At 50.1% G+C, this 60,948-nt stretch overlaps 3 protein-coding genes across 4 annotated transcripts in view; 1 reads left to right on the forward strand and 2 right to left on the reverse strand.

The window, feature by feature from the left end:
- LOC118724856 (cytochrome P450 4X1) overlaps positions 1-8,414 on the forward strand; it is a 30,079-nt gene extending 21,665 nt beyond the window's left edge. Inside the window, exons 9-13 of the mRNA XM_036448536.2 lie at positions 398-588; positions 3,254-3,387; positions 5,322-5,386; positions 6,772-6,854; positions 7,666-8,414. Coding sequence (XP_036304429.1) covers positions 398-588; positions 3,254-3,387; positions 5,322-5,386; positions 6,772-6,854; positions 7,666-7,834 — 642 coding nt within the window. The 3' untranslated portion in view covers positions 7,835-8,414. The remainder of the gene's footprint in view (positions 1-397; positions 589-3,253; positions 3,388-5,321; positions 5,387-6,771; positions 6,855-7,665) is intronic.
- A 10,494-nt stretch (positions 8,415-18,908) lies between these two features.
- On the reverse strand, positions 18,909-24,094 carry PDZK1IP1 (PDZK1 interacting protein 1). The gene is made up of 4 exons (XM_036448543.2): positions 23,828-24,094; positions 21,333-21,441; positions 19,879-19,974; positions 18,909-19,324 (listed from the first exon to the last, which is right to left on the reverse strand). The coding sequence occupies exons 1-4, from the start codon at positions 24,060-24,062 to the stop codon at positions 19,252-19,254; spliced, it is 513 nt and encodes a 170-aa protein (XP_036304436.1). The 5' UTR covers positions 24,063-24,094; the 3' UTR covers positions 18,909-19,251.
- Positions 24,095-41,626: 17,532 nt separating this feature from the next.
- TAL1 (TAL bHLH transcription factor 1, erythroid differentiation factor) lies at positions 41,627-57,890 on the reverse strand. Of its 2 annotated transcripts, XM_045584574.1 has the most exons (5): positions 57,804-57,890; positions 50,802-51,251; positions 49,322-49,416; positions 46,053-46,178; positions 41,627-45,123 (listed from the first exon to the last, which is right to left on the reverse strand). In XM_045584574.1, the coding sequence occupies exons 2-5, from the start codon at positions 51,248-51,250 to the stop codon at positions 44,669-44,671; spliced, it is 1,125 nt and encodes a 374-aa protein (XP_045440530.1). In that variant the 5' UTR covers position 51,251; positions 57,804-57,890; the 3' UTR covers positions 41,627-44,668. The 2 variants fall into 2 exon arrangements, with proteins under 2 accessions (XP_045440530.1, XP_045440531.1); XM_045584575.1 differs by lacking the exons at positions 46,053-46,178; positions 57,804-57,890 and adding an exon at positions 54,913-55,512.
- Positions 57,891-60,948: the final 3,058 nt, after the last annotated feature.

Raw genomic sequence — 60,948 nt, forward strand, 5'->3', positions numbered from 1 at the left:
AAGAATTGTATAGCTTTGTCATTAGAGTAAGTCAGATTGGACTACATTTTTTGCTGATTTGACAGGATTTGGTTACTATAATAAAAATACATATTAGTTCAGGGAAACAAGGAAATGGGTCACAGGTAAGCCGATAAAATGTTGATGATAAGTTGCTGGATAAGTCTGACAGGATGCTTGAATGAACTCTTTGCAAGGCCTACTGTCCTTTTCCAGCTTTGGCCTCCTTTATGTTCTGGGCAAAGTATGACTTGAAGTATATATTTGTTGAACTGAGTTAAAATTGAAACTTGTGTTGGAAATGGTAATTTTATTCTTTTAAATCCATTATTTTGATTGGTGCTCCAAGCATCTATAAACTGAAGTTGCATAAACATACCTCTATTATACTTTCTAGGCTGAGCATGACAACAGCTTCTCAGATACTGACCTGCATGCTGAGGTGAACACATTCATGGTGGCAGGGCAAGACACCGTAGCAGGAACCCTTTCCTGGCTCCTCTACAACCTGGCTCAGAACCCTGAGCATCAGGAGAGATGCCGGGAGGAGATCAGGGGTATCCTGGGGGATGAATCTTCCATCACCTGGTAAGATTCTGCATCCCTAAACAATTTATCCTGTTTTCCTCCTGGAATTTTGCTTTCTTCTTTCTTCTTCTGGCACCTTGGTGACTAGTGCTTCAAAAGATGTGTATGCAAAACCAGATGAGGGAGGCTACCATTCTGCTCTTTCTCTAGAAGGCCCAAAGCTATCCCTTTGCCTTTTGAAAAAGAGCTTCGTGTATCCATAAATTACATGTTTCATTGTTTTTTCTAAGTAGTAGTGTATGAAATATCTTATTTATTTCTTTCATCCAGTTTCCAGTGCATTGGAAATGGGGACTTGATCAGTAGACTTGCATTTAGAGCTTGAGTGGTAGGGCTCAAGAGGGGCTCCTCTTCTGAGAGACCTGAATGAACATCTGTGTCATTGAAGTCTCTCCTGCCTCCTTGTTTACTCCTCAGGATTGGCTTTGGACTTTGAGCATAGTACTAAATGGTGCACACTGAAGCTGAGTTTAGCAAATATGGACAGAGGACATTTTAAATACTGAGGCACTAAAACTACATGCAAGATTTGGTATGGGTCCTACCCTCAATGAGCTCCCCCACCCCCTTCCATACAGATAATTGCAGAATAGCATGATATGGCTGAGAGATATGTGTTAGCAACCACTTATACAGGGGTCCTCAAACTTTTTAAAGTGGGGGCCAGACCACGGTCCCTCAGAGAGCTGGAGGGCCGGACTATATGAACTACTAATTCCTACTGTAACACCTGGGCTGCGCTCACTGCCCAAAAAACCTGGCGGGCCGGATCAGACTCCTCTGCGGGCCGCATGTGGCCCGCGGGCCGTAGTTTGAAGATGCCTGATAGAAGATAGGTGCCTAAGCTGGCATGGGGGTCTCAATGATACTTTCTGGAAGATCTGATGCTTAAGGTACTTCTTAAAGGATGGGTAGGAGTTAGTCAGATGGAAAATTTCATTTTGCTAGAGTTTAAGCATATCTTGCTGTTAACGAAGCATAGCTTATGAATTTTCCCCTTAAACATGCTGTTTGCAAAGAACACTCTCTTCATTCTAGCTAGGTATTTCACATATTGTTGTTTTGCTGGTCAAGGGGCAGAAAAATAGAAATGTTAAGGGTAATGCAGCCCCATGGTTAGAGGGAAATCATCATATTTCAAATACAAAGGTCAGCTCAACTAGAACATTTGTAAAGGTATTTGAATTTAATGGGTATAACAGAGATCTCACTTTTTATAAAAAATAATAATAATAGCCGAAACCGGTTTGGCTCAGTGGTAGAGTGTCGGTCTGTGGACTGAAAGGTCCCGGGTTCGATTCCGGTCAAGGCCATGTACATTGGTTGCGGGCATATCCCCGGTGAGGGGTGTGCAAGAGGCAGCTGGTCTATGTTTCTCTCTCGTCGACGTTTCTAGCTGTCTATCTCTCTCCCTTCCTCTCTGTAAAAACTCAATAAAATATATTTAAAAATAATAATAATAAGCCAAAACCAGTTTGGCTCAGTGGATAGAACATTGGCCTGCGGACTGAAAGGTCCTGGGTTCGATTCCGGTCAAGGGCATGTACCTTGGTTGCAGGCACATTGCCAGTGGGGGGTTTGCAAGAGGCAGCTGATCGATGACTCTCTCTCATCGATGTTTCTAACTCTCTATCCCTCTCTCTTTCTCTCTGTAAAAAAATCAATAAAATATATTTTTTAAAAACAAAAATCTTAAATTTTCTATCCACTTGGAGCATCACTTCCTACCCAGCTCAGTACTACTTCTTTGGGTCTGGAAGCCAGTGGTGGGTAAGGGGCTTATGGACAACTTCCTCTTATTCACCAGCTCTTCCCCTATGCTGCTGTTTCTGACCCTTCCATAAATGGGCCCAGGCAGGAGAGAGGATAAGTAGAAAGTGGCTGGTACTATTGTAACCTTGCCCTCTGAACTTGGTGGATATTCAAATGCTTCCTTTTATTCTCAATAGTTACCCCTATGGGTTTCTTGGAGATTCCCTCACAGGGACTTTGCAAGGGTGAAGCAAGGGAATTCTTGTCCTTAGAATTTCCCCCACGCTGGTTCCAGAGCTCTGCCTCTGACCAGTTCAAATCAATGGCCCACAGGACACATGGGAGCATTCTTGCTTTGTCCCTGTTGCTCTCCATTGCCTCTCTCTGTCTGTTCAGAGTCATGGCTTTTTCTATCTATCATGTGCTTCCCAAACTCCAGGGAGCACACATCAGATCACCTGACTCTTAAAGCCCCTTTTACTTAACATGGAAGGAACCTTCCTCCATTCTCTCCGTGGCAAATTTGGCATTCCAACACTTCTCTTGAAAGCATTTTTTTTTTTTTTCCATCAACACTCTCAAGCCTCTTTTCTTCAGTCCTTAGCCATTCCTTATACAGTCTGGATTTGTATGAGCTAAGGTTTGTAAAACTGGTTTTCAGAAATCTACTTAACAAATCCTTTTCCAGTACTTTAGCACCTCACTTTGTAATGGGGATATTTGGCATCTGTTTGGTTCTTCATCCACTGGGAAGAAGTTCCATTTTAAAATGCTGTTGCATAAACAATTGGAAAAATAGCTCTAATACGAGGATGATATTTACCAGGAACAAATATCAAGTAGGAAAAAAATCAATATTTGCAAACTAGATGTGGAGTCTGAGTTCCTTTCCTTTCTTCCCTTGTATTCACAGGGACCATCTGAGCAAGATGACATACACTACAATGTGTATCAAGGAGACTTTGCGATTGTACCCTACAATCGTATCCATTTCCAGACAACTCAGCAAGCCCATTACCTTCCCCGATGGACGCTCCTTGCCTGCAGGTCTTTGCCCTCATTTCTTAAGCAGCTAGATATTGTGGGACCCTAAGGACCACAGTAAAAGACCAGTAGGTTTCTCAACTCTTGAAGAAGTCAAAAGATAATCCTAAAGATACTGGGCTTAAGGTGGGGCACAGGAGGCATTCTCTTGATCAGATGTGATTTCAGCAACTTTCCCAAAGGCACATCACCATTTGCAACAAAATTATGTCCATAACCTGTGTCATAAGATTCCGAACCCAGGTTTTCTTCCATTGTTGGAACATTGTTTTAAAGGTAATCCTTGTTTGGCTGAGTCTGAGACCCAGACGAGACTTCATGGGAAATGAACGCCATTATCTTTATCTAGAAGACCCAAGGAAAGCTTTCAACTTCTTTGTCATCACAATATCACCCTAATAAGAGAGCAGCACTTACTATTTTACATAAAGCCTTCAAACATTTTATCTCATTTTTCTCTTGGAACATGATCTTAGCAAACAATTCTATACTGCGTTGCAATTTAAAAGCCCTTTCAAATACTTTTGGTGTCACCAAAAAACCCCCTGGGGGACTCCAGTGTGCAGCCAGAAGAGCTAGAGCTCATGCAGCAGTCCCATACCCAGAGCCCAGGGCTCTTCAGAACAACACACGTTTCTGAGCAGAGTGGGTGGGAGGCAGGGGGTTCACATGAGACATCGAGTATCTGCTTCATTGTTCTATTTATTCTTGCCGTTAGTAACAAGCTGACAACCTGTTAGTTACCTTGACATTGTTGACAGACAAAGAATTAATTTTGGTAATCAAATAATCCTAAATCCTCTCTCTTATGTGGCTTGTTTTTTAATCCCAAACTACATAGGTATTTGTCAAAATTCCCCACCCTGTATATAAGAACAGCACCAACAGAAACTTGACATTGGATTTGTATTATAGAATTACAGCTCTGTTCTTATGTCTTCAAACTATCCTCAATTTGTGCTTTAAAGTCCATTAATAGATATACAGTAGTGCCTGTTTATCCATGCTTTCATTTCCATGTCACCTGGGGTCTGAAACCCTATTTTACTTAACAATGGCCCCAAAGCACAAGAGTAGTGATGCCAGCAATTCAGATATTCCAAGGAGCAACTATAAGTGCTTTTGTAAAGAGAAAAGGTGGAAGTTCTTATATGCTGAGTTTGCTATACTCCTACCATAAAAACTAATTTTCTATTTGTGAAATTGTGAAGAAGGGAAAAGAAATTTGTGCTAGTTTTATTGTTGCAGCTCAAACTGCAAAACTTATGGTCACCGTGTGTGATACACGCTGAGTGAAGATAGAAAAGGCATTAAGTTTGTGGGTGGAAGACATGAACAGAAATCGTGTTCTGCTCAATGGCAATGTGTTGCTAGAAACATTGAGCCTTACAAAGACTTCAGCAAAGGGTCCACTAAAACAAGTGACACCCAGCCATTTACGGCCACTAAGGGATGTTTACACAGATTCAGGAATAGGTTTGGCATTTTGTCATCTCACATCATCACAAGACATGTGAGTGCAGTACAATAAGATTTTTGAAAGAGAGATGGCAGTCACATAATTTTCATTGCAATATGTTATTGGTATCACCCCCAGTTTCACGTGGGTTCTTAGAACGTGTCCCCATGGATAAGGAGGGATCACTGCATAAGTGATTTCCAGAGACAGCAGAAAGCATAAGCATATTTTGACGTGATACCAATTGCTCTTTAAGATAGAGTCATGTGTTAAGTAGATCATTGCTTTGAAAACTCAGGTGCCACCAAGCGTCATCTTCCCACAGGACATTCACTCTGTGCATCAGCTGCAGTGCCCACAGCTCTGCCAGGAACTAGCTCTTGTCCTTGTAGAAGAAAAGTCATACTTGAAGAGTGGTAGAGCAGTAGCCCACTGCTTACTCTTTCTTTTGCATTCTGTTATCTCTTCCCTTTTTCAGGAATGACTGTGGTTCTCAGTATTTGGGGTCTTCACCACAACCCTGCCATCTGGGAAAACCCCAAGGTATGACTATCTTCCGCATAAATACTTCATAGAACCAATGCCATCCAAATCACTTTCTTTTGGCTCTGCATGGAAGTGGAAAACGATTCAGCAAACAAAAATAAACATAAAAACCAAAAAAAATGTAAAACTTTCCCACTAAAGAAAAATGGTCCTATCCCTTTATTCCTACTTTATCTTTGCTTTGAATGAGCAAATGGGCCAATGTCACATGGGCTGCTCTAGTTGCTGTGGCCATTTACTCAGTAGGCTCTGCCACGCACTTACCTAGATATCTGCAGAGTGCCCATGGTCAGCAGAGACCCCTTTTCCTGGATTTCACAATCAGGATTCTGGAAGGAAATCAAGTATCCCTCAAGTTGGGCAATTTGAGAAGAGTTCTATGAAAGAACTTTTGGTAAAGGTATGAGTTAGGGTTTAAGAAAAGCAAAATGGAGCAAATAACTGCCAAAGGGCATGCCACTTCTTGGCCTGGTTAGTCACAGGAGAGAGTGATGAGCCTGGAGAGAGAGAGAGAGCTTTTGGAAAAGGCCATCAGATAGGAGCTGTGACTGTCAGTCGAGCATGTAGCCCACCTTAGACAACCTGGCATGTAGGGGCCCAGGAAGTAAATACCCTGAATGCTCTCTCCTCCCACCCTTCAGGCCTCCTATCAATGTCTTTTCTTGGCCAAACCAAACAGAACAACATTTGGCTCAGCTTTTTAGAGCCCAGAACAGGGAGGAGAAAAAATCTAGAGAGACAAAAAGAAAAGGTGTAGCATACCTGAGTTCCTTGATTCGATGTTCTTAAACACGTATTTGATGCTTCCTTTTATAAAAGCTGCTAGGATTAAAGATCGGCTACATGTAATGGGAAGTTGGCCTGCATAGCCCAGTAACAATGATCATACAATCATTTTGACTTGACTTGTGGGTAGGTGCTCTCTTACCTCCAAAGTGAAAATCATACCACTAGCATAGCATTTCTGCTTTCCCCTTACTTAGTCTGGGTAGCAGATTAGTCACTTGGGAAGTCAGACAAGGTCATAGGTCTAGAGTTGCACTGTCCAGCATGGTAGCCATTAGCACATGTGGCTATTGAACCCTTGAAATGTGGTTGGTCAAAATTGATGTGCTGGAAAAAATTCACACTGGATTTTGAACATGTACCCAAAAATATCAACTATTTCCTTAATAATTATTTATATTGGATAGATGTTAGAATGATAATATTTTCTGTTAAATAAATTCCATGATTAAAATTCATTACATCCTTTAAAAACGTGACTACTAGCACATTTGAATTTATTTATGTGGTTCACAGTATATTTTGGTTGATTCTTAAGTTATTAAGTAGTAGCTTAAGAATGTGTTAATGGTGTTGGGGGTGACCTCTCATTTCAGGTCTTTGACCCCTTGAGGTTCTCTCCAGAAAATCTTGAAAAGAGACACAACTACTCCTTCCTACCATTCTCAGCTGGACCAAGGTGAGGACAAGTTGAAGCTGCTGAAAATATACAAAAATGTTAACTTGGAGATAGCATTTTTCCTTTAGTCCCTCAGCTCTGTAAATTCTTCCATGGAGCTCAATCTTCTCACCTGGCCATGAGGACATCTTGGTGCCTTGTTGAACCTCTGAGAGGGCCAGTTAGTTTCACAAAGGACAACACCCCTCTCTATCACATCCTAGGTAGTCACACCTCAGAAAGCTATCTCATGAGCAAGCTGTTGCTTAGAGGCTCAATGCAGTCCACCCCCAACGCAAGTAGGCTGCATTTATTTTTTTCTAATAATAGAAAAAGGTGTTGTTTTTTTATTTTAGCCTTATGGATGTATACCTAACATATAAAATTCCAAGACCTTTAAAGTGTACATCATGATGATTTCATATACATCTTCACTGTGAAAAGATTCCTCCCCATCCTTCACCTCATGTATTTGTATGTGTGTGTGAAATATACACCATTGTGTAATTGTCACTAACTTTCTTAGCACATCACAATTATAAAATACAGTGTTGTGAACGACAGTCACCATGTTTTCTATCAGATCCTCACAGCAGAAACAACTCTGAGCAATGCCAAGTACCACCTTGGTTAGGAAAACCTTTGCATTGGGGCCTCCCAGCTCACATTCTCACAGGAGACCATGTAAACCCAAAGTACAAAAGTTTGTATGGCGTTTTTATGAACACGTTGCTTTATTGGGAACATCAGACTTACTATTCTAGGATCGTTTTGCAGAGACAGGAGAAACACTTTTGTTTGAATATCTCTGCTTTTCTCTCTGTGTCTGCAGAAACTGTATCGGGCAGAACTTTGCCATGACTGAGTTAAAGATGGCCATTGCCATGATTCTGCTTCGCTTCAAGATGATGCTCGACCCTACCAGGCCACTTATCCTTGTACCCAGGATTATCCTCAAACCCAAGAATGGGTTTTACTTGTCCTTGAAAAAAATTTCCTAATGTTTAGAGCCCAAGGCTAGAATGATTATAAAATTTGATTTAAAATTAAATTACTATTAATGGTTCAAAAACATGTAGAGGAATCAAAGTATGGTGCGAAGGTCATGGGTAGGTGCAATAGGGATCTCTGTGGAGCTGCATTTTTTCCAAAAACATTCCTAGATGATATAGGGTATCGCCTTGATCTGTTTCTAAATGATTTGGGGAGATTTTCCTACCTTTTCTGTTTGATTTTGGCTACAATTAATGCTATATACCAAGGAGTGTGCTAAGAGGCTTTCATATATCTTCTATTGTTTTATAAAATAGTTTTCAGAATGACACAGTAACACGTGAATGTGTTCTCACTATAAAAGATTTCCAACACTAGAAAAATCATGCAGAGTAAAAGTAAAAATCCATTTTGCATAGCACAATGCCCCCTGCCCTGGCCAATCCTGCTACTTTTTCTACGAACAGAATAGTTTGATGTGCATTCTTTTGAACATTTTCCTATACATTTCATATGTGCATTTGTATGGGATCATATCCATATTGTTCTTGCTTTTTATCACTTAATAAAAATAAATCTCATTCCCAATCCTGGCTCATGATGTACCATAATTTATTTAACTATTTTCCTATTATTAGATATTTAACTTATTTGTAGTTTTAAAAACATGCTTATTGGCCATTTGTATTTATTTTTGTTTTGTTCTCTATGATTTGTGCATCATCTATGTTTCTTTTTCTATGGTGTTGTCTTTTTCTTATTGATTCATGTGAGTTCTTTGTATGTTATGGATAATAATCCTTGATTGTAACTGTTCTTTGTAATTTTTCACATTTTCCTTTTTAAACAATACTTATGTTGTCACTTACCATATAGAACTTCTACATTTTCATGAAGTAAGATAGATAAACTTTTCTGCATGGTTTCTGGGCTTTGAGTATTAGCCAGCAAAGCCTTCATTTGGAATATTATCAAGATAACTTTACAAATTTTCCTGGTGCTAACAACTCTTGTGAAGCCTGAACAGGAATATATATATATATGATTTCAGAGAGGAAGGGGGAGGGAGAGAGAGGTAGAAACATCAGTGATGAGAGAGAATCATTGATTGGCTGCTTCCTGCATGCCCCCTACTGGGGATTGAGCCTGCAACCGGGCATGTGCCTGACTGGGAATCGAACTATGACCTCCTGGTTCATAGGTCTATACTCAATTACTGAGCCACCACAACCAGCGACAATTTCTTAATGATTTTCAGATTCATCACTCATTTGATGTTTAAGTGCTTACTACATATCAGACATTTTGATAAGCATTAGAGATTCAGTGCGTTAATAGACACGGTCCCTACCCTCATGGAGCTGGTATTCTGAAGTAAAAAATAAATGACAGACAGTTAAAAATTATATTAAGTGCCATGAGGAAATGAGTGGGCTCAGCTATACAGTAATCAAGGAGAACTTATATTGAATTGGTTTATCTAGAAATTTCTTTTTAAGAAGGTAACATATAAGTTGATATCTGAAAGATTATCATGGAAGCTACCCCTACTTTTTCTCATGGGCCTCCTAGCAGCAAAATGATGGCACTTTGAAAGGGTAGGGGTGAGGCCATGTGTCACTGCCACACGTCTAAGAGGGAGAAATGAACTGGGAAGCAGGGTGTTAATGGTGAGTTCTGTTTTGTACATATTGAATGGGAGGTACCTTGCGGGCCCCAACAGAACAGATGCCCAGGAGACAATGAAAACCCATGAAAAAGACCTGAACCGAGGAAGTTGTTATCTAGACACTTTACACTGAGTGGCCAGATTATTATGATCTCTGAATGCATAATTATCTGGCCACTATATATATTAGAGGCTCGGTGCATGAATTTGTGCATGGGTGGGGTCTGGCCAGGGGGAGGAGACATGGGCAGTTGGCTGGCCTACTGGTCAAACTCCTGATCGAGGGGACAATTTGCATATTAGCCTTTTGTTATATAGGATATACACTTAGTGGCCAGATTATTATGCATTCAGAGATCATAATAATTTGGCCACTCAGTGTATTATGCCACACTCAATCCTGCTATGAATATTTTTAACAAATATCTTTGTAAACTTATTTGAATGTTTTGTAAGATAAATCTTAGAAGTAGAATTTCTGGATTCGAGTTTATGAGAGCCCTCCGTTGAATCTTCAGTGTAAGAATGTGAAATTACAGGTTAGACTTCTCTGGGCTTCCAGGGCAGATCAAATTTATCCTCCTCCTCTGGACATGAAAAATATGTTCATCAAATAATTAAATCCTTTGGGGAAAATTAAGAATCCAACAATTTTGTGTTTATGTTGTCATTGAATCAAATGCCCCCAAATATTTTTTTTTCCACTCATGGTGCAATTGAAATTCTTTGAGCACCTTTCCTAATGGCTCTGGACACCATTATGAAGTGTATCCTCAATCACCAGGGTAGTGCCCAAGTGGACAGATCGGTGACTAAAAGACAAAGAGTAAATTCATTCACCAGGTGCTACTTCATCCATGAGCATGCTGTTCCACTTCTTCTCTTCCAACATCTCCAGATCCCTCCTGGAGGCAAAATTTAACAAGACCAAACTCATCCACCCTGGTCAACATACTTTCCTGCATCACAATGACCTGGTTTACAAATCAGCCATCAGAACTTCCATTTTAATAAATATTGCCCAGTGGCCCATGAGCACACAGATTTTTCTTAGGCTTTGCATTGCCTGAAGCCCTCATAAAATGACTGGTTGCCTAAGACACAAACCTCGGTGATGGATGCTTCCTCTGTGGTGGTTGGATAATATGTAGCATACAGGAAGTCTTCAAGAAGTAAATGGAAGCTAAATGTGATGCAAGGCAGAGCCAGTTTTAGAATTCCAAAAACTAACTTCCAGCCAGTGCTCTCTCTACTAAAGCCACCCCCACTCTTTCCCAGGGATCCCATCAATGGCCACTCCACTCAGACACCCAACCTGGACCCCCTCTCTGCATAGGAAAAGGCAGGTTGCCTTTTCCAGCATTGATCTTCCCAGGGACTGTGTAAGCTCTGCCACCTGGTTGCTATTCAAGATATTGCAAGCAATAGGGAGGGGGAGGGGGAATAAAGAATAGGAACACATTTTTGGCAAAAATAAAAATAAAAATAGAACCATACTTTTTGTAAGCAAACTTTTAGAAACTGTTTGGCCTCAAAGCAAACTGGGATCCACTGTCCCCCTCACTAGTTACACTGTGGTGTAACAGAGTGAATATGAAAGTATTCAACTCTTAGGGAAACCAATAGTAAGAATGTACATTACAAGACCCTCAGAAAGACTTATATTCTTTGATGGAGACATTACACTCCTGGAAGTCTGTCCTAAGGAAGAGTCATTACTTCGGAGATTTAATGGAAAGGTCTCAGGAACTAGGGCCATTCAGATAGAGGCAGTGTCAGAATACAGAGATCCATGGGGAGTGGCAGGAATCAGCCCTTCAACCCAACCCCCGACTGAACTGAGACATTAGGAACTGAGGTGGATGGAGAAAAGGAGGGTCAGTCATTCAGGAGGATGGTGGGGCTTCAGAGACAAGAGGCTGAGGTTGTGCTTTCCAGGGAAATGGGAGCCCATTGGGCTCAGCTGATCTGTAGACCACCCAGCACAGCTGGCCGACTTGCAGGCTAATTCCAGACCTTACTTGGTAAAGAAGGACTTTGGGGAAGAAGTAAACATTTTTAATATTCTCAGCTGGGCCATGTGACAGGAGTGAGCCTAAGGTAGGCAATAGCTGGTGGGCAATGGTAATGGGCTGTGGTTGGCAGACAGGTGTCTGTGCATGGTGGCGCTGGGTCTACAGGATGCCAAGTCTTTACATTGGACTCTCACCAAAAATATGAAGTAGATTATCTTTTAAATGTTCATTTAAGAAAAAGAAAACTGAGATGCAGAGAAGGTTAACTGGTTGATGCATATTAATTCATTCAAAAACACCAAGCACTTGTTCTATGCAGGGACTGTGCCAGATGCCTGGGGATGCCCTGCCCTCCAGGAGCTCACAGACATAGAGTCCACTCAGTGAGTGTGGTAGGGAAAGAGGTGTCAGAGAATCATCCTGGGGGAAGAAAAAAAAAAAAAAATGAGCCCTGAATGTGAACACTGAGATGTGTAACATCCTGGGAGGGGAGATTGGAGTATGCAGTCACAGAAAGCCTCCAGTGTGTCCATCTAGTGGCTACTCTAGATAGTGCAGGCAAAGCTGAAAGGAAAATTATGATGGCTATTATTAACCCTTACTGAACACTTACTAAATGTTTTCTATACATATTTAAGTCATTTACTCGTCACCACAGACCTAGATGGACGGTAGCCATAATTTCACCCTTTGTTTTCATATTCAAAAATTGGCAGGGTGAGATTTGCCCAGGACAGTCTGGTTTCAAGCCCATGTCCACAGCCACTAAGCTGCACTGACTTGGAGGTGTGAAGGGCTGATCCTGGTTGGCTGTGTTTGGGAAAGGTCTCTAATGGCAGTATGGGGTGGGGTGGGAGTGAATATTCAACAAGAGTGAAAACAGCCGAAACCGGTTTGGCTCAGTGGTAGAGCGTCGGTCTGCGGACTGAAAGGTCCCAGGTTCGATTCCGGTCAAGGGCATGTACATTGGTTGCGGGCACATCCCTGGTAGGGGGTGTGCAAGAGGCAGCTGGTCGATGTTTCTCTCTCACCGACGTTTCTAGCTCTCTATCCCTCTCTCCTCCTCTCTGTAAAAAAAAAAAAAAAAAAAAAAAAAAAAAAAAAAAAAAAAAAAAAAAGAGTGAAAACAAAACAACCCAGGCAAGATGGAGACCAGAAGCATGGGAGCTGGGAGAAGGGGTAAGGGAGGGGCATTCAGTGTGAATCTATCCCTGGCCTGAGTGAATGGATGCAGATACCACTAATAGGAACAAGGGCTTAGGTTGGTGAAAGACCAGGAATTCTATTTTGGACCTGAGGTATTTGACAACAAGGCAACAAGTATCCTGGAGGGAATGGAGCTGAAGATGCTAATTTGGAAGTTGATACTTCAAAGGAAGTACTATAAATAATGGAGTGGATAAGGTCCCCATGTCATTCTTTGAACAAGTACTATAGACTGGGGACCTCCTGTATTTCCAACTTGTGCTGGGCACACAGGGCAGATGCTGTCTGTGTCTCACTGAATCCAGAGTTCACAGTGTTGTCCAGAGAGCAGCAACAAGGGTGCTTGGGGGGCTGAGGGCAGGTGGTCAGGCACAGCTCCTCAGGAAAAATGGCTTCTATCCTATTATGTTGAGAGCAGAGGATCAAATAAGTCATTGTATCTTGTAACAAGAAGATAGGACTATAGTGCCTGCGGTGAGAGCAGTCTCTGCAGAGGGTTGGGCATGAAAGACATGAAGGAGTGAGTGGGAAGAATGGAGGCAAAAACAGCAAATACCAACCACTTCTCTTAGACACTGGAAGGACCTCTCTCCACTAACTCAGATTTCCCAGATGCAGCTTTCCAAGTGGACTGTAAGGCTGCAATAGTAAGCATTCTGTTTTCTTCTTCACCCCCTCTCTCTCTCTCTCTCTCTCTCTCTCTCTCTCTCTCTCTCTCTCTCTCATCACATCACTGTGCTTGGGTGTGGGGAAGTCCCTTGTTTCAGGACATTAGCTCTTAGGGCATGGAAGGTTCTTTCATCAGCTTCTCCCCACTCCTCTCTTACTTTTTTTCTCTGCCCACCGGAGTTCCTTCTCCTCCCTGACCCTTTCCCCACTTCTCCAGTACCTGTCCTCACCACCCTCATCCCACACCCTCAAGTTTACAGCTGGAACTGGTTTACAGGCCAGTTATTCATTTGCAAAGTCCATGTACAGAACTGTACCAGCCTCAGCAGTGCAGAACGAACTTGTGCAACCAGCCTCATTGTGGTGGTGCCCCAGAGGTCCAAGAGAGCACCTAGGCCCAGTATATTCTGTACCCTCCAGCCATGCAGAGCCTCTAGCCCACCTCTCACCTGATTTGCCACATGACTTGGGCAAGTGCTATCCCATCCAAGTCTTCAGGTTCCATAGTGCAAAATGGGCTGGGCTTAAGGATTTTGCTAGCTCTTACACACTGTGGTCTTGCATCCATGTAATAATAATAAAAATAAAAGTCAATTGCTAATATTTATTGTGCACTAACTGTGCTAGGAACTATTCTTTTAATCCTCACCCACGGACATATTTTATTGTATGTGTTTTTGTTGTTTTTTTGTTTTAGCTTTTGAGAGAGAGAGAGAGAGAGATTGTTGCTTCCCATATGTGCTCCAACCAGGGAACAAACCTGCACCTTAGGTATGTGCTCTGATTGGGAATCAAACCCACAAACTTTTGGTGTACAGGATGATGCTCCAACCAACTGAGCCACCCTGCTAATGCACTATTCTATGTACCGTATTTTATGTGCAGTTTCTTTGAACCATCACAACATCTCTTATTAGATAGCCCCCATTTACTGCCCCAATTTACAGATGAGTAAGCCAGAGCTCCGGGGTGGAGTTGACTTATCCAAGGTCACAGATACTAAGTGTCAGGGCGGCTGAATCAGGCTGCCTGACCCAAACCTGGGCTCTAAACCTCCACTTGAGGGCAAAATCCCTGGCTCAATTACTAACTGTTCAACTGAGCTTCAGACCTGAACTGAGACCCCAATAGTCCTCCTCCGTTGCCTGTAGATGCCACACAGGCTCCTAATGCCATGTGTCCATAAATGCAGTCACCCACACACATTCCTGCTTGTCCTCTGGCTCCTGCCTTTCTCAGTGCTATTCACTAGCCTATATTGGGCCTTTGTGAGAACCAGAAAAATGGCACTCCAACCTGGAGCAGTGTCCCAGCTCCATCATCTTCCATTTTGCTTGGGACCATATTGGGACTCATTCCCCTTGACACAACTCTCTCTCTCCTGCCTCGCCAGGGGGCTAAGGTCTGCAGCAAACATGGTATCCTCTGAAATAATGCCCCACGGCAGAAACCACTGGGCACCCAAATAATTTCTGAGAGAAAGGGTCACAAGGAGGAGCACTGGCGGCCTAGCTGCCCTTGAAGTCCATGGGAAGACGGAGAAAAGAGCTGGCACAACCTGAAGGGGTTCCTAGGGACAAGCCATGGGAGGGTCTCTGGTCTTAGCGCCTAAGGGGAAGAGCACCACCTGAAGCTCAAGTTCAAAGGCTTCATTGAAATCAGCTCTTCCTGTGAAGTGTGCAGCCACCAGATGGCAGCAGAGGTTACAGGCAGACCAACAGAAAGCATCCCCCTGACACACACACAAAATAAAACAAAAATCTGAAAATAAAACAAACAAACAAAAATCTGAAGTCCAGAGGAACAATGATGTTCAGAAGAGCTTGTCACTGATCCCAGGACCCTCAATGAGAGAGAGAGAGAGAGAGAGAGAGAGAGAGAGAGAGAGAGAGAGAGAGAGAACACATGTGTGGGTGTGCCCATGTGTGTATGCACCTGGGTGGGATTGAGAGATATGGAGATATGAACAGATAGCTGAGCTTTAGTTCCTTCCTTTCTTTCAGTCTCTTCACCAAGCCTAGGGCTTTCCTTCCCATGAGTTCAACCCTGTCCTGGGTGCTGGTGACATACAGAGGGAAGTGACCCCATTCTTGCCCTTGAAGAGCAATCAGGCTTGAGTTGGACACAGACAAGTAAACAGACAGCAAGTTGGGGGGAGGCAGGGGGAACCCAGAAGAAGCACCTAGCTCAGGGGTGGTGGGAGGAGCTTCCCAGAGGAAGGGACATCTAAGCTGGGCCTAGATGGTCTTCTGGCAAGTCCTGGGTGTCACAGTAATGTGCATCATCTCCTTCCTGCCCCCCTCAGCAGCCCTTGCAGGGAAAACTGACAGAACCAGTTTTGCTGGCAAGTTAGTGGATCATCTGAACGGTCCCACAAGCAGTGAGGACCACAGCTGGAATCTGAACCCAAGTCTGCAAGACTCTCAAGCTCAGAGACTTGGCCACCATGTGTACTTCCAAGGACTGAAAACTGGAAGAAGGGGGGTTGGGAGGGGGAGGTCCAGGCTCCTGGTCAGATCTGATAGCTCCAGCCATCTGACTTACCAGTGAGGTGGGTCTAAGGGGACAGGGCCGAGTGTGTGTGACTTGGGTCACATCCACTCCCAGTGACACTCTGCACCCCACACTTCACCTCTACCCTGGGCCGGAGGATACTGCCCAGCACTAGTCCAGATCTGATGGCTCCTGGAAGCACAATAAGCAAGTAGTACTTCTGCTCACTGTACCCTGAGCATGAGTGAAGAAATCTTGAAATCATCTCGATGGCCTGGCACTCTGGCCTATATGTAACATGTGACACTCAAGATAGAACTCCAGGCTGGAAGTTCCCCTTGGAGTCTAATTGAAGTAAGCTTGCTGCAATCTGCCTTAGAACTGCAGTCCCTAGGTGGAGCCTTCAGTGCCTGAATGTGGGTGTAATCTGCTATGTCACCCAGTAAAAGTCACACGTGTTAGGTAGGGGAAGAAAAAGAAAGGTGCGAGTCCTATTGCAGGAAGGAGTAGGAGCGAGAATCAGAGAGAGCCTGATGATCCTGGAGACAGGGTGTGAACCATTTGAGCATTCTGCCCGAAGAGTACCTGGAGGGGTGGGAGGCAGGGGGGAAAATGATGCGGCACAAAGAAGGGAGATTCCAATGAGGGGACTCCCCTCCAAGCCCCCACGGATCACATCAGGGCAGCTTGGGCATATGCAGCGGGTGGGGTGGGAGGGGAGCAATGGGGAGAACCAGCTGGAAATAGAGAAAGGATGAATGGGAGACGGGACGGTGAGCGCTGAGCTCAGGTGGAGGGAGCTAGGGAGAGGGGACAGAGGCGAGGAGATAAAGATAAGAACAAAGGCCAAGAGCCGCACCCAGGAAGAGACTGAAACAGTGATAGAGATCGGAGGTCGATAAAGGCTGAGAGAGCTGATCCGGGTGGAGAAGTCCTAACTGGGGAGAAAAGGGTGGGAAGGAAGAGGGAAGGCGGAAAGGAGCACCGGCCTTTGGGGGTTTCCTGCGTGTCCATCCCACCGCTCCGCGGGCTCGGGCCCGCCCCCTCATCTGTCACTCCCGGAGCTTGGAATACCCCACCTACCCACCCCCCAGGGCCGGGGAGCAGAGCGCACCTCCCCTCCGTCCCAGCCCACGGGCTCCCTCCCCAGCCCCGTGAGCGCCGCCCCCTGGGGACGGCCTGTGCCGCCGGATAGATGGTGGGGGGCCCAGCTGGTACGTTATCAGCCTCCTCCAGGAGCCAGCCTGAGCCGCTCAGCGGCTGCCTGTCTGAGATTAGGCCCCCGGAGGGTCATTAAGCGCCGCCCTGGCCCGAGCCCAGCCTCGGTTCCCTCCCTCCTCTGGCCCGTCGGGCAGGTGGGAACTAGCGATAACGATTGGGGGCTCCAGCAGTTCCGGGGCCGACAGCCTGTTGCCCCTGCCCCTGTCAGGGCAGGAACAAGGAGGGAGGGGGTGCGTTAGAAAGGTCAGTGCCAGCCCAGCACCTGCAAGGACCTCCCAAAGTTCCCACCACCCTGGTCCTGCCGGCATGGGGAGCTGAGGAGGCTCAGGACTCAGGGCAGGGCCCGGCGAGCCCTTCCCACCTGGTCAAACCCAGCAGGTGAGGGGCGCAGGCTTCACTTGCTGCAGGAGACACAGGGGTGGTGGCTCTGCCTTTGGGCAGAGCAGGCCTGGGGGGAACCAGACTCAACCCACCCCACCCTCGGGACACCTTGGGGACAGCAGTGGCAGGGAATGTAGCTTCACCCAAGGAGAATCCGATCCAGACAGCCAAAGATCCAGACCTGAGGCTGGAGAGGAAGAAGAGGTATTCTGCCCGCTAGTAACCTCCCTCTCTCCTTCAGTCCCTGGGCTCTGCCCTCTGGTCTAATCCAGGAAGGCTTCCTAGAAGAAGACGAACCTTGTTTGGGGCAAGAAAAAAAGGAATATGCAGAGTTGAAACTAGCAGAGGTGGGTGAGAAGGCCTCCGCCCGGGTGGTGGCTGCTTGAAGTTTTCACAAGCAGTATTTCTGCTCATGATACTCCGAGCATGAGGGAAGTGAACTTGAAAATCACCTTAATCATCACTTGAGCAAAAGCCTAGAGGTGGGATCACAAGAGCTACCGCCACAATTCACTGTGCCGAAGCTCAGAGAGGAGAGGAGATTTGCCCACCCAGCAGAGAAAGGGTAAACCTGGGGCAGAGACCCCGCTGTCCTTCTGTCAGGTTGTCCCCATGACTGCAGGCTGCAAACCCCAGTGAGGAGAGAAGGGACCATCCGGGTTTCAGATGGGTCTCCCAGGGCATTTGAGTGAAGCCTTAGAACAGCAGAGGAATGGCTATACTTGGGGGCAAGTGGTTTGCCTCCTACCTTGCAACCCCACTCCTCTGCATCTGGGGGGTGCCCCCCAGGTGAGTCTGACTCAGGTTGTCACCTCAGACAGAGAGAGACAGAGGCTGTTTCAGACAGAAGTGGGGGGCCTCCAAGGTCAGCCAGCGGCTAAGCCCTAAACAGGCTAAGCTAAGCCCAGCCTCCTCTCTCCTTCCTGCTTCACTCTCACCAGGAGTCTGACTCCACCCACTCATCCCCACCCCAGGACTGGTTCTGTGGTGAGACTGGCCAAACCAGCCCCAGAGGGGAAGCAGAGTTCTGAGAGGGCGGTGACTCTCCCAAAGTCACACAGCACCGAGTTGGTGGAGCAGGCGACACTCAAATCTGGGCTTCCAAAGTCCCTAGTCCAAGACTCTTCCCTGGTGCTTCCCATACAGGAAGCCCATCCTGAGAGGCTTGTGGAGCAGGGTGGAGCTGAATGGGTGAGAGATACGTGAACCCACCACAATGCCAGGCAGCATGGAGGCCAGCGGGAGGGGTTAGTGCTGCCTGGAATAAGGGTGGAGTGGTGAGCTCCCTGGCCCCATGGGGCCTCCCAGAGAGAGCTTCCTGGGTAACCCTCCCAAGCCACCTGGAGAGCAGCTTTGATGCTGATTGTCATGACCCAGAACGCCAGGTAGGGGCTGCCTGGGGGGCTGTTTGTGAGCCCTGGAGCCTCAGAAGTACAAAAAGTCTTTATTCACAGAAACAAGGCCATTTCCACAGCGAGGTGAGGAAATGTAGGCAGGATGGGAGGTGCTGAGCTGACTGTCTCCTTCAGAAGGGTCTTCTGAATTGAATTGAGTGGGCAACACCCCACCACCACCACCAGGAGACCTCAGAGTTACAGTGGAGCCCCAACCCAGGCACCGTCTGCATTCTGAAGTTGGCCAGGATGATTCAAGAGAGGGTGGGGGCGGGTATGGTTGGAGAAGTCGGCCTGTTACTGTTGATTCCTGCTCAGAGGCATAGCATTGATTATAGGCTCCCAGGATCAGCACTGGGGGCCACCAGCAAGTGGGGTCACATGGGGGTGCTTCGGACCTTGTCCTCCTCCTCGGAGACATTCGCATAGGCATTCTCATGCTCATGGGACCTGAATGAGGGGAATAGGGGTCATTACACCTTCCCTCCCATCATCTTCTCCCTGCCCCATTCTGCACTTGTGAGAACAGTATCTTTCAGAGTAGACTTTTGAGTCCCAGAAGGGGTTCCCCTGACCACATCTGGTCTTGTGCACCTGATACCAAAGGTCTCTCATTACCACCTTCTTGAACCCCCTCCAATGAGCCCCTCCACACAGGCACCACTAAGCCCTCTAATGAGGCCATCTCCCCATTGAGCTCTCTTCCCACACGGAGTCCCCCAACTCCTCTCTTTAGAGTCCCTTTCCCTCGTTGAGCCCCTTTTCCCCACTGCATCCTTCCTGAGCCCCAATCCACTTCCTGAGCCTCTTTCCCCACCAAGTCCCTATCCCTGACCTGGGTCCTGTCCCCATGGACCTGCATTTCTCATCAAACCCCATCACTGACCAGTTCCCTCCCTGCGCCCTCTCTCCTCACTGAGCCCTTCCCCACAGGAGTCCCATCCTCCCCTCAGGCTCTGGCAGAAGCACCTGGTCCTGATGGCCCAGCTCCTGGAGCACCTCACCTGAAGCTGGCTGCCATGGAGGAGTACCTTCCTTCCGTTCCTGCCAGGATCCCATCTTCCTTGTTGCCAACAGTCACAACCATGTTCACAGGCTCCCTGGGGACAGAATTCATCAGTAGAGCTCTCTGGATCCTCTCCCTTCTTGTACCCCCTTCCCTTCATGTCCAGTAAGGCCTTGTCTGGGCTCTGGTTCTCACAAGTCCGAGGGCAGAGGCTGCTGCCCTCTCCTGCGAGGTCCCTGGCAGCACCTGATTCTGGCCCCACTCCATGGACCCTCACACCTTTCTGCCTGCTCCACAGTGGGAGCCTCAGGTCCTAGCCCAAGGCTGTCAGCCCCCCCCCCCCCCCCGCCCCCTCGCTCTATGGCTCAGCTCAGCCCCAGAGCGGACCCCACAGGATTCGGGGTCTGCTCGAGATGTCCACACGGCTTTCCCAGGCAGCAGGAGCACCATGGTCATGGTTACCAGCCACTGAATACCCAGCTGGGGTCAGTGGAGAAAGGGCAAAGCTCCTGGCCCCTTATTAAAGACTAGAAGCCTGGTGCACAAAATTCATGCGCTGAGATCCCTCAGCCCACTCTGTGCCCTCTCACAGTCTGGGAGCCCTTGGGGCCCTCCAACTGCTAGCTCAGGCCCACTCCCCTAAGCCAGCAGTCGGACATCCTTAGCATTACCACGGAGGTGGGAGATGCTCCCGCCACCACCTCTGCACTCACCAGCCATGAGCCCGGCTTCTGGCTAAGCAGTACTCCCCCTGTGGGAGTGCACTGACCACCAGGGGGCAAATGCCCAGAGGGCGGATTTCAGCCAAGCCCTTCTACCTCTGGTGCCCTGCCTCTAACTCAAGACCCCCAGGCACTCTTCATTGACTCCAGTCTCCATCCCAGGCCACCCTATCCTGAGACTGGCTTTGGGGTAGAGGTGCAGTGGAGGCCTTCTTGGACCACCCCTGCTCCCCAGATGGGTCAGGCCTGCGCCGCACTCTGCCCTCCCCTTAGCAGCAGTACTTGTACCTCTGCCAGCTGCTTTCAGATCTGCCTCTCCTGCCAGTGGGGAGCCTGTGAGCACAGGGGGTGTCTATCCCACTGCCCCTCAATACCCCCGCGTGTGGCACAGCAGCTGACCCCCAGGAAGGACAGAGCCTTCCTTTCCATCAGTTTCACAGCCCCCATCATGGGCCTGGCAGCTGTCCCAACTATACAGATAGAATCGATGAGACTTGGAGAAGAGGAGCCATTTCCCCGCCCTCCCAGTGAGTGAACACACAGCACTGGGGCCTCACAGACAGGTCTGGGAGCCAGTGAGCTGGTGCTGTAGCCCAAGACTTCGGGCCTCAGTGTCCCTTTCACACTGTGTGAGGAATGGACCCAGGGTTTCTGCTGGAGCAGTAGCCATGGTCCTGGGGCCACCCTGCCCATGGTAGCCCAGCCCCCGGGGTCCCCAGGAAGCACTCACGGCTCTTCTTGGCACCAAAAATGGTTGACAGCAAAGGCAATTGCAACGAGGACCAGGAACACAGCCATGGCAATCAAGCCCTGCATCCAGGGCTGCAGGTTCCCCAGGCCTGGAGGAGGGGGATGGGGTGCTCCAGTGATCTGGCCACAGTGGGGCTGTGAGAACAGAGCAGGGGGAGGGCCTTCCACCCCAAGGGCTGGGGCCTGTGCTAGAGGTCATCAGCCAGCTGCCAGGGCCAGAGGAGACATTCTGGGTGGCAGGGGTGGGAAAGAGGACCCATCTGACACTCCACTGAGCTGAAGAAAGGAATGGAGGTTTGGAGGAAGGAAGACATGGGTTCAAAGGAGGAATGAGGTGCTGAGGAGGGAACAGGCCTCATAATACTGTGTCTGAGATCCAGGCGGCCCAGAGCCCCCTCATCATGGGTCACCTGCAGGGCCCATAGGGAGTGTCTGGGCCACAGGGACCAAAGGCAGCCAGCCCCCTGCACAGCCAGCTTAGGCCTGACAGCCAGGGGTGGCAACCCTCCTCTCTGGCTCCCAGCAGGCTGGGGAGCCCAGTGCTGACAGACCGGGCTGGCATCTGGAAGATCCTGTTCTGTGGCAAGAGGGTTCCTAGTGCTGGGTGGGGCATGGGAATGAGAGACTGGCTTGCTGCTCAGCTATGGGTGCCCAGGTGCCCAGAGAGAGAGGTGGAACAAAACGCGAGACAGAGGGGCTCTCCTCTGGGTCTTGGGGGCCAGGAAGGAAGTTTCAAAACCTAACCCCTGCCAAAACAGGTTTGGCTCAGTGGATAGAGCATCGGCCTGCGGACTGAAAGGTCCCGGGTTCGATTCCGGGCAAGGGCATGTACCTTAGTTGCGGGCACATCCCCAGTAGGGGGTGTGCAAGGGGCAGCTGATCGATGTTTCTCTCTCATCGATGTTTCTAACTCTCTATCCCTCTCTCTTCCTCTCTGTGAAAAATCAATAAAATATATTTAAAACAACAACAACAACAAAAAACCTGACCCCTTTCAGCTTCTCCAGCCACGTACTCAGGGGGTGAGGGCTCATTCATGCACCTGTCTGCCTTTTGACCCTTAAGGGTTATGTTTAACCCTTGACGCCACCTCTAACCCTCAAGGTTTCTCAGAAGTCTCTGTCCTCAGCCACTGGCAGCCCCAAAGGGCTCTTAACTGCCCAGGCATCACTGAGCTCCGTGAGCCTGAGGAGTGTGGCCCCACAGAGGACATGCGTGCAGCAGAAGGTAGAAGTCTCAGGAGTGGACAGAGGCTAGCAGGTGGCTTCAGAGTGTTCTTACCTCCAGCCCAAACACCAGCATCCTAGTGCCATCCTCTATTTTGAGATGCCAGGCTGGGCATCAAAAATCTCACTCTGACTCACTCTCACTCGAAAGTCCTTCCTTGAGTCTATCCTACAGCCTCCTGCAGGAGTGAAGGCCCTGCCTCTTCTCAGTTCCCTCTGAGCCGGCAGGTATTGAGAAGGAGGCGGGGTTTTGGAACTCTCTGGCCGATGGCCACGTCAGATCTTGCTTCTCTCCTTGGGTAGCAGAAGATTCACAGTGTGGTTACCCTGAGTTCCATACTTGCCAAAAAAGCAATGTTTTGCACTCATTGTTTTCCTCAAGAAGCAATGGTTTAGACACATTGTTTCCTCAGGTTAGTGTTTGCTCAAGGTTTGGGAGTTAGGGCTTAAGCCCAGGGGGTCCTCTCCTTGCTTCCTCTGAGCAAGGCAGCCAACTCCCTTGTGGCTCTGGGTGAGATGCAGAGGAAGGGGCAGAGCCTGGGGTAGGAGAGAAGAGTCCAGACTTAGGCTGCAGGTGTAGCCTCACAGTGCAGGGCAGACACCAGATCTTGGGGTGTGGTACCTCACTGGTGCCAAGCTCTTCCATGCCCCTGACACGGCAGCCACAGTAAGTAGGTAGGTAGGGCGGCTTTGTTGTCCTCATATAATTCATGTGAAAGCTGAGTCTCAGAGAGGGGTAGTGATTTGCTCAAGGCCACACAGCAAGACAGAGGCAGAGCTGGACAAAGAACTCAGGTACGTGGTGGGGGCCACACTGGAGCACTGCCCCCTACCAAAGCCCAGGAAACTAAAATGAGGACTTATGCCAAAGCCATGGGCACAAGTGACAGCTCGGCCCCTCCCCTGGCACAAGTGGCTCAGCCCAAACCCTGCTCTCAGGACCCAGCTATCTCTAGGGACTTTCTTGCTCCTAGAGCTTGCGTCTCAACGCCTCTCCCCAATCCTAGACACAACATTTCCCCTGTTGTCTGCACTTCTCACTCACGGAAAAGAGAGTCAGACAGAAATCTGGCTCCAATGTCTTGGCCTTTGTAGGTTCCTCCACGACTCCAGTCTCTGCTCCCCTATCCGAGTTGTAGGTGTCAAGGATGTGACAGAGGCCAGAAGATACCCCTCATCCACACCTGGGTACCAGCACCCAGCCCAGCCCTCTTCACCACAGACCCCGGAGGGCCAGTCCTATGCTCACCTTGTTGACAGCTGGAGGGTGGCACTGCGGAGAGCAGGCCCAGAATGAGCAGGCCGAGGGCTGACATGGCTGCAGGCAGCTCCCGGGACTCCCGTGAGCTGCTGGGATCTGTGAGGTCTGTGGTGTGTGCTGAGATCAGCCAGAGCGTAGCCCCGAAGTCTGGCCCTGGAGCTGGTAAGGAAGAAGGCAAAGTGGGAGGAGGAGGAAAGTGCAGAGAAACTGCCCTCCCTCCCATGGTAATGAGCTGCCAGGCCTGGCCTCCCTGGCGGGTGCCCAGCCCACTGGAGCTGGCATGTGAGGTCACCTTTCAGAGTCTGGCTAAGGAAGTGGGTCTACGGACCAGGGGGATGTCGGGAGAGTCGGGACCTCACCTCCAAACCCAAGGTCTCCCCAGAGTTTTTACATCAGCTCCCCCTTCCTGGCAGGGAGCCTGGGCTCTGGGAAGAGTGACACATTATTGCTTCTGCCCTGAATGAGCCCATTGGGTGGGGCTCCTCAGAAGGCAGACAGGAGGATTAAGAAATTTGCTGGTTGGCAGGGGGAGAGTGAGGTAAACCCCAGAGGCCAGGGAAATGTCAAAGCTACCCCTCCCACAGAGCCTGGCCTATTTCCTCTTCTCCTCTCACCTGTCCCTACTCAGCTAAGACCCCGTCCTGGGACACAGTCCTGACTCACAGTCCTGGCTTCTGTCCCTCTCTGCCCGGCGCTGCACAGTAGCTCTCTAAATCCACCTTCTCCCATGGGCTAAGGGGCCTAAGGTTCCCAGGCCCCAGCCTTCTCTACCCAGCCCCGCTGACCTCGCTCAGTTCAGCTCTTCCTCTTGGCCCCAGATGCGGTTCCTGGGATCTGGGTGGAGCTTCCCTGGAACAAGATCTGGGCTTGATCAGAAGTCTCTCCACATACCTCTGGCCCACTTCCACCCATCACAGGGAGATGAGTGGGGGATCACAGCTGGGCTGTGGAGGGCAAAGGACACCCTCAGGTGTCAAGATCCAATCTGGCTGGGGCTTTGAACCCCTGGGCCTCAGCCCTCAAAATATATGGATTTCATTGGTCCCCAGCTCAGGAACTGAGAATGACTCAAGTGCCTGTTGAGGCCTGGGGCCAAGGTTACACAGGGTCTCCTTGCCCCCCAAGTCCTGGGAGTACAGGAAGCCAGGGATGCTGAGAGTCCAGTTCCATAGACACCAAGAAAGAAGGAGCCAGCAGACAGTCTCAGAAGTGGGGGGAGGGGGGTGTCCCCAGAAGCCAGAGCATAAGCTAGAAACCCCTCCACAGCTTCCCTGGCCAGAAGCCACCAGAAGCCACCAGACTGCTGCCCACAGGATCTTCTGGGCAGCCCTTTCTCCTGCAGGACAGGTCTTTTAGGGCTAAAACTCGGACTTTACGCCTCGTCCCTGCTTCCCCTATGTGCATGAGTGTGGGTGTGCACATGGCACTGCAGTGGGCCCATTTCCATCCAAAGATGGGGTGTCTCAAGGTGATCCAGGGAGGCTTGGCTTATAGTTCAGTGGCCCCTTCATACATAAATATTCTGTTCTGCCTCCCTATTCCAGCTTGGTGTCCTCAGAATCTTTTGGCACAAAGTTTGTCTAGAGTTGGCACTATGCATGTTAATGAACAGCCACAGGTTCACTGACTGGAATGCAAGGAATGGGGTTGCATTTTACAAACATTCACAATGCCTTCTTCAAGGGTTTTAAGCAGGGGAGTCCGGTCAGGTTAGCATTTGAAAACACCTCTGGAGAGAGAGTGGAGAATGAAAGAGGAATGCAAAGATTGGAGAAAGGGAGAACAGGGGAGGCTGTACAGAGCCACACAACTGGGCTGTGGCCTGCACCGGGGAGTGGCAGTAGGAATAGATCTGAGCCCTCTTTTATGAGGGGCCGTGGCTGCTAGAACATGGTTACTAGCTGCGAGTGGGTGGGAAACAGGGAGGAGCTGAGGGTGACTCCTGGTTTCTGGCTTGGGTGGCTGGTGAAAGGTGGTGTCCAGGACAAGGCAGAGCAAGCTTCAGGATGTGGGGAGGAATGATAAGCTACAGGTTTGGAAGTATTGTGCTTGTGGTGCCTGTTGGCCCTCCAGAGGGAAAGGTCCAGAAGGCAGTCAGATCCCAGGAATAGAGAGCTAGATCCAGGAGCCATCTGTGGTACAGCATGGGTAAGTGAGACATGAGAGTGCCAGTCTCCCAGGCCGTGTGTGTGTGTGTGTGTGTGTGTGTGTGTGTGTGTGTGTGAGAGAGAGAGAGAGAGAGAGAGAGAGAGAGAGAGAGAGAGAGAGAAACAGAGACAGACAGAGACAGAGAGACAGAGAGAGAAACAGAGACAGACAGAGACAGAGAGACAGACACAGAGAGACAGACATAGACAGAGACAGAGAGATAGAGCGAGCGAGAGAAAGAGAGAGAGAGATGCAGGGGTAAGGAGGGAAGCAGTGAGAAGCGAGGACACATAAGGGTCTTTCATGAAAGAGGAGTCAGGATGGAGCAGGAGGAGGAAACCCCAGAAGATGGGGTGTCCCAGAAACCCAGAAAGGAGAATCCAAGAAGACATAGACAGGGAAGTCGCTGCTGTGAGCCCCCTCTGACCAGTGACTCACAAGAGCAGCCCAGCCTCTCCCATCAGTCCCCAAGTCCCAGGTCCTGCCTCCCTTACCTGAGCAGCACCCCCACTTCCCTAAAAGAACCTGGGGAAGCACAAGGATTCCCTGGGCCTTGCTTTTGGGGGGAGGGGGATGGAGAGTGGGATAAGCAGGAAAGACATCAGGTGACCAACAGGAGGAAAACACACCTCCCAGGTCAAAGTCCCAAGCTTTAGAGAAAAACAAGTTGTTCCGGAAAGGGGAGTGTGGGTGGACACTGGCTCTGAGGCTGGTCCCTGCTCTCTGGGTGTCCTCATACAACTGAGGGGGGTCATCTCCCCATCTGTATGGACACAGCCCTGGGTCCCCATGGCAACAGGTTGCCTCCTCCCCTCCCCCACAGTGGTCTGGCTTGGAGCCAAAATCTGGACTCAGACCTCAGCAGCCCCATAGGGCTGGACCCTGTGTCCTCATCTCTGAGCTGCTGCTCCATCCATGCTCAGTTCCTTCCTCCTGTTCCCAGCCCAGTTCCGCCATCCTGAATCATGAGACTCCCTCAGGCCGTCCATGTAGCTTATCCTGTGCACTTACCCTTCAGAAAAGTCCAAGGGGGCCTAGACTTCCCCCCATCACCTTTCTGCCCACCTCATCCTGCCTGACATCCCAGTTGTTGCCAGCAGGTGGCAGAGTCCAGCTCCATCCCACACTGGTTGTAGCAAGAGAAAGCAGAATAGTACATTCAAGAAGAGTGTTGAGAACACAAAAAGAAAAGCTTCTTTTGCTCATTCTTATAATATTTTGTCTCATTAATGTCTTTGCTACAAGCCTAAGAGCACCAGGAGACTTTGCTTTATTCATTCAAAGAGATCCTGCTTAAACCCCTCAAGGGCTTCCAATGACTCTTAAGATAATATGCAAACTCCTTAGCCTGGGCTTGAAGACCCCACAACCTGCCCTTACCCCTCCCTCCAGCCTCATCTGGCCCCCTCATCTGGCCCCTTCATCTCCCCCCCGTGCCGCCTGCCAGTCCTAACAGTAGCCCAGCACTCTCCTGCATCAGGCCTCTTCACATTTGCTCTTCCCTCTGCCTACACCCGTCTTACCCGTCTTCCAGTCCCATTTGCCCACCAGATGCTAGCAGATCCTCCAAGTCTTGCTTAAATGTTACTTTCACCAAGAGGCTTTCTTTCACTGTTCCTCTCCACCATCTGCAGTTACTTCTTCTGTGAGTCCTCCCTGCTCATCTCTGTACAGCCATTATCACAAATTGCAATTACATACTGATGTCTGTGTTTTCTCACTTGGTCTGTCTCCCCAGGTACAGAGCACCATGCCTGAGCATACATCCAGAAAATACTTTATGAAAGTAAGTCTCAGTATATTCAGTACCCACCTCTGGCCTGACAGCTATTGGAAGCTCGGAGAATGATTGAGTAAATAAAGCATTTTAGCGCTGGTTGGATCCTTCTCTCTCTCTATCCTCTAGCTGTGGGGACAGAGCCTAGGAGGTCTGATTCACCTCTGTATGTTGTCATAGCTCAGAGACATTGAAGCTATCCAATCCAGAGTGAGAGTGAGCTCCCCATCCATAGAGGTGTGCGAGCAGAAGCAAAGAGTCAGGTCATCCAACAGGAGCATCTGCCTAAGGGGTCTGGCCCTTCCTTTGCTATGCTACACATTTTATTGTATGCATTTTAAAGCATCACTCTGGAAGCCTGTGCTTCTGTGACTCTGCTAACAGATTATAGGAGATTTTTGTATTGTAGTCAAGCTCTGAGGAAGTGGGTGGGTGAGGACTGTGAGGACTGTGTGCAGAGTCAGCATTTCATCCACCTGGCTCCCCTTCACTTAGCAATCCCTTCACAAGGGCCAGTGGGCAGAACTCAGAGATTCATGAACTTGCATGGGGAATACATCACAACTTTATTCACTCACCTCTAACTGAAAGTTACCATTTCCTTCCATTAGGAATGAAGGCAACAAACCACAGTGTCCCTGTGGTATGTTCATATCGCCGTACACTTGTGGCAGATCTCTGGAGATATCATGTATGCTCATCACTATGGAAGTATAGTAATCACTGGACCTTCCGCTAGATCTTATTATTTAGAACAGTATAAAAATAAACATAACTTACTATAGTAAAAACTTATATTTTTAATATCTTGGTAACTGTATTTCAATGTAATTGATTTCCTTTGCTATGCTACACATTTTAATGTATGCATTTAAAAACATCACTCTGGCCCTGGCCAGTGTGGCTCAGGTGATTGAGTGTAGTCCCAGGCACCAAAAGGTTGCCGGTTCCATTCCTGGGCAGGACACATGGCCAGGTTTCAGGTTCAACTCCTAGTTGTGGTACCTGTGGGAGGCAACCAATCAATATCTCTCTCTCTTTCTCTCCTCTCTCTCTCTCTCTCTTTCTATCTCGGTCCATAGGCTTCCCCAAACTGCCCAAGGCACAAAAATGGTTAAGAAGTTCTGACCCACCTGGGAGCCTGTGGCAGGTTGGCAGAAAACAATGCCACTGGAGAAAGATTGGCACTCTATAGACAGAAGTTTTCTAGGACTGGGAGCTGGGAAATATGGTCAGGATGAATAGGTGCAAACCCCCCACAGAAAGCCCTGTGCCTGGGAGCTGGAAGGGGCAGAAAGCAGCCCTCAGAGCCAGCCAAGCTGGAATGTACTGGTTGTGACTCCTGGGTCCTAGGCTACTCCACTGGGCCAGTGAGATTTAAGGCCAGGACCGCCCAGTGAGGGAAGATCAATCACTCCGCCTGCTGCCCACTCACTCAGCCAAGAAACTGCAGGGCTGGCTCTGCCAGGAGCCCTGCCTGCCAGCAGAGGTCCCAAGGCCAACTTTTTACCAAGTGGTTCCAGCACAGCCCCGCTGTCCTGCCCACAGCCACAGGCCTGCTGTGGAACCAAGGGGTGCTGATTTCTAGGAACCAAGTGGTTCCTTCTGGCCGAATGGCTCATCCTGAGTAGCATGATCTTGCTCCTAATTTTTCAGCTGGGAAACTGACCCAGAAAGAGACAGTCAATAACTGAAGGTCATACAGTGACTTAGTAAGAGAGATAGAAACCCCAGGCATCCCTATGTCCAGGGCTCAGTCCCTCTGTCAAGCACCAACTGGTTGGTCAGTTTCCCAAATAATACCTGGTCTGCTTTCATTAATTCACTCAACACATATGTAGTGTCTTACCAAGGGACTGAAAACACAGGAGTGAACAGGGCAGAGCTTACATTATACGATTATCTGATTACAAGTGCATCATATGTTTCAAAGGAGATACAAGGGTACTAAAAGTATATAATGGAGATGCCATCTAGTCTAGGAAATTTTTTAAAGGCAGTAGTAAGTCTAAAGTTTATTCATTCATCCAACAAATATAGATTGAATACTTCCTGTGGACCAGGCACTGGTGGAGATGCCAAGGAATACAGCAATAAACAAACAAGTCTCTGTCCTCAGAGAGCTTACACTCTATCAGGCTCAACCAGGAAACAAACAAACAAGTAGATCAAATGGGTCAGATGGTGAGATGGGAAAGACAACACAGGATCAGGAGAATGGGGTGTTGGCAGGGCAGGGTGGCTGGCAGATTCATCAGCTAAAGTTTCTCTAAGCGGTGACAGTGAGGCCTGAGAATAGAAGTGAGGAAACAAGATGCTTAGCTGTCAGAGAGGAGAGGAGAGGAGAGGATCGCATTCAAGGTGGACAAATGGCCAGTGCAAAGGCCCTAAGGAAAGAGCTTGAAGAGCTTGAGGAGCCAGGGTGGTTTCAAGATTTGAGTCTGCTCAGTGACATGGACAGCGATGGAGAGATTCAGGAAGGACAGAGCGTTACTGTTCAGGAGAGGGGGCAGGAGTCACGAGTTTGGTTGGGAGATGGGTGTGTGAGTCTGGAATTCAGAGGCTAGGTCCAGGCTGGAGAATTGCCTTTGGGAGGTGTCGGGCAGCAGTGGAGGAGCTCCCAGGTCACAGAGAGATCTGAAGTGCTGGGCTTGAGGAAGGGCAGATGGGAAATATGGGAAGGAGTGCAGGCAGGGAGATCAGCCTAGCCGGACAGCAGAGGACAGTTGGAAAGGGGTCTTGAGGGCCTTGCAGGACCTGTGAAGAGGTTTGGCCTTCCATGCAGAGCCAGAGTAGGGTTTTAGGCAAGGATGTGATGGGCAGTCTTGCATTTCTGCAAGATCTCCTCTACCACAGCTTGAAGAATGAACTAGACAGGGCAGTGAGCACTGAGTGGGCTGTTTTATTGGGTTGGAGTTGAGGTGGGGGGTGAGAGACTGTATGACTGGGACTAGAAGACAGTGGAGAGAAGTGGGAGGCTCAAAGAGCAACTTAAGGGGTACAACTGGCAGATTAAGAATGTGGGGAGTGAGAGATGCAGAAGAATAAAGGTGGTACCAAGTCTCCCATCTTGGACAATGCTTGGATATTGGTGCTATTTTTGTTTGTTTGTTTGTTTGTTTATTAGATTAGTTTGCTCATGAGATTCCAATATAAGTGAGATCATACAGTATTTGTCTTTCTCTGACTGGCTCATTTTGCTTAGCATTATAACCTCTAGCCATCCATGCTGTCCCAAAAGATAAGAGTTCCTTCCTTTTTACAGCCACGTAGTATTTCACTGTGTAAATGTATCCACAACTTTTCTAAATATATTTTTTATTGATTTTTCACAGAGAAGAAGGGAGAGGAATAGATACTTAGAAACATCTATGAGAGAGAAACATTGATCAGCTGCCTCCTGGACACCTCCTACTGGGGATGTGCCCACAACCAAGGTACATGCCCTTGACCCTTCAGTCCACAGGCCAACACTCCATCCACTGAGCCACACCGGCTTTGGTTATCCACAGCTTTTTAATCCACTCATCTACTGATAGGCACTTGGGCTGTATCCAGATCTTGGCTATTGTAAATATACTGCTAGAAAATAGGGATGCATATATTCTTTCTGATTGGTATTTCAAAATTCCTATTATATACTAGAGGCCTGGTGCACAAATTTGTGCATGGGTGGGATCCCTCTGGGTGGCCTGCAAGGATCAGCAGAAACCCACAGCTCCTACCTTCTGCTCCCACTCATCCCAGCCCCACTGTGCCTGCTGCAGGCTCGCATCCAATCAGTTCTGATAGGAATAGGCCAGCCATGTGCCCTGTGTCTGGTGCCCTCCCCAAGGGAGTGGCCTTAGGGACCAGCTCTCCAACATCCCCTTAGGGTCCCTGATTGCGAGAGGGCACAGTCCAGGCTGAGGGAACCCACTTGTGCACAATTGCCCCCAGCAGCAAGCTAACCTACCAGTTGGAGCGTCTTCCCCTGGTGGTCAGTGCACATCATAGCAAGTGGTTGAACAGCTTTAGCATATTATTAGAATATTACATTTTGATTGGTTGTTTGGTTGTTTGGTTGTTCTGCAGTTCTATCTATTTGCATATTACCCTTTTATTATAGAGGATTCCCAGAAGCGGGTCACTGGATCAAAAGGCAGTTGCATTTTAATTTTTTGAGGAAACTCCATACTGTTTTCCACAGTGGTGGCACCAGTCTGCATTCCCACCAACAGTGAACTAGGGTTCCCTTTCCTCCACATCTATGGCAGCACCTGTTGTCTATTGATTTATTGGTGGTAGCCATTCTGGCAGGTGTAAGGGGATTTTAATTTTAATTTGTATCTCTCTGATGATTAGTGATGTTGAGCATTTTTTTTCATATGATTACGATCATCTAATGTCTGCTTTGAAGAAGTCCTTTGCCCAATTTTAACTGAATTGTTTGTCTTTCTGATGTTGAGTTGTGGCGCTATTTTTTAAATTGGAGAATACCAGAACAGCAGGTTTTGGGGGGATTGGGGGTTTGAGGGGGAGAAGCATGTATTAATTCTTTTAATAAACTTTCTGAAGTGTCTGTTCTGGGCCAAGCACCATTCAAAGCACTATAGCTCCACTGCCCTGCCCTAGGGAACTCACATGTTAGTGGATGAGACAAGCAATGAGCAATGACCCAATATTGGGTTCCAGAGTAGAAGGGCTGAGTTCACAGACACAGCTCAGTGTGTCCATCTGGCACTCCTGGGAGATATCTGAGCTGGAAATAGAGGCTTAGGATTCAGCAGTTTGTGGATGGTGACTAAAGACTGGGATAGGAAAGGATGAGAAGTCAGACCAGGACCCAGCCCTAAGAAATGGACTGGGAGTGGATCTCCTTCTGAAATGAAGTGAAAATAAAGAAGCAACACATATTGTCTATATTGCTATGCTCAAACCACAAGCATCAGGCATACCTCATATTTCAGGGCCTTTGGAGTCATGGGTCTAATTTTAATTTATCCTAACTAAAACTGTTACTAATTTTGCCATTAATCTCTTAAATATTTGGAGAACCTAATATTTTCAGTCTGAAAAGGAACAGTCTTGGGAGGGTCTCTTTCTCCAAATATTTGAAGGATAGTCCTAGATCAGGGAAATGAACTGTGCTCTGTGTTTCTGGGCATGGAGCTGGAGAAGATGAGAGCAGACAGAAAGGCTGGATTTGGTTCAGTGAGAGAAAGGCCTGTCAGGAAAAGCTGTCTAGTGATGGCAGAGGTGACCCTAAAAGATGATGAGCTCCCCACCCCAGAAGTGTGAAAGTAGGAGCTATGAGCTTGCAGAAGGGAATAGAGCACAGCAAGGGCAGGGAAGGGGTACATGGTCTTAATGCTGGAGTTCCTGGGGCCCAGGATAGGTGATCTGGGGTCAAGACCCTTCTCACTCACCACTAGCTGTGTTACCTAAGCAAGTCTCGTTCCTTCTCTGAGCCTATGTTTCCAGTAATGTTGCACTGAACTGGCTGGAGGATAACACATCTGAACGCCTTGTAGGGCGTGGACACTTGGGAAGTGTTAGGATCACCCAGATCTAAACAGAGCATCACATGTTGGAGCCACACTGCCTGTCTCAAGCCAGTCCTTTCTCAGAGCAGAAGCCCAGGGCGCTGAAAGGCTGTACAGGCCACATGTTGGCCAACATGTTCCCCGCCTGGAACTCAGTGTAGAAGCCACACCCAAACCAGGGGACCTTTTCATACTTGAAGCTTTTGTCTGAAAGGTCAGACTTTGACCTTCAAAATGAAAATCACTGTAAAAGGCTGGAGCTGCAGACAAAAGTTAAACAAAATGCAAATAATTTCACAATTTAAAAAAACGTGTGGGTTTGTTTTTGGTTTTGTGTGTGTGTGTGTGTGTGTGTGTGTGTGTGTGTGTGTTTTTCTACAATAGATGAACAAAGATGTTCATTAGTGAACGGGGCGAAATTTGTGATTTTGTTTGTTGATTCAATTTTCTTCTGCTCTTTCCAGAAATTCTATAACAAGGAATGTTTATTTGGGGGGGAGCAGGGGAAGGGTGTGTCACAAAATTCACAGTATAAAAATAAATGTTCATAAAAAGGCAAAATTAGGTAACTTTTCCACATATTTATTAGTGCTCTTACATAGCCCGAAAGTTGACCAAGAGCCTTTCTTTGCCAAAGAATCTGTCCCTAACCAGGCAGGGCCACTAGGGCTCTGTGGCAGAGCCTGTCCATCTGTTTTCGGCCCCTTCCTGCTCCTCTGGAGAGGCCTCCAGGTGCCAGGACACACGTAGAAAGTGCCTAAGTGTGCCCTCCTGCTCGATCCATGGTGACAGAGAGACATGTAGCTTTAGTAATGCTGCCACTTCTTGAAAATATTCTTACTGTGTGCCAGACACTATTCTCGGTGCCTCTGATCCCTAGCTCATTGAATCTTCATGCTGTAGCCCCATTTTACCGGCATGCACACTGAGGTTCAGAGACATTAAACTTAGTAAGTGGACCCAGGATTTCAATCCACATCTATTTGACGCTAACACTTTTAACTATTATATTATGCTTCCTCCTCACAATAAAAAAAAATTAATTACTAAAAATGTATACAATTAGAACTCCAAAGAAGGAGCCATTCATCTCCCCTTTGGGGGGAGAAAAGTTCAGGGAAGATTTCCAGGAAGAGATGACATGTGAGTTAAACTTTGAAAGATGACTAAGAATATACCAGAATGAGGCACACAACCTGACAGAGTGGATGTTCAGTAGGTATTTTTAATTAAGTCAACTATTAAAGATTTTATCAGAATGTATAAATGAAACAACATGATGCTTGGGGTTTGCTTAATAATAATGTATTTCAAGAACAGGGAGTATGAGGAGGAATGGAGGTTTCAATTAAATAAAATTACCCAAGAGAATTACTGTTGTGTTAATGATGGTTTTATGTCACATTACATTGTTCTCCCTCTCTCTCTCTCTTCCCCTCCATATATATATATATACAAAATAGATTTATAGTTGTGAGTACAAGAAACACAGAGTTTATTCATGCATTACTATTAATTACTATTCCTACTTCATAGGAACAACTGTAAACCTACTTATGCCCCATCTTGTATATGTATTACAGTAAAGGTAATGGTCCATTTGTGACCACTCATCCTGAGGGTCTGATGAAATAATTCAATAAATATTTGCTGAGCACCTCCTCTGTGCACCCCCACACTGGGCATGATGGAGCCACCAGTGTTCAGTGGCACACTATCCCAGCATTCACCAGCTTACAGACAAAAGGACTCAAATATGGGCAGATGGTGTGCAGCAGCCAGATATGGTCCAAGGCTCTGTGAGTTCAGAAATAGGGGAGAACCCCATCCATGGGGGCAACCAGCAGATGCAGCATCTGAAATAGTTTAACACAGAGAACTGTTGCTGTGGTGGGAGTCTGCAGGAAGACACCTCAGATGTGCAAAGGCTTAGAGGTGAGAAAGTAAGAGATGATGGGTATGGAGCACTCGGGGAGCTCTGGAGCCCCTTAAGAAGAGAATAGGGCAGCATTTCTCATCCTGACTTTAAACTAGTGTGGCCACTCTTGCTCCCCCTTCCAACCCACCCCACCCCCAATCACTGCCCATACCCCCAGAGACTGGGAGCCAACAAAGTGAGTGATGGCAGGCTAATCATGGCCCCTTGGGTCTGAGGAGGCCCCTTGTCTCTCTCGGAGGACCCTCCAGCAAGGACAAGTGCAGGACAAAAGCGTCGCCTCCCCCTCCTCGCCTGCCTCTGCCCTCATTAGCATCATACAGAAAACCTGCCAGCTCATGGCAGGCCGGCAACTGGACAGGCCAGCCCAGCTTTGGCAGTGCCCCAACTGAGCAGATGTGGACCAGGAAGGGTCCTGTGGCGGATCCTGCCCTGATCCCGTCCCCCCGCCCCCCCCCAAAAAAAAGCTGGGCAACCACCACCCTGCCCTGCCTGCCCCATAAGCCTCTCCTTACATTACCATGTGGCAAAGCCAAAGAGAGGTGGAGAAGCTACAAACCCTTAGTGAGGACCCCTAGAGTCCCTCTAATCTGAGGGCTTAGAGACCTCAACGTCCCCACAGTCAAATCTTAGCATCCTAGACCAGGGCAATCCCAGTGTGTTGGGATCTCCTTTAGATTGCTGCTTTAGAACACGCCTTCACCAAGCAACAGAATTGCAGCCTCCCAGGGCTTCAGCCCTGAGCATGGTATGACAGGTAGCAAGTCAGAGCTATGAGATCCCCAGCCCTCCTAGGCGAGATTGCCTGGGGGCTTGGGGTTGGGAATGCCTGTATCTGTCTGAATCCCACCTATTCAGGGGTAATGAAGAGGGGGCGTGAGAGTGATGGGGAAGCCTGATAGCCCATTGAACGCGATGCTCCCAGGGGACTGCTGGAGAGAGGGGCGGAGCACTCAGAGCCACAGCCATGGCCAGCCTGTGTGGGAACAGTGAGAGGGCAGAAGGCCTGGCCCCGGGAGATCCCGACAGAGCCTGGGACCCAGGAGCACCACAGGTCCCAGGCTGCAGAGGGTGAGCTGGGAAGGGCTGCAGACCTTGGGCTTCGGGGGTCTCAGCTGGCTGAGCTGTCACCAGGCATGGGGTGGGAAAGGGTTTTCCACCCTGGTCCCGTCGCTCGCTCCACTGGGTCTCAGAAAGGCAGGGGTCCTGAAGGGGTGGGGGGCTCAGTAATGGGATGTTGGGGGGGGAGGGGGGGACGGAGGGAAGCAGACAGGAAGAAAGGATGTTATTGTCAGATCGCCATTTGCATAATAGACCAAGTCAGGAGGGATCAGGGCACACAATATAACAAATAGCCAAACCTCCCGCCCCCAGTGTATGGGGGGCCTCCTATGATTTCCCCTCAGAATGGTCCTATCCTAAGTTCTGGAACTGTGTGGTCCTTGCATGTGTGATACTGGCAGGGTTCATGGCTCCACGGGCTATGGGGTGACAGAACCGGCTCCCACGTGACCTTGGACGATTCACTAACAATCTCTGACCTCAGTGTTTCCTCACCTGTAAAATGAGGGTGGTTGTCCCCTCACAGTGGGTTCTTGGGAGACACAGAAGGTGAGACTGCAGGACTGAAAGTGCAGTCTTTTGGGGTAAGTGCAGTGAGGCTGGCCTGTGGTGACACATCCTCTTCCCCAGCTCCCGGGGTCTGGGATCTGGGGCCTTTGGCCTGGCTCTGCATAACCCTGATCTTCACTGATGATCCACAGAGCATCTCTTCTCCCTGGGGGAGTGGCATGTTAATAGGCCTACATATAAGTTCATTCAAATTAAACAAAATGAAATTTTCAGTTCCTCAGCGGCTCTGGCCACTTTTCAAGTGCTCAATAGCTGCCTGCGGTTAGTGGCTACCACACAGGGCAGGGCAAATATAGCACATGTCCATCATCACAGAAAGTTCTACTCGACCGCACTGGCTAAAGGGGTGAGAGTGCGGTTTGGGAGTCAGGAGATCTAGGTTCTAGCTCCAGCTTAGCTTTTAGTTCACATCCTTAGCTCCAGTCCCATCCCTTACCCTGTGGAAGGCAGGGCACAGTCAATGCTTGATAAGGATCTTTTGATTGCTTCTGTCTCCCTACCACTTTGGATCAGGCCCATGTGGACTGGGGACACAGGTGAAGGCTGAGGGACCCACCTGCCATCCCCAGGCTCCAGCAGTTCACAAAAATACTGTGGAACCTGGAGCTTGTCAGGCAGGCTTCCCTGAGTGTCCCAATTGTCTGCAGGCAGCAAAACTAGAGCCAGGAGTGCCAGTCCTGCAGGGGGCCCATGTGTATCTTTCCAGGGGCTTACAAAGGCCGGGGTGTAGCCTGAAGATCCCAAACTCATCCTTCCCAAACCCAGAGAGAGGCCTGGACAAGGCCTTGGGGAGGAGGCAGCCACGGGGGCTGGTTCAAAGGGGGAGGGGCGGCGTGGGGAGTCAGAAATGCACTATCAGCACTGCCGTCCTCCCCACTTCCTCTCTTCGAACGGATCACATCCTGTTATTGTGTGGACAGAGAAGGCCAGGAGCTGGGGAGGGAGGCAGGGCTCGGACCAGGCCAGCAGGGAGAGAAAGGAGGAGCAGAAGAGAATGTCGCAGTGGGCAGTGGGTAGCTCCAGCAGCCCTGCCTGACCCCAGGGGGCCTGGGCAGGAGTAGGAGACCCAGGAGAGAGGACCGGTATCCCTGGAGCAATTTGAATTTGCCATTGGGCTCAGGACAGGCTGTAACTCCCTGCAAAGGCACCTGGAACAGCCTGCCCAGCATCCTCTTCAAGCTCCTTCAAGCTGCTCGCCAGCATTGCCCAGCATGGAGCAGGCCAGAGAAATCCCTGGTGCTGGGAACAGCTAATGTCCCCACTTCTCCCTCTGCCCTTCTTCTTTCTTCTGCCATTCCCACGCACAGCCCTATCACAACCCCATTTCAGCATTGGGGTTTAAATGGCTACTTTCTACGAAATACAAACACCTTCCTTACATATATTATTTTGAAATCCTGTGGTAGCCCTATGGGTGTTAAGATCTTCATTTAAGCCAGTTTGGCTCGGTGGATAGAATGTCAGCCTGTGGACTGAGGGTCCCGGGTTTGATTCTGGTCAAGGGCATGTACCTTGGTTGCGGACACATCCCCAATAGGGGTGTGCAAGAAGCAACTGGTTGATGATTCTCTCTCATCGATGTTTCTAACTATCTCTCTCTCTTCCTCTCTGTAAAAAATCAATAAAATATATACTTTTAAAAAATCTTCATTTAACAGACGAGGAAACTGAGGCTCAGAGAGGTTAAATGATTTACCCAGAATCACACAGCAGATACAGTAAATGGCAGCTCTGGGTGTTAAATCCAGGTAAGTCTGACCCAAAGGCTTGAATTTTCCTGTGGTCCAGACGCCTTTTCCTGCTCAATCCACCTGTGCCCTGGCCTTTCCCTCCTGGAGCTGACAGCACATCGACTGATCTTACTGCCCAGGAGCCTGTCTTCAAGCTGAACCTGTTGGGAGCAAGCTCTCCAGAACCCACACTGACTGTCATAGCCCTGGGCAGCTGGCTGGACCAGCTGAGTTGCTGTCTCCCCCGTGGCACAGCACAGACCTATCTGCTCTAAAGCCACTAACTCTCTACTGGGCACTCTTCTCCTTCTCCCGAGGGGCAGTGAGCACTGGCTCTGGACTCAGAGCGGAATTCAAATACTAGGTGCCCTGGATGAAGCCCCATCCTATTTCCTCCTCTGGACAATGAAGAAGATGCCCTGGGCCATCTTGGCTTAATCCTTTCCTGACTCTGATTCATGATGACCGAGCCTCTATGGCTGGACACAGTGCCCAGCACAGGGCCTGTCCCCAGCAGACTGGTCAGAGGTGCTTGCCTGGCTCACATGGGCCATAGACCATAGGGGTGTGCTGGATGCTGGGGAACAGTTCACTGTTTTGCAAGAAGGAGGGAGGTAGTGGGCAGCATGGGGAAGCTATGAGCAGACCAGATAAACAGCATCATCATCTTCATCACATTCCATCTTTCCCCATCCAGGTCCAATATGATAACCAGGCTACTGGTGTGTCTAGCCTGAGAAAACTCACACCCTGCCTCCCTACTTCCCCCTATCAACGAAAGCAGCCCAAGACCCTCTGCCACCCCAAGGGCAGAGCTGTCCACCAGCCCCTTGCCTGCCCAGGACCATGGTGTTGGGGGAGGAGGGAAAATGGAGCAGACATTTTTGTAAAAATGACCCTGTTTCCCACCCATCCACCTCACTCTTTCATTTCATGTTGCCCTCAAAACGGCACTAGAATATTCCATACAGGCTAATATTCAGCAAATGTTGAAAGAGGCCTGGGCCAGATCTGACATAGGGCACCAGAGAGAAAGAGTCAAGTCAGACATGGTTTTGCCCTCATGAGCTTAGATTTGAATTGGAAAGCAGACAAGTGGACAAACAGCAGACACACAGAGTGAAGGAGAGTCTGTGGGGACACATAGGAGGTGGCTGACCCCATAAACTCTCCTGGGTGCTGAGGACAAGTTAACCAAATGAAAGGAGGGTGGGAGCAGAGGACGGGTAGAAACAAGAAGTCCAAAAACTGGACAGCTATAAAAAGAAAACATTGCAGCATGGAACAGAAAAGGACAGGACAATAGGAGCAAAGAGAATGAAGGGCAGAGTGGTGAAGGGAGGCTGGAAAGATCAGCAGGCCATTCAGGCATGACCCCCGGTGTGGTCCCTTCCCTGTGGTGGGCACAGGTTGTCCTGGGAGGCAGGAAGCCTGGGCCTGCCCTGCCCTGCCACAGCTGTCATTGTTTATGGGGCATGTGGGCCTGGGAAGACTCCTTTCCCCTCTGGGCCTCCATCTCCCATGTGGAGACTCGGACACTAGCCCAGAAGATCCCCGGGGCCTGGGCAGCCTGGGCACTCCATAGCTTCATAGTCTCCTCCTTGGTGCCACCCCTGATGGGCTCCTCCTTACCTCTCTAGACATGGACAGCCTCGCCCACTCCTGGGAAAGGACCTTCTGGAAATGAGTGCTCTTTCATGATAGCCAGGCCGCTGCCTCTACCTCTTCCCCTGGCAGACACTGTTCTCGCTAAAGTCATCAGCAATCTCCACATTGCCAAACCCAGGCAACTCTTCAGGACTTTTTTTGCTTGACTTCTCAGAGTTATTGGGCTTGGTTAATACCACATACATACTTGCTTTAGCCTCTCCCAGTGTCCTCCCACCTCTCTCACTGCTGTGTCAGCCTCTCTCTGTCTCTCTGATCCTTTCATCAATGCTGATCCTCGGGCTTATGAGCACAGGTCCTGGGCCACCCACCACTGCCACCATCACGACCTACTGACCTCCCTGCCCCAGAGCTCAGTTTCGCCATCCCAGCTGCCTGGGACCTCCTAGCCCTGGGCTATGGAGAGACACACAGCCTTCCAAACCCAAAGAGCTTTCCTTCAGGCCAGAGCAAGATTCCAAGTGCTGTTGTGCTTTTGCCCTCAAAGCTACAGTTGAAAACACCCAGGACAGAGTGTTCAAGATCCAAACCTGGTGGGACGAGATAAGGTTGCCCCAAGGAGCTGTGGGCACCTTGAATTCCCTTCCTGGCATATTTATTCTCCTTAATACTAATCACCTTCCAACTTACCATAAAATTAACACATTTGTGATGGGTGTGTGTGTGTGTGTGTGTGTGTGTGTGTTTACTGTCTCCTTGCTAGAATTTAAGCTACACAAGGGATCTTTGTTTTCTTCACTGCTGGATTCCCAGGACCTAGAACAATACCCAGCACATTGGAGGTGCTCACTAAATATTTGTTAAATTAATGCAATAAAGGAGGATTGGTTCTCCATTGGAAATGTCCACCTGACCTACTAAAGATCCAACAGTCCACATGTAGAGGCCTCCCAATAGACCAGAGTCCCACCTCTGAATGCCATTCTCATCCCTAAGCCTCCATTCACTACTCCTAAAGCCTCAACCTCCTTCCTTGAGCCCCATGTGAGAGACCTGTACCCCTCAGTCCTCAAGAGCCAGGCATTAGTAGCCTCAACTGAGCCATCAGGAAACCTGGGAGCCTCCTTTGGTGAGACCTGAATCTGTCCGGAACCTATGATAAAAGCAACTGCCCGCACACAGGAGCTGAACCTGACACAGAGTGGAATATCCATGGGGCCACCCTTGGTGGAAAGCATGGGTACACAATGCTGAGAAGCGGGAAAAGAATGGAAACCCTACTGAGGAAACCTCAGGGAGGGGGATTCCCCCTCAGAGGACAGCTGAGTCCTGGAGGTCCCCATTTCAGGGGAGACAGGTTACTGCCACACCTTTCTTTTGAATGTCCCAACTCTCAGGCATAGGGTGCAACACGCAAGCACAGAGTCCAGACCCCTTTGTAAAACTTTTATTTAGAAATCTTCCCAATATATCCTTATATATACACACACATCACCACCACATGGGTTTTGTCGCTAGAGTCACACGCCCACAGTGTTGGCCTCTGGGCTGTACAAAGGTCAGGTACCTGGAGCGATTACTCCTCTTCTGCAGAAAAATGCAGAGACCAACGTAATTCATCAGTTCATCACGTACAGTACAACATTGACGGAAAGTGCTGGGCCCGCCCACAGGAACACTGCGCTATGTACATGGGCAGGGGCAAGCCTTCAGTGGGGGCCACGTACCACTGGCATCACAAGTACGACCAGACCACCCCCCAAAGGCCGAGATAGTTGTAGGCTGACTACAGATTCTGTGCCCTTGGTTTTTTTTGGAAAAAGATAAAGGTTGTACCATCTTGTCGTTTGCCACTACAAATAAAAGAATATACATTTTTCTTAAAAGATGGGAGTCCCCCATCATTTTTATTCTCATGTTTTTAAATCTTCCCATGATTTCCCTTTTGTACAGATATTATTCTTGGAATGTTGCTATTTCTTCATAGGTGAGGAGGAAGCAGGGGAGGGAGAGGGTATGATGGGGTTGAAGGGTTGGAAATGAAAATAAAATATGGATCTTGTCTAGTTCTTACAAAAACCTAAAGCCCTGTGCTTCCCTACTCAGGCCTGTGTTAGGTGGTTGCATTACATTTTACATATTCTTCCCATCTTGCCGTATCTCATGCATTCTCATTCCTGTACCTTGCCTTGGAATGAGCCAGAAATGAGGTCAATTATGAGAAATGAGAACAATCTAGATAACTCAGGCAAAAGTGGGACAGAACCTACATTATCCCAAGCTGTGTGGTCAAGCAACCTGGCCGACTGCCTAGACCTTGAACTAAGGGTTGGAAACCCCACCTCAGGATTAAGGGCAACCAAGTTCTTTATGGTCTCAGAACGCTTCTACTTTCATGTCCATTCAGTCCTAGGGGCAGAGGGCCAGGGTATTGATGGGAAACTGACACTTAGAAATAACTTGTGAGAGGAAAGGGAGCCAGAAGCTTGAGTTCCTGACAGAATGTGTGATCCATCTCCTAAAGCCCATCCACCCATCCGCACTGTGGCCCCGAAGCAAGCACCGCCTTAGGACAGGTGTTCCATCTTTACAGATGGGATGCCTCACAGGAGCTTCCAAGTACTGGAAAGGAACTCATCCTAACATTCATTAAAATATGATTTGGGGCAGCTGACATGAGACAGACAGAGAGCTACAAAGGTTAACCACAGTGTTCCCAATCCTCACAACTTAAAAGGAAAAGGAGGGGAGCAGGGGTCATTCCCTGTTTGCATATGGCTGTCCCCGAGGCCCCATCACAGTGAGGCTGAGGCCTGAGCTGAAACCCAAAACGTGTGAAGATCTCCCACGTGGCCATGGACAGGGCTGGGCCATTGGATCATTCCCCTCTGACCTCAAAGTCAGAGCCTGGTGGGAGAGACAGCTAGGGTGACTTGAGGGTACAATGACAGGTATGAAGGGCTTGTGTGCAGTTTGTCCCATGGGCTTGAATGCGGGTCACAGGCAGGCCTAGCCTTAAGAAAACCACACCCCGACACTTGATTGACACAGGAGATCAACGAGGGGCAGAGGTCCACTCTACAAAAGGATTCTTCACTTACAAAAGGACTTGTAGTAGTATTTCTTTAAAAGATTAAGTATAAGGATTTGATTTACAAAAATGTCATGTACAACTTTTGGAGGGGGGCACTCCTATTGCATTAAGCTAGCCTCCCATTCACACCCATGATGACTGAAAGCTACATGGACGAAGGGTGTTTAAGATTCTGCTCAGAACGAATGTGCATCCGTTTGGGTCCCAGCTGGGGCCTGATCTCTGACTGCATTTCCCATGTCCTAGAAGTGGAGCTGGATCCTGGGTCATATCTACCTAAAGATCCCACCAACAACTGAAGTAAAAAAAAAAAAAAAAAAAAAAAAAAAAAAAAAAAAATCCCAAGTGCCAGGAAAAAATCCCAAATGCCAGGAATTCCTAGGACGGAGTGTGTGCTCAGTTCCACTCAATACCCCGACCAGACCATTAGCTAACGGACATCCTGCAGTGGGGCGGGATCTCTGAGCATCTTGGAGAATACACAGATGGGGCTCCCATCTCCTCTCAGCACCAACACATGCCCATCCATCAGCACACTGGCATCTGCTCACCGCTGGAACAGTGACGAGTAGCTCTGAGACACTACCAGGATTTGAAGTCCACGAGCCCCAAACAGCGTTTGCTCAATTCCCTCTACTCATTTTTTCCTTTCTCTGCCTTCACCAAAAGCCCAAAGGACATGCTCACAGCTGCAGACTCAGTCCCCACAGTTACAAGGATTAGGAAGGCAAATGTCAGTGGGGAGAAAGCAAAGCTTCGGTCCCCTGGCTTTTCTGCCCCTCTAACCGGGAGCAGGTGGTCCACCAGCCGTCTTCTTCAACCAGGCCCTGAAGAAGGCACCTTGAGTCTTGACTCTGCAGCAGTTGGCAAGCTGAATGGACCAACGTGGGCCTGGGTGAAGATGGGGCTCAAGAAATGGGCAGCGATTGGGTACCTATATATTTGGGTAGAGTGGCTACCAAAGCCACCCCAGCCTGCTTGGGAGGGGCTAGAGGCAAGGCAGAGATTGCTGGTTGCCTCAGGTGAGAGCTGACAACCCCAGGTCTCTGCAAAGACAGGGCTCCCAAGCTCCAGGCCAAAAGCAGCGCCACTCAAGCCTCTGACATGAGAAGTCTTAGGGATTTGGGGAAGGGGCAAGACCGTGCCGTCTTCATAAAAAGTACCTACCACTTTGCTCCATTTTCTATTCTCCTACTGAGGCAGGAAGTGAAAAGCCAGCCCCAGGGCAATTTGGGCTTCCCAAAGTCCAGGCATCGGGGAAAGTTCAAGTCTGTTGCCCTACTTCAGAGCTGCCCAGTCTTTGCCCAACTGCCTTGAAGTCCACCGTCCCAGCGGCCTGAGGGCACCCTCCTGGCTGGCCCAGGATGGTCCCAGGCCCATCACCGAGGGCCTGCTCCATCAGTGGCAGGCAGCATGGCAGGATGGAGGCTGCGGGCTGTGTGCTTGGGTGCAGGCTCTTCTGTGTAGCTGTCCGGGCTGGCTGCCCCATCCAGGGAGCTGCCACAGCTGGAGTTGGGGGACAGCACATCCTGCAGGAGATCATCTGGAGGTGCACCACTGCCTCCCCCGCCACCTCCTCCGCCAGCTCCCACGATGGGGTCCTTGCCAGGCTTGGCCCTCTGGGTGCCCTCCTCTTCCTGGTCATTGAGCAGCTTGGCCAGGAAGTTGATGTACTTCATGGCCAGGCGGAGAATCTCATTCTTGCTGAGCTTCTTGTCTGGGGGGTGAGTGGGGATCAGCTTGCGGAGCTCAGCAAAGGCCCCATTCACATTCTGCTGCCGCCATCGCTCCCGGCTGTTGGTGAAGATGCGCCTTACAACTTTGGTATGGGGACCTGGAGGGCAAGGGGACAGGGTTAGGAGAATGGATTGGAAATCTACCAAGGATCTTCTCCTATGGGGAAGGAGAAAAACCATTCATTGGGAAACCTACCATGCCTTCTTTCCTTTTACTTAGAAAACTCTTACTCATCCTTCAAAACCCAGTTCACCTCAACCCTTCCAGAGAGATTTAACCAACCACCACAGTCTTACAATCCCTGGATCTCCATTACTCTTTTTCTTTTTTTTAACATATTCATTTTACACGGAGAGGAATTGAGAGGGACAGAGAGTTAGAAATGTCGATGAGAGAGAAACACCGACCAGCTGCCTCTTGTACACCCCCCACTGGGGGTGCACCCGCAACCAAGGTACATGCCCTTGACCAGAATCGAACCCGGGACCTTTCAGTCCGCAGGCCAACGCTCTATCCACTGAGCCAAACCGGCTTCGGCAAGGATCTCCATTACTCTTGATTATTGCAGTATGCTTCCATGCTTATCTCTCTGTACTGTGAGATATTGAGGACAAGGGCCACATATTCATTCATTTACTTGTACCAAGAGGCCATATTGCACTAAGTTACAAAGACAAACTCTGAGACAGACTTTCTGGGTTCAATTCCTGACTATTACTCACTAGATAGTGACTCTGAGAAAGTGATTTAAACTCTCTGCCTTAGCTTCATCATCTGTAAAATGGAGATAATACTAATCACTCAAGAATAAAATTATCACATGGATCTAACAACTAGCCCAGGCAAAGGACCTAAGACAATACCTGCCTCCGATTAAACATTTGTTCAATACATGTTCGCTGTTATTATCTGTGCATCAGTTATTTCCTAACAACCAGGCAGTAGGCCTGGCACTAAGAAATAATGCTGAACAAAACTGGCAGTGACTGCCCTCCTGGAGCTTACCTTTTAATGGGGCTTAGCTACTGTGCTTAGCTGAATTGGTTGGGGGCAGCCTTTTGGAGGAGGTGTCATCTATAAGATGAGAACTTAAGGCGGAAGAAGAGCCAGCCAGGCATGGGAAGAGAGAATGGCATGTGGAAAGGCCCTGAGCTGAAAAATGGCTGAAGTGGGTGAGATCTAAGTAGGCTAAGTCCATTTCCTAGGGCCTTGTGGTAAAGTGTGGGGATTCCTATTGTAAAGGTTATAGAAAGCATAGAGTAAGGGTTTAGTAAATGTTTGCTGACTGAGCATGCTGGCAAGTAGGGAAATGGAGGAGAAAGCAGAGAATAGAAAGAAAAGGACTTACTCTGTAGGTTCTCTCCCCCCTGAAATGAGTGGAGGGACAGCCAGGTACAGAGACTACAACTGACCCTCAGGCTCAGCCTGAAGCTCTAGGCAGGCAGATGGGGGCTGCCTCAGTCTTCCCATGTCTACAATGCACTGATTATATGCACTGATCAATATTCACTACATGCGTGTACTAAGACTTGCAGAGCAGTGACAGACACCAGCAAGCATGTATCTAGCATCTATGGTGTGAAAAGCACTATGCTGTGTCCAAGCCTGACTTGGGATTTCCAAAGCCAAGGAAGACAAAGGTGGGCCCTGCCAGTGCTCCTGAGCTCCTAGGCTGTGGCTGCTTCCTCCCCAACACAGAGCCCAGCTCCCAGCAGTCCTCAGGAAGCTCTGCACACTGGAGGAACTGCCAGTACTGGCCTATTGGTTCATTCTCTTCCTATGATCCTTGGAGCCAGACCTCAGAATGTGGAAACTTGAGTAGGGGAGAAGAAGAAAGGAAAAGTCAAGACATCACCTAAGACCTACTCCTCATTTCACAGCTAAGGAGACTGGGGTCAGGACAGAGGAGAACTCACCTCCAAGGTCAATCTATGACCCAGGTTGTCCATCCCAACACTTTCTGCTTAATCATTTTTCTCCTAAGTGTGTGTGTGTGTGTGTGTGTGTGTGTGTGTGTGTGTGTATTTCTACTTGATCATCTCTCTCCTACGTGTGTGTGTATGTGTGTATACGCATGCACACATGTAGGAGAGATCTGATCAAGCAGAAAGTGTTGGCATGGACACACACACTTTTCCCAGGGAGGGTCACTCATTCTCTGCCACAGTGCCTTGAAGCTGTCTTTCCAAATCCCAATAGGCCCTAGCCCAGCTGGCTCTGCCAAAAGCCAGCCCCCGGCTGGGAGGAACACAGCACACCTGCTGGGCAGTCCTACCCTAGGTACCTCAGAGGAAATAACTTGCTGTTCTTAGCCTCCAGACAAGGTGAAGAGGAAACTCTCAGCTATGGACCAGGGAGAACCAGCCCCTGCTCCATAACCAATGCTGGCTGATGCTGAAGGAGCTCCAAGGTGTGTGTGGAGGAGGTGGGTACCTTAATGGGGCTGACAGATGGTGAACAAGCAACAAACAGATAAACAGACAGGAGGCTGCATGTAAATAAAAGATGGAAAGATGGAGCTAGACAGGCCCCAAAAGGAGCATCTACCCTGAGTAAACCCCAAAAACACTTTACCCCATTGTGTACTTTCAATAATGTGAGGAAACTATTATTCTCCCCACTTTACAAATGAGGAAACTGAGAACCAGAGAAGTTCAGCAACATGAACCACATCAAATCCTGACTTTAGACCTTGTATTAGTCCCACTAGTATGTATCCTTTTTAGTTAAATTTCTGATTTTAGAGTCCGTGGAATTATCCTGCACCTTCACCCTCATTTCTGTCTATCCTTCCAATAGAACTGCCCACCTCTTTGCCCCTTCCTCTTTCCTCTGTGTGTCCATCCTGCTCCTACCCATTCCCTTCCTCTTTCTCTCTCTCTCTCTGGCCGGTCACTGAATAGGTGCTCAGTAAATATTGGTAACATTATGGGTAATGGCTTCCCTAACCCTCCTGCACTCTCCCAAAACCTTTGCCCCCTTCTCATCTCCTTCTCCTCTGTGCTTAATTTCCCGTACTTCTGCCTTTTGTAGAAAATGCCACTTTCCTGGGAAACTTCAGGCCTGGTCCATCCTACTTCCTATTTGGCATACCTACCATCCCTCTCTAACCTAGCAGCACTGATACCCCATGACTCTTCCCTCTTGGCCAAATGCCCCTATGCCCCAGGCTGGTTGGGTCTTTTGAGATCTGTTCCTTGTCCAGACTCTAGCTTCTCTCCTCTCCACCGAAGACCACAATGGGCTCCCCTCCAGAAGCTCCTGCTCAATACCCAGCCCTCCCACCTGCCCCTTGCGTAAATCTCAGCCTGGCTCCAAGGCTTCAGGTGCCCTTCCTTCAGGAGCCCAGGCTCCAGCCTGGCTGAGCAGGGGGAGCTCCAGTGATTTCCTACACATCCCTGGTCTCTAAAAAGCCTGCTTGCCAGCCCCCTGGTGCTGGGCCCCATCTGCACATCAAGATCAACCTTGGGAAGAGGGAAGGAGTCTTCCAAATTTCCCACTCATTCAACTCCTTTCCCCAAGTTCAGAGCCAAAGATTACTCGGGCAGTGTATAACAGCAAGGCTAGGGCCCTTCTGGGCAAGCAAGGGGCAGTGTAGAATCTATAATGTCAGGAAGGGAACTCCAGGTCTCAGCCCTGAGTGTGGAATAAGGGACTAGAGGGCCCCATAATGTAGGGACTTGGAAGGAGACCCCGAAGGTGCAACTCCAGGCTAAAAGCAAACTCCAGACTCTAGACCACATGTGTCAAACACAAGGCCCGCGGGCCAAATCCGTCCCGCCAGGCCTTGCAATGTGGCCCGCACCGCGCTGTCATCACTGCACTCCGCTGCGTTTCCATCACAATGACAGTTTATGACTGTTCAGTAAACCACTCGGGCCGTGATTTAGGCTGGATTTTAGATTTTGGCCCCTTCTCTGATTGAGTTCGACACCCCTACTCTAGACTGAAGAGATCTTGGAAGGAAATGCAGGGAATCCCTGAGGTTAGTGCTTAGTGTGGGAGCACCTTGTGTTTCTGCCCTTCCCCCAGTATCCTTGCTGAGTGTAGGAATGGAGCTGGGGTCGGGACTGCAACTGACCCTCAGAGGCTTGGGCTAAATGTCACAACACGTCTTCACTCCCATGTCCTCTCTTCTCTAATTCCAGCTCAGCTGCAAGGCAACTTCCAGCAGTTTGGGGTCACAAGGTAGCTTGCCCATCCACATGAGACACCGAGTAGTCCCCATGACCCCTCCTTCTGGAGGCTCTAACCAGCAAGAGGGGCAAATAGCAAAGGTGGGGGCAGAAACTCACCATCAGTAATCTCCATCTCATAAGGAGAGGGTCTCCTCTTCACTCGGTTGTTGGTGGCAAACATAGGGAAGGCATCTGGCTCCCCAAAGAACCCGCTGTGGGAAGGAGCAGGCAGATCACAAGATCACATGTAGGGTGGAGGTGAGACAGGGGCTCCTTGGCAATCCCCCTGCATGTCCTTGAGCCCCTCACCCCTAGAAATACAAGGGCAGCCCTGGCCCCTTCACAACTGAATTGAGGATAGAAGGAGCATGAAACACACACACACACATACACACACACACATACACACACACATCAGAGGTGAACATATGGAACAAACACAAAAATGAACACACACAAACCCCACAGAGAGACATGCTTCCCTCCCCAAAATCAAGCCACACAATCCACAGACAACGTGCACTTTCAAACAGGTGCTCACACAGGCAGACATGGCCTTCACACTTGGTGGTGTGCAACTCCAGCACCATAAAAGGGCACACTGTTCCCTCCCTCCAACCTCCCCCCACCTTCACCCTGGCCCCATGGAGCCTGTGGAGAGGCAACAGACAGGAAACCCTGACTCACCCCCCCCTCCCCATCACCCACTCCGGGTTCTCTATAGATTCTCTCTGGAATCTCCTGCAGACTCACTGCCTGATCCACACTGTGTATCCCTGCATCATCTGCCTATCCCCATCCCAACCCTGCCTCCCTTTCTCCACCTTCTCAGTGGCCTCAGCAGGGAAATGGACTCCCTCATAACAAGGGGTGGAAAACTTGGGGCCAGAGACCACAGCTAGGGGCTGCGGGGTGAGGAGAGGAGGGAGGGATCCACTCCCCGGACTGTTGAAAGTATTACATATGTCCCCCCTATTTCCTCCCCACCATTGACCTCTTCTAGCCTGCCCCCCTCCCCAAGCCTTCACCACCAGTGTCCGGACCCTGGAGCAGAGATTCAGATGCAGAGGAGGGAGCTCACTCCCAAGCACCCTCAGATCCTGTCCCCAGAAGGCTGCCCCTTCCAGAAGAATTTCACCATGGAGCACCTTCAGACACACTCTTGCCTGAAGTGTGTCACATTCACGGACTCCCTCCTGCCATCCATCCCCTACCTCCCAATCACACAGCACACCGCACTTCTGCTCACACCCAGCCACATGCCTGCACTGGCCCTCCTCATCTTACCCACACCCAGGCGCGCGCGCGCGCACACACACACACACACACACACACGCACACACACGCACACACGCGCACACACACACACACACACACACACACACGCTTCCACACAAGCTCACAGCGGGCTCATTTCTCGCTCGCACACGGGGCTCCCATGTGTTTAACGCCCATGAGTTTAACACACCCGCTCTCCTCTTGCGCTCCAGCCAAGCATCCCCGAAGTGCACACGGGGAGCCCCGGGGCCCTGAGCGCCTACCGGCTGCTCACTCCCCGAGACCCCCTCCCACCCCCCACCCTCCTCCGGGCACTGACCTGCCGAGCGAGGCGAGCGGCTGGCTGAGGCTGTAGAGCAGCGTGCGGCCGGGGCCGGCAGGGGCCGCCAGCGCGGGCGGGCTCAGCTGCACCATCCGGCCGTCGGCGGGCAGCTCCGCCGGGGTGGGGGCCGGCGCGGGCGCAGGGGCGGGCCCCGGAGGTCTGCACAGCTCGGTGGTCGGCACCCGGTGGCGCGCTTCGGCCGCTGCTGCCGCGTCGCGGCCCTTTAAGTCCCGCGCGGCACCGCCCCCGCCGGCGGGGCCGCCCCCCGGGCCGCCGCGCGCGCCCAGCTCGATCACGGGGGTCTCGGCCGAGGCGGCTCGGCCCGTCTCCTTGGCGACGCCGTTGAGCAGCACCAGGTGCGGGGGGGCCATGCGGGCCTCGGCCGCCTCCCGTCCCTCCGGCGGGGGGTCACTGCGTGCCGCCTCGCTCGGCGGCCGCTCCGTCATCCTGCGGGCGAACAGACAGACACGCGTGGGACGCGGGAAGGGAGTGAAGGCGGAAAAAGAAACTCACGCACTGAGAGAGAAAAGGCGACAGACTTAGGGCCACGTGGACACACACTGCCCTCGGGGCCTCACGCCCTAGCGGGCCTGGGGAGGGAGGAAAAAGGGGGGGGGGGGTCCTGTGATTTGGGAGAAGAGGGGAAGGTGCCTGGGAAACAGAGACTGGGGGCCAGAAGGACGGACAGAGGTGGAGAAAGACAACAGAGACTTTGGGAGAAAAGGCAGACAGTCAGCGAAGGGAAAACAGACAGGGGAAAGGAGGAAGGAAATGTAGAAAGAGGCTAGAGAGAAATATCACCCTGTCCCCTTCTGGGGCCACAAAGGGAAGAGGAGGGAACAAATCCCCGACCGAGTTCCTCCCACCACCACCCCCTTTGGTTTTGGCGGGGAATCTGCCCCGCGGAGTTGGGGGTTCTTTAAGAACCTCTCAGCAATACCGCCTCCAGCCTACCGCAACACAGTTTAGGTGTGGGGGTGTAAGGAGGGAGTTTAGGGAATGGAGGCTGCAGAGCCTGGGGTCCACTCTGCTGGAGCTGCCAGAGAATTATCCCAGGGAACCAGCACCCCATTTCAGCATATATTCACCCCCCGCAGGGGTGTCTTCTGTGCAGCTGCTGGAAATCCCAGGCCCTCTATACTCCCCCCAGGACTGGAGGTGAGACATCAGGGAGGGATGAAGATGATCCTGGGCTACCTCCCTGCACACCCCTCCCTCTTCTGCTCAGCTGGACTCAGAAGTGAGGTGAGGTCGGGTCTGGAAGGGAGGCCTGGCCGAGGCAGTACAGGAGCCAACGCAGTCAAAGGGTGCTCCTGAGGCTAAGGGTGTGGGCTCCCACCCACACCTGGGAAGAGGTGCCCTAAAAGCCCTTGAACTCTTCCAGCTCTCCCCCACCCCCTTCTCTTCGTGTTGTCCTCTAGGAAATACCTCCTTAAGCATTTGAAAGCACTACACAATGGCTCAAGTAAACATTATTATAGACTTGGAGACGGGGCCATCCAGGGGACCACTGCCTTACCCAAAGCCAGGCCAACATGCCCCAGAGCAGGACCAGACTCTTATTTCACTTTGCCTACACTATCCTCCATATATGCCCTCTCTGTATACCCCTGGAGTCTAGGCCATTCCTCTCCTCCACAACCAGACTCCAGGATAATCAGAGGCTCCTCTGCCCGCACTCCGGCCGTTTCTTCCCGCACCCTGCGCCGATGCCAGTGGAGCCAGGCCCCATTAAGAACTAAAGCCAAAAAACCATGAGACTCTGGGCCCAGAGATTGGGGGTTCCTTTGTTTTATTTTAAAATATATAAATAAAAATATAATCAACTCGACAGGCTTCATAAGATGTTCAATGTACGATTTTTGTTCTCGGAATTATATAATTGGGGTATTTCATAGCAGAAAATGAATACCCCAAACTCCCATTCAGCCCCAAGCAGAGTCCATCTAATCATTCACGGCAGCCACTGACCTTCCATTTTGCTACTGGACTTCTCAAAACCTGGAGCGGACCTGGGCACAATCCTCCCATCCTAGAGGAGACACCGGACTTTTTGAAACCTCCTCCGAAGCTCAAACCTCCTCCAAAGCTCAGCTCAATTGCCACGAGACTCACACATACACACACACACACACACACACCAGTGAAGAATCGCCATTCCGATTGCATGCCTTCCCTGGGTCTGCCAGCCCCGAAGCCCAGCCCAGAAACAACCAATTTCCCCGAGACAAGCTGCAAAAGCAATGGGTCCACAAGGCTTCACTGGAAGCGAGTTTACGATCATGGTGGGAACAATAGATCTGTGTCCACAGAATGGAACCGCCGAGACACTGGCCATTAAAAATGTACCCATGTTATACCTGTAGGTCAACCCGGCTCCCCTGCAGCAGGGAAATGCACCAGAAATCACCATTCCGTGACAAAACACACAAGCCCCTGGGTGCCGGCTCCCTACCTTACTGTCCCAATGCGTGATGCGCCCAGTGCCACATGCTTCAGCGCCAGGTTCTAACCCGGGGACAAATGATGTGCAGTGCAATCGCGGGACTGAGCTCAGGCTCTCCTTGTGGCACATTTATACCCTCTGATTAATCCCAGGCTTCTTGGCTCAGCCTAGGAGCGAATCCCACAGGACCAAGGGGAGTACATATTCCAGATGAGTGGACCCTGCCCCAAATGCCCTCTCCAGATGCCTAGAAATATCTGTATCTCCCAGGTTCCCTGTGGGAAACCTACGATTGGTCCCCAGGGTCTGTGGGGGACCACTCCCGGCCCCACTCGGATCTCGGGAAAATCCATGGAGCACTTCTGCAACTGGTATTCTCCAGGCCAGGGGTCTGTGCTCCAGAAGGTGCCACAGGAGGCCTCACAAGCAGCTTGGGTTTGTCTGTTTTCAGCTACTAAACCCCATCACTTGGCTTCATTTGAGTTTACTAAGGAGAAAGCCCGAGTGATTTTTTGTTTTTTTGTTTTTATTTGGGGGAGATGAAGGAAGGGGGAGGAGGTTTCAAGACGAAAGGCACTAGCGAATTCGACAATGCATCCGTCTTTGTGCAGCCGAGACCCAGCTTGCAATACCCAATGCCAGGTTTTCATCTCCAGCTGCCAACCGCCTTAAGGGGTCCTTGCACCTGAACAAGTCAGGGGCTCCGGGGCGCTCCTGGGGTTGGGTGTGGGAGGTGGAGGGGAGGCACCTAGAATTTCTTATGTGAAAACAGCCTCTGCGTCCGAGGCCACCGCCTGAGACCTGGCTTCCAGTCCTCACATTGCACCCACACCCACTTGACCCCCTGAGGGAGCCCCAAGCTTGCAGGAGAACCGACAGCATCAGTAAATAGAACCGCTCTCCCCCTGCTGCTAGGGGGGTGAAGGGGAGTCCAACGCGCCCCACCCTAGGCGTTAAGCCCGGGTCAGGGCCCACAGAGCTGGGGCAGCGCTCGCCAGGCCGACTGCGGCCTTCTTCCTGCTGCCGGATCTGGGGGCGCAGGCAGCCCGAGCACCCGGATATAGGGATACAGTCGTCCCAAAGTGAAGAGCCTGGGGAATGTTCACAGAACCGATGGTAGCAGCCCGGGGAACTTAGGTTCTGGTTTTACGAGTGGTAAAAAGCAAACAAAAACTGTTTTTTGCTGAGGGTCCAACAAGGAAGGGCCTTCTGGAAGCCTCAGAGGCCCCGAGGCCGGTCCGCGACAGACGCGGATGCCGGATTCCTAACGCTGGGCTGGTCCTCCCCTTCTCCCTCCATCGGAGACTGGACCGTCCTCCGTCCTGAGCTCCCCCACCCAGGCCGGAACCCAAGGCCTTCCTGGTCACCATTTCCACAGATAGCGTTCCCCCCAAACTCACCTGGGGCATATTTAGAGAGACCGGCCCCTCTGAACAGGCTCTCCAGTCCTCCGCGGGAGAGGGGCGGGAGCCTAGGTCCGGGTCGCGGGCGGGGGTCTTTGCTTCCCCTTCTCTGGCCAGGAGGCCGGCAGTTAGGCCGCGGTGTGGTGCCGGGCGGTCTGCCGCGCCCAAATCGAGTTTCCAGGAAAGATGGGGGTGGAGAGAAAGAGGGAGGGCGAGAGGGAGGGCGAGAGAGAAATGGGGGTCAATGGCTGGGAATTACCTCATGTCCTAGCTAGCCCAGGGAACCGCGAGCTGCTTTCCGCCCCCCATCTGCAGGTGCTCGAAGCCTCCCCCTCCCCATAAAGAAGAGCCTGCACCTGACCAATCAGGGATAGCTATTGAGTCCAACCACAACAACAGCCCCGCCGCCGCCGCAGCAGGCCGCCTGGCACTTCGGACCCTGCAGCCTGGACGCCTGGTTCAGTGTGACCCAGTGTGTGTGTGCTAAACACTGGCATGTCTACGCGGTTGGCTCCGGGACCGGGTCAGGCGGGAACCGCAGCCGTCTGCAGCAGCTTGGCCTGTGTGGGGGGTGGGGGTGGGGGTAGGGGAATGGGGGCGCATGTGTATTGGAAAAGGGGAATCTAGTTTTCAGACTCAGTCCTTGGAGCAAAACCTCTGAGCCCCATTCTCTTCATGACCCAGTCCCTGAGCCCAAAACGAAACCAGAACTCATTTCAAAGACTTTTCCTGCCTGAATGGAGTTGGGACCGAGGGGACCCAAAAGGTATTGTGGGGTGGCGGGTATTTGCTCTATCCAGGACCCTTTTCTTCCTATTGATTAAGAAATAAAGAAGGAAGAAAGGAAGGAAGGAAGGAAGGAAGGAATAAAATAAATCAAGAAAGAAAAAAATCAAAGAAGAAAGAAAGAATCCAAGAAAAAAAATCAAGGAATAAATAAATAAATCAATGGTTAAATAAAGGAAGGAGGGGGGAGAAGAGAAAAGAAAAGATAAAATGGAGACAGAAAGAGACTATTTGGGGCGGTGAGCGCCAGGTGCACTATGCAAATGATGCTTTATTGTGACATTTGAAACCTATACGGTTTTATTAACCAATGTCAGCCCAATAAATTTAATTTTTTAAAAAGAAAGGAAATAAATGCCACCTCCCAGCAATCATCCCTACACAACGAATTTCGATTTTTCTGCATTCAGACCCCAAGAGGAGGGAAGAATTCTAATAACCCCGCCTCGCAGCAATAAACAAGAAGGGAAGGAGGGTAAAAACCAACCCATTGCTGCTTCCCTGCGTGTAGCAGTAGCCAGATTTAGTGTGCTTCCCCCAAAGGGTGTTGTTTAATTTATCCTGCCTAATTCATCCAGTTTATGAGCACTCGTGGAAGTTTGGGAATAATTTGCAAAGGCCTCCATTTTTCTGCCCGGACTTTTGGTGGAAAGATAGGAGCAATTTCCCCCGCGGTTTCAATCCAACGTGGGAGATTCTCTTTCTCCTCTTCTAAGGCACGTGGGGGAGGGGGAGACCGAGGGGAATGCACCCATTCCAGGGTCTTAGGGCGAGGTTGATTTTTGCTGTATGATGGAGCCTCTGTGTTTGTCCCTCTCCATTTTCTCTCCCTGCCCTAAACCCAGCGGCTTAAAAAGCAAGAAGGCTGCTGCGGGAGCCACGCGGCTTTGTTATAGATCCAAAGAAGCTAAAAAAGCCGCTTTGCTCCCCGAACGATTATTTTAATTAAAATAAGATGGTGATGGTGAGGTTGGAAACCACAATAACTGGCAAAACCAAACCATTTCTTCCGGAGCTAGGGCAGCGCTAACTCTGTCCCTCGGAGCCCAGATCCAGACACCGATGCGACGGGCACCCGACCCACGCGGGATGTCGCTCACCAGGGAAGGGATGGGAAAATGTTCCTTGGAGATGATCCCGAAGGCCCCCACCTGAGATGCCAGGCCTGGGGAGTGTGCCCATTGCCTTTCCCCGGCCTCTCCCGTAGAGTCCAGCAGCCATGACCGGAGAAACTGACCAGAAATGGACAAAGGCGGAGTGCGAGCGCGGCTGGAACCCAAGCCCGGGGCTCACGGCTGAAAGAGCCTCCCCACCAGGGCACAGGCGGCCTCCGGACAGAGCAGACACCTAGCCATCCTTGGCACCCAAATACCTCATTTGGAATAAAATGTGACATCCCTCCCCGAGCCCCCAGGCCACCCCCTTAACTTTCGCCTCCATCTCTCGCTCGCCTTCCCTCCCCCCCCGCCCCACCCTTCTTGCCAGCGATGTGCAAACGCACTCCTAAAGGACACAAGCACACAGCACACAACCCAGGGGACAGGACCACACACACACACACACACACACACACACACACACACACACACACGGTCCAGCCCGGTAGAAGGGAAGCAGAGTCAACAAACTCCTCTCTGCCCCACCAACCGACGTGGCCAGGCCAACACATTGTCCAGCACGACACAACAACGAAATCAGTCCAACGCCATCGCCCATGGACACACCACCCCACCGAGCGGAGATCACACATGCCCAACACCACAACGAAACCATCCAGACACAATCGCAAAGGCCACACAACCCACACACAGACCCAGACTCGAGTTGAGAAGGCACACGAGCCATTACATACAACGGGAAGGATGGCGACCGCGAAGAGTTCGAGTCTAAACACACCCAAGCAGCACAGACACCATCCCCCTCGGACCCCACCACCGATCGCCAGGAAGACCAGCCTGGAAGAAGCCCACACTGCACACACACACACACACACCCCCAACTCGCACACGCACTCTCCCAACCCCGCTGCATGCACACCACCACGGAGAAGAAATGGAAACCAACCACCGCCTCGCGCATTTCTGTCTATTGCGTAAGGAGAAAAGGGAAGGAAGGAAGAGAGTCTCCAAGGCGGGAGGTGGGGCGGCGGCGGCGGCGGCGGCGGGCGCTACGGCGTCCGTGGAAAATGCACCCCCCTCCTCCCTGGAAAGAAACAAGGGGACAGGGAGCGGAGGGCTGTTCTGCGAGTAGGGGTGGGAGGAGAAGAGAGGGAGGAAATAGCTGGGGAATTTCTGGGGAGCCTGCAGGTTGCTGTCCCCTAAAAAAAAAAAAAAAAAAAAAAAAAAAAAAGGCTAGAATGCTCACGTTTTGCAGCTACGGGGGGACGCGCGTGGCCATTTTGAGGCCGGGTCCTTGCGCGGTGGCCCTCCCCCGCCCCGGCCTCTTTCCCCCCCGCCCCACGAGCGCCGCCCCGGCCCCGCCGCTCCCTCGCTCTAATCCCGCTCACGTCCCGGCCTCGTTAGCATGGGCCGAGGCGCGCCGGGGCCGTGTGCGCCGCGGAGATAAGGCTTTGCCGCGGGTCCGTTCGCCCTCGATAAGCGCCTCGGCCATTATGGGCCAAATGATTCATTTTAATTTGGCAATTTCACTGGAGGGAATGGGGACCGGCTGCGTGTAGCGGGGACGGGCTCGGGCTCCGGCTCCGCTATAGGCTGCGCTGCTGCGAGTTGGGCGCGCGGTGTAGGACCCGGCGGGCCCAGCCCTGTTTCTGATCCTGAGGCCTCTTTCTTGGGAAAACGGGCTTCCCCACCACCTCAGTCCCTGCAAGGCCTTCCAGGCCTTCCTTTCTCCAGCGACTCCCATCCCAGCACCCTGTCCCTGCCTCTGAAGACCAGTACGCCAAAACCATCACTCCCAACCCTTCCCTGCAACTCCATTTATTATTTCTCCAGTTTCCTATTCAGCTCGGACTCTCTTCTGCTCTAAAATGGAGCAGCTTGCCTGGAATGTCCCCTCCTGAGCTCACACCAGGGGCTGTGCGGAAGCAGAACTGGTGTCAGTGGAGAGATTAAAATGTCCATTCTACTGTTTCAGGCGAGCCCAGAGCCCAAGAACATCCCTCCTCTCATAATATTTTTAAGCATTTTGATCTTGCTAAGCACTCTACAAATATTAACTCATTTAGTTTTCATAAACAATCCTAAGAAGACAGGACTACTATTATTATCCTCAATTTACAAACAACAAAACCAAGGCACAGAGCACAGAGAATAAAAGAAAATTTCCCAGTGTTGCATATTTAGTGAGTGGTGGAGCATGGGTTTGAAGCAAATTTAGCACCAAATCTTCTCTGGAGCCCAGCTGATGAAAAAAGACAGCTAGAGTTTAGGCTTGGAGGAGGAATCTGGAATTAAATCTGTACTGTGGGATAGAAATCTGGGTTCAGGGAGACATAGGCAACTGGGGCTTAGCCCATGAAGGGTTCATTCTTTTATAATGGAGCGAAATGCCACAGGTTCAAGTCTTGCACATCACTCAGCCTTGAACCTTGGTTTCTTCATCTGTGAATGGGAAAATAACATCTCCCCCACTGTGTTGTGAGAATTAAATAAAATGATCTTTGAAAGGTGGTTGTGCTGAGGGACAGTAATCTATGAACTCACACCAGTCCCAGAGCCCAGGATGACATATATACACTTGTATGAGGGGTTGGGCTATTAATACAGAGAAAGAAATTAAAGCATGGAGAGATGTGGCTTGGCTAAAGCTTAGGGTCCACAGCTGAATCCCCCAGAGCAGGCTGCTTTGTCCTTCCAGATTCTCTGGCTTTGAGCTACTTTTGGGACATGGGAACTAGGGAAAAGCCCTTAGCCTGCTCACGGACTGAGTCCCAGTCAAGGGTGAAGCCCCGTGTGTGACTGCAGTGAGTCCTGTCCCCTCCTTGGCCATCAGGACAGCTCTCCGTGAAGATACAGTTAATTCCATTCAGCCCGTCAGTCCCCGTGTTCCTCTGTGCTCTCTGGTGGAAATCAGGCTGCCATGTGGATACAGGTAACTTTTACAAAATCTCATGGAAGAAAGGTCATCCACGACCTGAGAAAAGGGGTCTAATTCCACAAGGCCTTCCAGGGCCCAGCTACACCAACTGCTCAGCAGGGACCCTGAGGAGGAGCCTCTGTGGTCTGTTCAGCCCCAGGTCTCACTTTCATCCCATGGCTCCAGCCTTGCCTCATTCACTGTTATCAAATCAAACTCTCTCCCCATTGTGCCCTAGCTTCTGCCTTATTGTCCTCAGCCTCTCACATCCATCCTTCCAGACTCACCTCTTGGCCACTTCCTGCCTGCAGCCTCCATGCAAGGGATTGGCTTTCATTTCTGTGAGGGGGGGAGGGGGGGCCACAGAATGCAAAACTGACTCAGCCACTTGGGAGAATTCTGGCAGTTCCTTACCAACATACTTACTTGGGAGAATTGAAAATATATATACCTACAAGAACTCTTGTACACAAATATCCTCTGGTCTCCATTTCCTTTTTTTTTAAGCAGTATTTTTTTTTTTTTGTATTATTGATTTTCTTATTTTGAGAGCGAGGGAGCAAGAAGAATGGAAAGAGGAGGGAAGGAAGGAGGGAGGGAGAGAGGAAGAGGGAGGGAGGGAGAGAGAGAGAGAGAGAGAGAGAGAGAGAGAGAGAGAGAGAGAGAGAGAGGTGAGAGAGCAAAATACTGATCCATCAGCCCACAACCTGCACTACACTCAAGTTCAAAGCCCAGCTCTTGCTACCCTTGGACTGTGGCACCATTGGGCAAACCATTTCATGTCTCTGAGCCCCAGCAAAAAATGGGGCTGGCCCTCCCCATATCGAAGAACCCAGCAGGGAATGCTCCTCTGAGAAATGATGCCTGGACTCAGATCTAAGAGTGGGATCTGAAGGGCGAGAGGAAGAGTGAGCATCAAGAGCCTTCCAGGTGGGTCACGGACTAAAGCAGAAGGGCTCAGGTTCATGAGCGGAACAGAAAACAGCCTGGTGGCTTGAGCAAGCCTCTGGACAATTCAAAGGATTTTCAGAGAACCCTTTGGCTTATTTGGTTTGAGGGTAGGTGTGGGGTCCTATGGAGGAGATGTGCATTTCTAGAATGTCTGACTGCAAGGTGGAGAAGGAGTGTGAAGGATGTGGAAAGACCAGTTCTGAGGCCAATGTCCTGGTCCAAGGCATGTGTACTGGGATGCTGGCAGAAGAGATGGCAAAAAGCAGATGAAGATGACATGTATTTAGGATACAAAACCGAGCTTGTAAGGATGGAGGGTGAGAAGGAAGGAAAAATCCAGGAACCCTCTGGACTTTTGGTTCTCCTTTCCCTTAGATGGTCACCTGGAGGCTCAGGGACACAGGGAAGGATTCTGCATTTGGTTTCGAATTCCTTGACTTTGGGTGCCTTTGAGGCACCAACAGGCTGCTGTCTTGACTTAGGGGGCAATGACCTGTCCAAGAGTTGTGAGGAAGAAAGAGGG

Source organism: Pipistrellus kuhlii, unplaced genomic scaffold, assembly GCF_014108245.1.
Source record: "Pipistrellus kuhlii isolate mPipKuh1 unplaced genomic scaffold, mPipKuh1.p scaffold_m20_p_2, whole genome shotgun sequence".
Lineage (NCBI taxonomy): Eukaryota > Metazoa > Chordata > Mammalia > Chiroptera > Vespertilionidae > Pipistrellus > Pipistrellus kuhlii.

Bases quoted from the DNA above. Each gene is read 5' to 3' on its own strand.
- PDZK1IP1 (XM_036448543.2), bottom strand. From the start codon at position 24,062: ATGGGAGGGAGGGCAGTTTCTCTGCACTTTCCTCCTCCTCCCACTTTG. The intron at 19,975-21,332 runs GTGAGTGCTTCC...TTCTGTCCCCAG, and splicing joins TTTTGGTGCCAAGAAGAGCC to GGAGCCTGTGAACATGGTTG. The intron at 19,325-19,878 runs GTGAGGTGCTCC...CCCCTCATTCAG, and splicing joins TCCATGGCAGCCAGCTTCAG to GTCCCATGAGCATGAGAATG.
- TAL1 (XM_045584574.1), bottom strand. From the start codon at position 51,250: ATGACGGAGCGGCCGCCGAGCGAGGCGGCACGCAGTGACCCCCCGCCG. The intron at 49,417-50,801 runs GTCAGTGCCCGG...TCCTTCCCACAG, and splicing joins CCGCTCGCCTCGCTCGGCAG to CGGGTTCTTTGGGGAGCCAG. The intron at 45,124-46,052 runs GTAGCTAAGCCC...CTTGCCCTCCAG, and splicing joins AACCAATTCAGCTAAGCACA to GTCCCCATACCAAAGTTGTA.